Genomic DNA, 72,089 nt, shown 5'->3' with positions numbered 1-72,089 from the left:
ACAACCTTAAAATATGTAATTTCCACACAGACTTGACACGTCCCACAACTTTGGTGAGCTTTTTTTTTTTTCCAATTCTCAATCTTTATTAAATCCTTCAACAATAAAACATACAGTGAAACCAATGTTAACAATATCACTACTGTGAAGTAAACAACCTTAAGTAGTTATACAGAGAAGGATTTGAGTTTTTAACATTTTCCCCCCTGAAACCCTCCCGATCCTCCCGTACTCCCCCCACCCCAGCCAGCAGAAGGAGCTAAAGGAAAAGAAGAAAAAAAAAAAAAAAAAAAGTAAAGAAAAAGTACAAACACACTGTATCTTTTATTTTGGACCAATAGTGTTTGAGCCTTTCCTCTATGGTTTTAAGAACGGTTCCCACATACTCTGATACGTCTCAATCTGACCGTTTATTTTGTAGATGAGTCGTTCATAAGAAGCAGTTTCTAAAAGAGCTGCATACCATTCTGTATAAGTAGGGATACTTTGACCTTTCCAGTGTCTTAATATAACTCGTTTAGCCGTTGTGAGGGCTATTTTTAACCACTGTACTTTTTTTGTTCCTATTTCGACTTTATAATCCAAGAAGTTAAGAAGTGCCAGTGTAGGTGTCAACAATAGGTTGGAGTTGAGGGTGCTGTTAATTTTCCCCATGACCTCCTGCCAATAGGAAATTAGTTTCGGACACATGAGGAACATATGAAGCATGTCTCCTGAGTTTTGTTTGCATCGCCAGCAAGTATCAGAGTTACTTATTTTAGCTCTGAATAATTTAACTGGTGTCCAATATAATCGATTCATAATTTTGAACTGTATCAGTTTGGAGCGTGCATCTCTCATGGGCTTTAACATTTGTTTGACTATTGCAGCCCACTGTTCCTCTGTGAACTTTATGTTTAACTCTGATTCCCATATCTTCTTAAGTCCTGTATTAATATTGCAAGTGTTCTCAATCAGATAGTTATAAATATGACTTACTCGTCTTGGGGAGTCTTTTACTTTATTAAACATGGTGTATATTGGTGATTCCATGGGTATGCTTCCCTCAGGATTCTTTAATTTTGTAAGGCAGTCTCTAATTTGTAGGAACTTCCAAAAATCTTTGTGGTTTAGATTGTATAGTTCTTGAAATTGTTGAAATGACAGTAAAGTACCATTTTTGAAGAAGCAGTTTATACGGTCAATCCCTTTTATATGCCAGCTCCTCCAAAAGATCATTTTCCCCCCTATTTTTATTTTTGGGTTATTCCACACTGAGGCTGTTCCCTGAGCGAAAGGACAGCTGTTTGCTTTTTTATGTAACTGCTGCCAAACCTTTTTAGTGTGAGTGATAATTGGATTGGATTTAACTCCATCATTTGAATGTTGGGATAGATAATCAAAAGCTTTAAATGGAGCATTTATTTCACCTTCCAAGCTCACCCAGATCGGACTATTGTGGTTGTGTAACATAATTGATGTTATTTGTGCGCTTGTAAAAGCTTCCTGATAAAGTTGCATATTGGGAAGTCGTAATCCTCCGTATTCTACTTTAGTTTGGAGTTTTAGGACAGACATTTTAGGCTTTTTCCCCTCCCAAATAAAGTTGTTTATCATTTTGTCCAGGGTCTTAAATATAGGGTGTGGAATTTTGAGAGGTAATAAACTGAATAGGTAATTTAATTTTGGTGTAATAATCATTTTAATGGCTTGGACTCTACCCCATAGTGATATTTGTAGCTTGTCCCATCCCTTTAAAAGTAAACTTATCTTATTTATCACAGGTTCAAAGTTGTCCAGAATAATGTCTTCCAGGCCCGGGTTCAGCAGTATTCCTAAGTATTTAAGGTTTTTTGGTACCCACTGAAATTTCCATTTTTGTATATGGCTTTTGTAACAAAGTTTTGACAAGGGCATTACTTCGCATTTAGACCAGTTGATCTTGTATCCAGACAAATCAGAAAAATTGTTAATTAAATCCAGTAAAGGAGGTAATGATTCCTCAGGATTCGACAGTAGAAGCAGTACATCATCTGCAAATATCAACATTTTGTTGTCTATTTCACCCATTGTTATACCTTTTATTATTTTGTTTTGTCTGATGGCTTGGGCTAAGGGTTCGAGTGCAATAATAAAGAGTAGGGGTGACAATGGGTCTCCCTGTTTAGTCCCGCGTTCAATTAAGAATTGATCTGATCTTGATCCATTTGTCGTTACAGTTGCTTTTGAGTCTGTGTATATCATTTTTATTATTTCTAGAAAAGAGTGTTGAAACCCAAATTTTCCAAGTGTATAGTAAAGATAGTTCCAGCTGACCCTGTCAAATGCTTTTTCCGCGTCAAGTGACAGGGCCGCTACAGGAAAATTTTAATGTTGGGCCTTCCAAATCAGATGTAGTAAACGTCTTAGACTATCAGAGGAGGTTCTGCCCTTGACGAAGCCTGTTTGGTCCGGATGTATAATTGATGTTATGACTTTATTAATCCGCAATGATAATATTTTTGTGAATAATTTTGCATCACAGCACAATAAGCTTATTGGCCTGTAGCTTGAACATTCCAGAGGGTCTTTTCCTTTCTTCGGAATGACAGTAATTAATGATTCCTTCATGGATGTGGGGAGCCGATGCGAATTGATAGCTGAATTAAAGGTTTTTAATATTTCTGTGCCCAGTTCAGATGTAAATGTTTTATAAAACTCATTAGGAAAACCGTCCAGGCCCGGGGTTTTCCCATTGGGTGAGGTTTTAATGCATTTAACGAGTTCTTCCATAGTAATAGGCCTTTCTAGTTGTGTGGCACTCTCTTTGGACAATTTCTGAAGACTTAACCTTCCAAAAAACTCTTCTGCTGTATTTGAATCAAATTGTCCTTCTTGAGAATAAAGGTGCTTATAGAAATCTTTGAATACTTTGTTGATTTCTTTCTGACTAGTAACTACACTCTCAGCCCCGTTCTTTATCGCACTAATTTGACGCGCTGCTTGTTTGGTTTGGTGAGCTTTTGAATATGATAAAGCCCCCAAAAAGCTAATTCATTTGACAGAAGGATAATGAAAAGAAGAAGAAACAGTATGATTACAATAGGCCTTCGCAGCACTTAGCTGCTCATGTCTAATTAGCCAGTTAGCATGCATGGCCTGGTTATTATACAATGTGTATCCAGCTTTATAAATGTTGGGGTTTCAAACATTACAATGCGTCTCTCTTATTAATATAAGAATAAATATCTGCCAAAATTATTACCTAGTTGTACTCCTGCTGTTACTTTATCAATATCAGAACAAAATGGCTATAATATCATATACAATCTGAATATATCGTTAAAAACTATCATTAAATCAAACTTATTCTTATTGTTTTACTTAAAATTTGTTTGAAAATAACACACATGTTGAACGGATTGTGTCTCCCTTTAAATAAAAAAATGAAAAAAACAATGTTCAGCAATTTAATTTCAAATTTTTTGCATCAGTATAATTATATTGTAAAACTATGGCATATACTTAATGGTTATTACAGTGTAAAAATCTCGTGCTGTGGTATGCCTTCTCAGTACCTCCCAGAAAGGCTCAGGAATTGTTTGTGGACATTGAAGACCAATTAGTGAGCCACACTGGCAGCCAGCAGGGTTTCCTCGTTGTCAGCACCGGAGGTTAGCCTTGATGTCGTCTCTCACACACAAACCGGGGCCACTTCTTCCATATTGTCAAACCTCTGCAATTATTTTTAACTCCAATTGTTTATTTATTTATTAAAAAAATAAAACAACAACAACCAACACAAATTTGGCATTACAAATTCCGCATTTTTTGTTAGTTTCCTTTAAGGACACACATTATTATCAAATGTGGTCCAGTAAGCTAAACAGTTAGTTAGCTGGTTTGAATCCCAGCTAGCGATTCTCTTTATCCATGCGTGGGTTTTTTTCCACAGCTTCCTTCTGCTTTCCCGAAATATCATTGTTTGGTTAATTGCCCCTATGAGTCAGAGTGTGTGTGGTTGATGCATCCTGTCTCTTAACTCGTTCTAAAACTCGTTACCGACAGCTAAACAAGAAAGAAATACCAGTTTTTCTGTCGCATAGAAATCCCACCTGAACCAGTGTTTTTATGTTTTTTGCTCACTATGAAGGTCAGCAACAGATTCCATCAGCTGGTAATTGAGAAAAAAGCAACTAACATTGACAGCACTGTTAGGATCAAAAAGTAATGCATGTAATTTTATTGTTTTAAGTTAATTATATCAAATCAAATCAAAATCAAACTTTATTTGTATAACACATTTCAGCAGGCATTTCAAAATGCTTTACATCAAATCAAACACAAAAGCACAATGCAACATAGAATCAGCAATAAAAACACGACATCAAGTCAGATTCCATCAATAAATTTGCAATTGATTACATTGCAAATTTATATGTCTTCATATAAATTATAATTTTCTTTTTTCTTGCCTTTAGACAATATTTGTTGCCAACTGGCACTATAAAAAAAATGAATTAAAATAAACTGTGTAAATACTTTCTAGTTTCATACTATGTGCCTCTCATTTCATTGCTCTAAGAAGGTAGGTAAGCTTAAGCGAGATAACTCTCCAGCTTTGTCTTCCTGCATCTTTAATTATATGGCAGTCGATAATTTCCAATCAGTTCACTAAATGAAATATGTTATATAGATTAATTTCACAAGGACTGGTGTTTTCAAACCTTTATTTCTGTTTATTGCGCTGATTTTCTGCTTAACGCGACTAAAACCGTTATTTAAGATTAGAATATTACACCAGACCAATAAATAAAAACATTTTAAATAGAATTGTCCAAATGTTTAATACCTGATTAAAGGTTGCTTGAAAAAGTTACTTTCATTCTGACAGAAGTTGTATCAAAATGCATATTCGAATTTATTGACTCTATACAGTACAAATGTGTCATTGCTACAGAATCAACACTGGTGCTGCTGAAGCGTCATGGTAATAAACTAATATTAAAGTTATATAATCTCTTGTTGTGCTTTGCGGATGCTATGCCTGTTCCAGTAAAGTTTAACTCAGCTCCAAATTCCAAAAGCTTGAAGTGTCCCCATCTGACTGACTCCAGCTGCCTGCTGTGCTCTCTTCAATTCATGCAAAGTGCTGTCTGCTTTCACATTTTCAATGGGCGAATGCAGGATGATGAAGAGTTTCCACACCGGTGCCTCCCACAGCTCCAGCTCATCTGTAAATCTGTTTGCAGCGGCCGCCACACACAGCACTTGAAATATTAAGGAAAGCAAGCACATCATACATCACGAGGAAGCCCTTGTCATTGTCACCAACTTGCTGGGAATGATTCATTTCATGAACTCCGTGTCACGCACCAAGCCTTTAAATCCTTGAGGACAAAGATAAATAAGGACAGAGTCCTGAGGGACTGAGACAAGCCTGGGTAAAGATGGTGGCAAGTATTTTGACAGTCAAATTAAGCGTGGCTTCTTCATGCCAACTACTCTGCCATTTTGGAATGCACGGATAGAAATTTTAGGACAAACTTGGCGATCTCGGAGTGCCGATTAGCGATCATCACAGGAGACATTTATGGTTAATGATTATAAGGACGGCGTATAATTTAGAAGCTGAAAAGTTAGCTTGATCTGTCTAACTTTTTTTCAGCAGCAGTATAATGATGATGGTATAAGGATGTTATAAACATGTTCATTTGAATTTACAGTGGGGGCTACCACAACTAACTACCCATCCTATGGCTAAAGGATGTAGCAACTCAATTCATCTGTAACTTATACCGTAAGTGGAGATGCTTAAAAGACGGTTGCTAGCTCATGCGTTGCAACATCAGAGAACCCAAATAAAACGATCACAGTCGATACCATAGCTGCATTTCTTTTTGTTTTGTTTACAAGCTACTGTTATCGCAAAAAAATTAGCTAAGTGCATCAGGACCTTAGTAGATGTAGCAGCTTTCATATCTGTTCAACTGCTTTTTCAAAAGTATTTGATTGGTCAGATGTTACCAAGATTACAAGGGCAGTTGCCCAGGGAGGCATTTCAAAGGGAGAGCACATAACTTTTGTGTTCATCGCACCTGGAACAGGTTTTCTATTGCTTTTATGAATGTGCTTTCATATAGGTTTGCACACTGGCTTGCTTGCTGTTAAGAGAAACATTATGTATTTGTATGTTAATTAGATGATTGTATGCATTTTGATTGTTTGGGTGTAGGGTCGCTGCTGAATGGTAGCTACCGCAACAAAAGGTTAAGTTTAGGTTTTTAGTTTGTTGAGCACCATATAAATGCACACAGGGGGGTGGGAGGGACAGTTCAAATAGGTAACAGCGCTACTTGTTGGCACCACCGGTGAAAACACATAAAAAACCTTAAAAAATCTATCTTTTGTTAGATATCTCACATTGTAAATTTTAGAAAACTCCAAACCCCTAAGTACATTTATTCAGAAGGCATCAAGCCCAACTAAAGAACTTATTGTTTTTAACACTGTAATTGGATCCCTGAAGTATTCCTTTAAGAGACGTACCAGAATTTGTCATTTATACTTAATTTTCTTTCTGTTTTAAGTTGTTCAGAAACTTGCCCTCACTTATAATTAGAGAGAAACTAAGGTACATAGAGAAACATATATTGTTAGAGATGCTGTTAAAGGACTTACTGACATGACTGATGTTCTGATAAATTTATACTGAGAAGGCCACATCATTGCACAAATATTGCTGTTTAAATTTTTTATGTAGTCATACAGGAAGGTAATTTGAGCTTTACGTGTTTATTTGTCCCTTCCGGTTGTCGTGTTTTGTAGGTTATTGTTCATAAAATCCTAGGCGAGAGGATTTGCCTCCATAATTCAAAGGCACATATCTTCTGTTGCTCGCCTGTCACAAACTCAATGGTTATTATTTTTCATTTTGTGATCATAATAGACTTCACAGAACATAATTTGGCTTGCAAAGAACAGGAGAAATTCACAACATTAATGATGACCCCATTAAGTTCCATTAACCGTCCCATTCAGCCATGGCGGTGAATCAACATGCAGAATCCAGGGTGGAATCAATACTACATGTGTGTCTTTTCCACTCCGTCGGATGCACAAAAGCCCCACTGTTGCTGTATCTTAGTACAAAAACTCATCCAGTTATTTAATCTTCTCCTCAATGCATGCATGGACTGTATGTACGTTTAAAAAACAGAAGATGCACAGAAATTTAGAGTGCAATGTTTTCAGATAGACCATCCATCCATCCATCCATTTTCTGAACACCCTTCGTCCCTGATGGGGTCGGGAGGGTTGCTGGTGTCTATCTCCAGCTGTGTCCCGGGCGAGAGGCGGGGTCACCCTGGACAGGTCGCCAGTCTGTCGCAGTCAGATAGACTAGACAGATGCAAAAGATTGATGCTTTCTTCATATCTGTGGAAAACAAGAGAAACACTGGTATAGTTTTACTGCTTCCTTTCATTAAGGTCAGAGCTGAGAGACAGCAGTCCTCTGACTGCTGAGTTAACTGAAAATGTAAAAGCTGCAATATATCCTCCATAAAGCCAATGAAGCTATGTCATTTAAGTCGTTTTGTCTCTTTAAATGCTATTTTTGGATTCAGTTTGGTTGTCCTATGACAGATGAATTGTGAAGTCTAATGTAGTAACTTGCTGCAATATTCATAATTCTTAAACATTGTCCACATCTAGGAGCATTACAAAAACAAATCTCAAAGCAGTTTACTGGTATTTTACCGGACAGGCCCCCAAACAAACTAGTGCATAACTGTGAAGTGGAAGGAAACCATTGCTGGGCTTTTCCAATGTTTTTTTTCTTCTTTTTTTAACAAATAAAAGTCTATAAAGTCTGTCTGGTGACACGGGAGGAAAAAACAAACTCATGGCCATGACTTGTTATAATTAAGTTGTTCCCATAAAATAAATGAGTCGTTCCCACAAGAAATTAATTCGAGGGCACGGGTTTTTTTTCTCTCACATCACCAGATGGGCTCCATAGAAGTCTGAGAAATGTGTTTGTGTTCAACCACCCTGAAACAATATGTTATAGAGTCAAACTTTACTCTGATTACAGCCGTATTTTGGGTTGTATTTTTCACGAGCTTAGCAACGAGAGATTTTTGCAACATCTTTATAGAAAAGTTTAGTCATCCTGAGTGGTGAGCATCTGTCAATTTTCCAGGTTATCCTCAGATTTCCTTTTATATTTAGTTCTTGACATGAATAATAAATAAACTGATAGATGAGAAAGGTTTGACATAAATATACTGCAGTTCTGTTCGCTATGTTTAAGGTTGTTGTAATAATGGTGAACGTAGCTCAAGTCTTTAGTGGCCTATATCAAGTTTTCTCACATCCATCTTTCTGTTACAGTTTCCTCATCCCTGCAAAAGAAAAGCAACCCCACACCATGTTGCTGCCACCACCATGTTGCTAAGACGGGGTGGTTTTCTTCCACAGGTAGCATTTTGGATGTAGGCCAAAACCTTTTTTTTTTTTGAGGACAACTGTCTTGTTTTCTCATTAAAAAGTCTTAACAGCTCATCAAATCGGGATGTTCCTAAAATTTAAAGTTAAAAAAACGAATGTGTGAATGTTTAGGAGTGCATTTTGTATTTAACATGAACAGTGGATGTCCAATATTTTTTCCCCAAAAAGGAACAAAATTAGAGTCGTTTCCAGAAACACATATAAGTTGTTTAACAACCATTACACATGTTTTTAACACTAAAAACCCTCCTTTTCAAATATCAAGGGGTAATAGGTTGCCAAATGAAGATATAAAGCAGGCTGGGAAAAGCACAAACAGGAGGAGGAGGATTATTAAGGTAGTGCATTAACCTTTTGAAGGGGATAATGACGAACCTCTTTTCAGGGACTCCACAATGTGCTGCACCATACAACATCCTGTTGCACTCCTTTCACAGGGATGCACTTCAGTTACTGTGGCAACCTGAAATAAAGTGAAGTATAGCTTTACAACTTTCAAAAGACTCACTCTGGTTGTGGGAACGATAAACAGCCGCAGCTCTAACTTACCATGAGAGCACGTAAGGAAAAGAATTTTAAATTTTAAACGAGAAAATAAGAAAACATTGACAGAAATCCAATTGTACGGATACGTTTGCCTTTTCTGAGAGTTTGTCTTTAGCCACGATTCCCTCGAATGTTGAAAAATATCAAGTCAAACAAGATCTCGTCAGTTAGATTTCTTTTGTCAAAAGAGCCCATTGTAATCAGACAAATTTTCCATCAAATATAGATAGCTGCTTACTGGATTTGTCAATTTTAGTTCTTCTTGTATCCTTGGTTAGTAGGATTTTCACATTAGATTAGCCTGATCTGTCTTCTTACGGTGTATGAGTTAAATTTTTTGTGTTTAATTTGTCACATTTTGGATTTTGGCAAGAGGGGACGTAAAGTCTCCCTCACTAAGTCCTGGGTTTTCTTCTCTCAGCTCAGTACCTGGAAGACCTCCAAAGGGAGGCTACCAGGGGGCAGGCATCCTGATCGGCCGCCCGTAGGACCTCGACTGACTTCTTTCAGCAGCAGCTCCATTTCCAGGACCTTGTTTTTTCAGGCACAATCCATGTCTTCTGACAGAGGGTGATGGGCCAACCAGTAAATCAAGACCTTTACTTAATGGCACCACAACAGACCGGGATGCCCTTGTTTGTCTGTCCATCTTCCGTTCCATCCAACCATCACGCTTGAACGAGACATTTAAGATACTTAAAAGCCCCTGCTTGCCACAAGAGTTGACCCCTGACCTGGAGGTTGCAGTCCACCATTTTCTGGTCAAGAACAATGGCCTCAGACTTAGAGGAGCTGACTCTCGTCCTGGCCACTTCACAGTCAGCAGCGAACCGCTCTAGTAAGGCCTGCGCTTAACGTAAGCGCCAATCTTCAGCCTCATCTTTGCTCTGTCAGTTTACTGCAACCAGTTCTGGTCTTTATCAGTAGAGCTATTACAGAAGCAGTCTTGTTTCAGGAAACGTAGGACGCACAAGCTGCGTTCAACACATTTAGCACCACCACAAAGTTTAGTTCTTATATGGTTTTCTTCACTACTACAAACTTTGTTCGCATAAACCCTGTTGTGCCTCAGAGATCAGCCGAAGCAGACCTGTCTTTACAACCTCACCTCCGGCTGTACTTGTGCCAGTGGGCCTTACCGAGAACCGGTCTCCTTTGAGAGTGACCTACACCTCTGACTGTGCTGAACCAGCCAACACAGCTCTGCTTTAATTCCCCTGTCTGTCATCCCCAGTCATTATAAGCAACTTCCCACAACAGCTGGAAAGAGAAAATAGTTTTCTATCGTCTGCTCTTTGGATCCGCGTATTAAAAACCTACAACGCAAGACAACGTTGAGGGTAATAAAGCACCCCCATTTCTAAAACTTACTGGAAGGCAGACATGGAAAAATAAATAAAAATCTGGTGTAATGTGGTAATAACTCAGGTAAAAAGCTTAGGAAGGAGAGCTCTGTAAATCCCCAAAGCTTGAGGAAACTCCTCGAAGAAGCAAACTGAAGAGGGTGTCGCAACAGGCAGCAAAGACTTCAAGTCGGCGATGGGATCTGTGTCTTTAAATTGGGTCAGTTGCACACGTCGGATGTGAACCTTTTCAGCTTAAGACTCGGCAACCCGGTTGCTCAGGTTTGAGCAAGTGAGTCCAATTCCGAGTCATTCATGTAGAAATATGACCTATAGCACGGAAAAAGGGGAGGAATTACATAAGCTTGAGTGCATTTCCTCATATTTATAGCTGCTCCTTTCCCCCAAAAGGCTGCTCTCTAGTATTGATCCTATTATTTTTCATGAAGCCTGCTTTCAAGGAAACCATATGCCATGGATTAGAATCATAAACATGTCAGAAATTGCCTTGTAGCTTTAATTTAGAGAAAATATCGCTGGGAACTATTTTGCTTCTGTTCAATTAGGTGCATCAACCGATGTGTTTAAATGCGTACGCAACAATCGGTGATTGCTTCAATGGCAACAGCAGCCCCTGGGTAAACATGATGAGCGATAGGAAAAAATTAAATTTTAAAAAATCAGTACAGAAACGACATTTATGTTTGTGAGGAAGAATTTTTATATTTTCTGGCTCCCAGAAGGCGATCAACATGTTTTCCTCTGCTTTCCTGCCATCTGGCAGAATGGCGCACATGCACACACACACATATTATACAGACCCATTGTATGAACTGGAATATTATTCAAAAGTCCCTTTTTTTCAGGAAATTACTAAGTGAAATACTTTATATAGGTTAATTACACAGAGATACATGTTTGAAATCATATAACTGTGTTATTTATGTTAATTATGATAATTTTCTGCTTACAATTAATGAAAACACATAATTTAAAACTAGAATATTACACCATTCCAATAAAAAACCAATAATACAGAAATGTAGCTGTTACGAAAAGTGTGATCAATACCTGCCGAAAGGTTGCGCATTTTCAAAAGGTCGTTTTAATCTGACCAGTGAGCCCAATTGGTATTCATATTTTACTTTATTGAATAAGACAAATATATGTAAAAAAACGAGAATGGAGTTCCAACTTTAAAAAATAAATAAATAAAATTAGTAGATTTGTTACATGTAATCGAATTAAGTTTGTCCAAGTTGGTTTATGACAACTTGATAAACCTGATATGTTTACTTGGATAAACGTAAATTGACTACTTGTATAAAAACATATTCAACTTTTTTTTAAAGTGAGATCACGCGTTTTCTTTATCCACTTTATAAAACTCAATATAGAGATCAATTTCTATGACAGTGGATTTCAAGTAGTAAGGAGGTAACGTCTGAAGGCATCAGCTGAATTATCTTAAGAGGTACCGGAGTAGAGTACATAAAAACACACCAGAGTTGCTACAGAACATTTTCTAAATTGGAAAACCCTGAATCCACGTTCCTCCTATTATTAAACATGCACTTTATGGTGTTAGCATCTCAAATAAAATCCCACTGAAATTTGTAGTTTTTGGTCACAACATGACAAAATGTGTAAATGTTCCACACAGTGGCGCAAAAGGGAACGATTTTCCCAAAGTTGAGTTTTCAGTCTGAACTCTTTGAAAACTCCCACAATGGCCTGGTATGTAACATTGTTTAGAAAGATTGGAGATGTTCTGTACTACAGTCGTATCTTCTTCTGAAACTCTGTTTGCTCTGAGTTTCTCCATCCAGTGTCGTTTGCTTCCTATTGAAAAGGTAAACATCGTAGTTCATGCTGTCGTCTTTAGAATCACTAATATCAAATTCGACACCAGGAAATAGTGTCTTGACAACTTTCCGCACTCTAGTCGTTATCAGATATCCAGCCCCAAAAGTCAGGGGGAAAAACATGGTGGCTGCTAAGATTTATTGTGACCTTCTAGTTAATGAAGTCAGAGAGGCTCAGAGCACACAGGAACTCTCCGGTCCACCAACACGTACAAACAGGAGCGGGAGGAGTCGGACTGAGATCACTCCTCTGTCAGATTCTTTTCTACTGTCCTCACTTCACCAACAGAAGCGTCCGTAAAATTAAATGATCTTGGGGAGAAAATGCAGCTTTTACCTCACTGGATATTAATTTGATTTAGTCTCAGGAGAAAAAAAAAACAAAAACAATCTTTGTAGCCATAGTCTCAACAGGGATATTTTTAGACACACCTAAGTTAGGTTTTGACTCACGTTTGTTAAAAATATTAGCGAAGACGGCTTTTTCTTGGTTTGACAATTACGTTAGCCAGTAATTCATCATTCTGATGTATACAGACATTGCTGTGTCAGTAATAGATGACTTTTTCCAGAAGTAGGTGGTGTAATCCCAGTAATAAATTGGTCTTTGATAGCATAAAACCCATTGGATTTTATTTGGCTGCCTGAGTTAGTCTCCTTAAATGACGGCTGGCTTAATGTGACAATTTGTGTTGGAGTCGTTTCCATCTGTATTTTAGACGCGCAGCAGCGACTGAAGGCTGTGATTATCCAGGGATTCTGTAGAAACTGTGCCAAGTGTAACATTTTCTTTCCTTCCAGGAATAAAAGCTGCAGAGTTCCATAGAACTCTCAATAGCTGCGTTTCTATAAAACTTAAAATGAAGTCAATTTGCTTGATGAAAATACAGCATTTAAAAAAAAAAAAGTTTTTCGAGAAAGCTCTGGAGCTGGGATGAGGTGATTTTCTAGCCATAATGAAATTTGTGTATTTTTGGGAAAAAACCGAATGTTACCACTGATGGAAATGACGAAGAAGACGACAGGAAGCGGTAGGAGGATGATGGAGCAGGAAGGGAAGACCAGGAACAGGTAGCGCGACGGCCATAAAAGTGAGGGATGTAGGGAAGAACGACGAGAACTGAAGAGCCTAGAGGCAGAGATGGACCTGACAAGGACCAATCAGAGACAATTGGAAACAGCTGAAGGAGAGTGAAGCCAGAGAGGAACTGGGAGACAGATGACGGCTCTGACTGGGAACCAACAGGCGGACCGAGGGGAGGTGAAATAATAAACACTGAGGCTAAACAAGAGCTCAAAGTAGAAATAAATCAATGGGGGGGAAGCATAACAATCATCAAGGAGAGCAAAATCTAACAGCACAAAGAACAGAACCTAAGAGTAAATAAAGAAGCAACATAAAAAGGCCTGAACAGATACGGAAAAAGCTTCGAGACAGTAGCAATTAACTGTATATGGCGGAAACAATGAAGGAACACAAACATAAAACCCAAGAACAACAGCAATCAGTGAACGGACGGGAAAGTTACCTGGAAGTAGCTTTTAGTTGGTTGGGGACGTGTGAGGCGACACTCTTCTATAAAAGACAGGAGCTGTTCCAAGTGAAATACATTTGAAACGTTAATTACTAGTTAGCAATCTGACTCAGTGAAGGAGAATAGAGCCGTTTCTTACCATGAGCACAACTCATGCTGAACATGGTGTCATATTAAGGTGTTAATGATCATTTGGGTCAGAATAATTACCAAGTGAATGCAGCTGGTTCCCTCCCCTTTATGTCCAGCTTCCTCCTGAGTTTCTCACAAACTATGGTGGGTGTGAAGCATTTTATGCTATAATTAGCAAATAAAGAGTCTAAGCTGACCCCGAGGGCGGACGGGGATGCTCCGAAAACAGACAGTTTAATTTGGAGACTGTTTTAGAGTTTAACAGTAGATGTGTGTTGGAGAAGTAGTCATACCTCTTGAACTTTATGCTTTTGTTACAATCACAGACTTCATTGAATTCTGTTGGGATTTAATGACACTAATACAAAGTAATGTATATGTATATAAGTAATGTAAAGTAATGTGTATTTGTGAACTGAAAGGTAAAAATGAAACCTCTTCTGTCGTTTATTAAAATAAACCTAGAAAGGTTTGCATACTTTTCTAGGTTTTGTAGTATGGCGCACGTTTAGGGGTTGTAATTGTCGCCTCTTATTCTTGGCACAAAAAACCTCAAATTCATCGCGATTAACAGTTAAACTTTCAAATCTTGCCACAGATTCACTCAACAGATTTAGCACTGGACATTTTATTTGGCCATTGTGAAACATTCATTTGCACAATGTATTGCAAATTTTTTCTTTATCAAAAATATAAACATGAACTATATAAATATTGGTAACAGCATATCACTCTGTTTAAAATACACTGTTGGAGAAACAAAACTTTATTATCAGAGGAAGTGAGCTCTGCAGGCAGTCGGACAGAACACAGATGTGCTAAAGTGAAGGGAGCTTCAGATAAACCCTCTGTCGGCCTGCAACTCAACAGTTCAGCAGAACGTTAATTCTGAAGGGTATAAATTATGTTTCTGACTCATTTTCAGCGTGTTCTTGATGCTGACGAGAAAAATATCAGCAGCTTTACAACAAACCGAATCAGCTCCTGCTAAACAAACACTGGATTGTGGCCATGTTGAGCCTCTCCTGCGCGCCCAGCCGCCCCAGGCTGCTCCAGCCCAGATAAGTGTGCTAACGGGTGGAGGCTATGGGCTGCTCAGGAGGCGAGAGCAGATAAGGAGTGTCTGAAGGAGAAAATTCTTTGCTGGACTCTTTCTTTTTGTTTTGCGCTGAGGCTTCCCTTCTCCTCTCTGAGCTCATAGAGAGTTCCTGCTAAACAAAGTTGAGGAGCTGAGGGGTACAAAGGACTCCCAGCTGCTTGGTAAACCCGCTCACCTTTCCTCCTCTGTGGTAATTTACTAGGTCTCCACACATTTAGACAGTCGGGTTTGCTCTGTCATGCGGGCCTGCGCTCAATCAAGAGGCTGTTGGCTGGGCAGAGCAGGTAAGGTATCCATCACTCTGTCTCAAGACCGATTCAGGAGGAGGCATTTCCCACTTGAACAAGACAGGAAGCTCATACTAAATTCCACGCTGACAGACGAAGAGTTATTCTTAGCCAGAATTTTCAAAAAAGGCAAGCCGTGTGGGCCTTGTTTTGCTTTTCACAAAATGGTCCTGCAGCCGTCGGACCAGTTGCAGCCGAGACGTGACCCTCATGGGGTTTGGTAATGCGTAGCTGGGATGGCAGCAATCAGACGTACAGCTGAGGTCGATGAAAGCTATTAATTAAACGGAGCACAGGACCAGAACTGTATGGACGGTTTCTGCACATGTTCCCTAACGAAGAAAAAAAAAAAAAAAACTTCAAGACCTTTTTTTCCCCTTAAGTCTGAGAGTTTTTGAGAACTCGTTCCGAATGAATAAACTTCTGACTCGTTATGACAAAGATGTGCCGGCCTCTTCTGAGACCGGCACTCGGAGGGAAACCTTTTCATTCGGCATGCACGATGGTCCTCGGATTCAATCTGGTACCGTTTTCTTCTTCTCATTCTGAATTCTTTTTAGGATTCTGTTTTATTCGCGTTTAGAACCAAAAGACGGATTGCTTCACCCTTAGCAGATTTTATGTCTTCCCGTCTCTCTCTACACTTCTTTCTTTTCAATAGTTTGCTGACTCATTTCAACTATTTATATTACCTTGTCATTCGTGCTGCGTTCCCATATGTTCACAGACCTTACTTGTCTTCTACATGATCCATTGTGCTCTCAGATCTAACGGAAAGTAGAAATTTTCGGGCAAACAATTTCAACAGTGGAGGTTAAGCCAGTTCACCTGCAGGATCAGAGAAAGCGTCTCCTTTGTGGAATCTATCATTACTTTTGAAATCTTTTTAATAATTTTAAATACCACAAAGTCACTGACTACCCAAACGGTAGACTGAATATTTACTTTTGATCCAGGGTTCCTTCAAAATCTCCCTTAGGCCGGCATAGAGGAAAACCTCTTGAGAGTTTTTCCCCTGTGGTAAAGATGTCACGTTCTCCCCAAGTGAAACTCTTCTTCTTCTAGGCCATGAGGTGAGTTAATGCAGTGCATTCTGGGATTAATAGTTTTGTACGTCAGTCTCTTTATTCCCTGTATGCAGTTCAGTCCTTCATGTCTGAAGTGACAACAAGGACATTTTGAGACAATATCCAAGTTTCTTCAGAGCACACGTAGACACGGGGGGATTGACGGTCTTGAAGAAGTAATCAGTTTGAGCAAACAACATGGCAGCTTGATTACCATAACAGGCTGCACAGCGTTGAAGTCGGTGGCAATGCTGCTGCGCAGCAGGAAGTTCCTTGGTCTGAATCGGGTTTTTCTGCATGGACTTTGCATGTTCCCTTGTGCATGGGTGGTTTCTCTCCAGGTTCTCCGGTCCAAAAACATGACTGTGAATTCAATACTCCAAGTCGCCTCTACACGTGGGTGTGTGTGTCTCTGTATCGCCTGCTGATGGACTGACGGCCTCTTGAGAAAGAAATCAACTCCAACCTGGCAAATCTTTGGATTCATAAGAATGTTTGTGCTTATGTTTCTGATTCTAAAAATGAATCTCAGACCTGGAGATGAAGTGTCCGTACGTTTTCAACCACCACAATGAATAACTGCAGTGCAGCAAACGGTGGGCAGTGACCTGGCAGGCGGAGATTGGCTGGGAGCACAAAAGGCTCGAAATGACAAGTTTCATCGGGGACTCATGGGACAGAAGGTTAACTTGGAGTGAAAGAACTTTAGTCAGACTGTCACATCGTTCAACAAGTCTTCAAGGTTTGGCATGTTGTACATTTATCAAATATTTGGCCTGAATTAGTTTAAATTTGAGCTCTTCTTCTTCTCTCTCATCTCAAACCAGTCTAACCATTGTTCTCGTACCTGATGACATTGTCTGACGACATTCTCTGAACACTCTGTAAACCCACGGGCTAGCTGCGACTGAAAAGACCTGCACAACCACTTCAGCAGGCTGTCTTCTCCTCGTCTAATTTACATAATTTGATCTTGTACTTAAAAACAACAGACAACACATGAAGTCCATAGCTCAGTTTCAACAGACACTACAAATCTTTCCAAGAAGATGTCAACAAAAGCTCCCAACAGACATGAAACTCTTCATTGTCTACAGTGTCAAGGGATGAACATCCCAGGTTACAGGAGGAGTGACATGACATATGAGAGGTAAGTGTATATGAAGGCAAAATGGATAATCTTGATCACATGTGACTTGATCTAAACAGGCCCATGATGTGCTAGCTGCATGAAAGTCTTAGGTATTTGGGACATGACCACAAACTGAGTAGTTCATTTATCTTGGTGATTTGCTCTCTGCGTGAGACTCGTTTCTAAATCTCACCATCTGATGTTGGATGTAAATGCTTTGCAGTTGCACCTTTTAACCTTCCACGGGTTTTACAGAGCCACAGCAGTGTGTGTCCGACTGTAAACAGCAAAGTCTTCACTATTTCCTCAACAGCGGGACGTAGATGTTTCTGTCGGGGACAATCAAAGGATGGACACTTTTTTACCAACCGAGACACCTGATTCACCGATACTCCCACCACACCCCTCCATGATATGAGCTGTGTCGTTTAAAAAAAAAATAAATGAAATCACACACGCCAGTCTGCATGTCAATTTGGCTGGCAAACTAATTTTACAGCTTCATTTGCAGAAACTCCAGCCGTTTCTTAGAGTTTTTCCTCCTTTTCTCCTGGGATCAGCATCTATGGATCCGCAGAGGCTTCGCAATGAGGATGGTGCTGTTCTACAGACGAAAACAACTCAGTTAACTGGAAGGAAACACATTTTGCACCATAGGTCACCACATCAGAATGATCAGGATCAGCAGCTTGCCAGCACACGGCGTTTCTGTTCACCTTGACGAGCAAAATCGCTCAACAGCCTGCAGTGTTTTACACCTGGACGTCAATAGTTGTGTGAATTAATTCAAGACGATAACTTATGAATTAGAAAAAAATTGTTGCAAGCAGTTGCAATTAAAATGTAGATCTGTAGAGTTGGAGGACCACACGCTCACTTCAAACACAAAATCTTACCGAGTATTTTTTTGTGTGTGTGCTCAGTTTCAAGTGAAAATATTTTAATACACTTGAAATGAGACAAAAATAGCTCACAAGTAACCTTTTAGAAAGATAAAGTTGCTTGTTTTAAGTAAATAATTCCTTGATGTTAATAAAAAAAGAAGCAGTAATTCCATTGGCAGATTACTACACATGTAATACATATATATACAGATAGCTGACGACGCCACAGATCTGGTGAAGGGCAGAACCCTGAGAGCATTAGAGGCTGTTATTCTTTCTCTGGCATTCAGGTTGAGCATGTTTGCCTGCGGGTCTTAAGAGCCAGGCCTCTACTCTGAGAGGTGCTTGTGAAGAAGATCGGGTACCTGCGCCTTCGGAAACAAAGCAAATAATCCATTATCTGTGGCGCTTCAAACAAACAAACAGCGTCACACAGTGTGTTTGCTCTGCGCGCGCTAAACACAAATTACTAATTACAAGCTACAGGCCAGGATTAGTCATCCCTCAGACTGTCAGCGGCAGAGGTTTATTACAAACCGGCAGACAAATTGCTATTCTTTGTTTTCCCACATTAAAACTGAAAGCCGTGTTAAACTATCTGTCAGCGGAGTGGTCGCTATCAGGCGGCAGCCAAATGCGAGGCGACATGTGGAGATAAACGTTTTGTTTTGTTGTTGTTTTTTTAAAGAGTTAAAACATGTCAGTTTGCAGCAGACACCGACCGGAACACACAGCTAACGAGCTCATGTGAATTAGTGACAGTGAAGGAGTAAATTAATACCCTAATGGTTACCAAAGGAAAGTTCAAACCTGCTTTTTATTTAAGCTTGAGCAACACTGCCTCTTTGTGGTTTCGCGTGGTACTGCAGCGACTGCTTAGAACTGGCGGGCGGAAGCCAAGATTATTTACGCATCGCGTTTCAAAGTGCTTTTCAGTCTTTTTCTTTGGGAAACATCAAGATTATGAATGTCCTCATCAAGCCGGTTGTGACAAAGCTACTTATTAAAAGATTTCCGGACTGTTTTGTACTTATTAAGATCAAATTCTATTTATTTTAACATCTTTTTACACTGATGTATTTTGGTACAAAAAGTGTTTTGATTTAACTTATTAAATAATACTTAAGCACACAACTTAAGATAAGCACTCAACTTCAACTTCTGAAAGGCCACTTTTGACCCTCATCCCTAGACTTTGGTCAAAAATTCAAAATTTCTTTAAAGTTAAAACAAATTTAACTTTTCCACATGTTTTGCCTTGGATCAGATGTGCAGAGTTCCTAATGTGAGCATGGGAATAAAAGTTATAAGAATTGTATTGTATCTACACTCACTTTCTTAATTAGCTATTTGTGCACCTCTGGGTTTTTTTTAAACACAACTTTAAATAATCCCAAAATAACTGCGTTGTTAGATTTAGATTTATTCTCATTGCCTTGAGAATCAATTAGGAGTTTCTTCATTCTAAACAAGTTCATTTTAATACACCAACGGGTATTAAGCAACACTTTCCACTGTCTGTTACTTAAAAGTTAAAAGTTTTCATGAGAAATTCTTTTCCTTTCACTGACCCTCACATATATTTTCTTTGTATAATTTGTAGTTAAGCTAATGGCAGAAAGTTGCATTTTGCTGAATAAGGGTTGTTATGGTAATGTTTTAGGAGCAGCCATCTGATAGGTTGTCATGTTATATGTGATCCTGTAGATGGCGCTGTTTTACAATACAAAAGATTAAAGACGAGAAGAGGCGCAGTGATAGATGACTATCATCCACGCCTTTTACAAAGCAGAATCAAAATAATAATACATTATTTCATGACATTTTTACATAAACGGCCTTAAATCATCCCAGATCATCTCAACATAATCTAAATCTGAACTTTTATGGAGCCGACCAGGTCCTGCTACAGCAAAGCCTCCCCAGACTGCCACACTCACCAAATTTATTCACAGATTATATGAGGTTCTTTTTCTTAAAGGCTGTTTTTGGTTTACACCAAACATATCCTCAGTTCTGGAGTCCAAACAATTCAAAAACCATTGCTCCAGGAATCAATTTGTTGTTAAATCCAACTGTACTCTTATATCTATCTAGTTTTAGAGTCTATATTTGATAATCGGCATGAACTACTTTTTGCCTCAAAAATAAAGGCTTTCTTAAGCTGCAAACTTTATGCAGAAAGACGGCAAGTGTGGATTTCTACCAGCTGCGCCACTGTGCAGCCAGTTTGGAAAACATGAGCATGATCACGTGACAGCAGCCCTTTGTCAAACTCCTAAACTGTACACTTTAACATCACCACAACATGTAAGATGTAGCCTACATTTAGAGGAGATTTCATTTGATCCGCATTACAATAATATCACAGACGTCCACCTGGGGGACACTGCTTGCCAGTGGGGAAACTGACCCACTTTCAAACCAAAAAAAAAAAAAAAAGAAATCCCCTCGTCATCAGTAGCAGAGAGGGAACAAGCTTCGGCTGCCGACTGGGATGTAAAGGATGCTGCAGAACAAGTGAACGGTAATTACATCTGGGTATCAGCGTGACGTGTTGAGAATTTTGGTGACTCATTTAGTGTCGATATAAGTGAGAATCAGTTATGCAACTACATTAACATATGGTAGGGTGGAAGTGGAGTCGTTTTATTTTTAGCTCCGTTTAGAAATTACCACTGAACAAGTGTGCAAAATGGATCATTGGTGGCTTTTACAGATGGGATTTAGCCTCATATGTGCAGAAGCAGTATTTTATGGTCAAAGAATTTTAAATAGTGGCTCTAAAGCACTCAGTGCTGTCAGCTCCATCACCCAAGGGATGTCTGAGGCAGAAGCTTTTATCCAAGATGCCTTGGAAGCTTTCGGGAGGCTAGCGACATTACCCTACCATTCAGTGTTTCTATTTATTCATGAACAGAACTCAGTCGGCTGAAGAAACTTCAAAACTTCTAGATTTTCCGACAAGCCTCTTACATAAGCCATACGCGACAGCTTACGGGTCCAGACAGGAATTCTGGTCACCGTGAGATTAAAACATCTGGAGTCTGAACATGCTCAGAATTATCATGCTTTATTAATAAAGGTACGATGACATTTGATGCAGACAGACAATGTTGCACATTGCTCAGGCACAGAACAAGCCTTGTATGAACAATACACAAGCTGTACAGAGTAAAGCTCCACGCCAAAGGAAAGCGTCAAGTGAGGAGACTTCACAAAAAAAAAAGAAAACAAAACAGTGAACTCACATTAAAGCTTTGGCTGAAGGTTTAAGGTTTCTTTATGAACGGCAACACAAAAGATTACAAATTAGCATCGACTTCCATTTCCCGGAGGTCTTAAATAAATAAAAAAAACAAACAAACAAACAAACAAAGACAAACTAAAAGATATCACAGGACATAATCATCTACTCAGATGATATGCTTATTAAATGTAAATAAATATATAAATAAAGAATAAATACTGCTTGGTCACCACCAAGCTTCCATTTAGGATAACTGTACAATAAAAAAAAATACTAGTGCTGAAACCAAAGCAGCTGCAATAATCTCATCAAGTGTTGAACAACAAAAAAAACGTTTCCATGATACTCCTTGCAAAGTGCTTCTAGTTCAAAGTTAGGCGTGAGCATGCACGTTTAAAGCGATTACGCGTCTGGTCTACGGGCGACGCGGCGAAGCGAGTGCAATCCCATGATGCAACAGCCCCTTATCAGGGCCCCAATGTTGTAGACCGGAGCATTTCCGTCCACACCGTGCCTCGAGTACAGCCAGGCCACAGTGGGCAGCACGGGGGCTGCCACTGCCACCAGGTCAACCAGGAAGTTGTTGCTCCAGTAACGCTTGTCCACCAGTTCTTGTCTCGTTGATTCGAAAGGTTTCTCTTCCTGGGCGGTGAAGTCCAGCTCCTCCATGAACTGGCTGCTCTTCATATTGTCTGAACAACCAGAATCAGCAGACGTGCTGGATTGATCCACCGTGGATGTGGGTAGCTTTGGGAGTTCCATGAGGCCGCTGGGAGGAACTGCGTCCCCTAGTGATGATCCGTGGAGCTTCAGCAGCTGAAGTAGTAGAGCCTGCAGGTCTGCAGATATGGACGGAAAGTCAGTCTGAACTTCTTTGTCATCGGTGTTTTGGTGGCAAGGTGCATTTGAAGAGACGGTGACTGTGGACGAAAGTGCATTTGGCAGAGATACTGGAGAAGATTCGTTTGCTAACCGGCTGTCTTCTGACAGCGCAGGCTGCCCGCCATCTGTCTCCACCGGGAGCCCTTGGCTGCAACTGGAGTCCTGGCTGAAATCCACTGCAGTAGACATGAAGACCTGCTCAAAGATGTCCTCTCTGTTGGCCATCTCATCATTCACCAGCAGCCCACTGTCTGCCATCGCCTCCGCTCCCGGATTCCCCATCTCCAGCCCTCCGTCCTCCTCACCCATCAGCTTCTTATCGCCCCCTTCAGGGCCGTCGCACATGAAGTCCAAGGCATCTTCATCTTGGAGGGCGGAGCCACTTTGGGCGAGCTCCATGCTGTGCAGCAGGGACTCCAGCTTCCTGTTTTGGATGTTGATATCTATGAAGTACTTCTGTATTCCCTTGTCTTTCTCCATCAGGCTGTTCTTCATGGTTTCCACCACCTGACGCAGCTGCCTGATCTCTTTGCGGGCCTCTTTGAGGGACAGCTGAGCCTCCACTCTGTGACATTCTTCTTCAATCCAGTCTTCCCTCATTCTGCAAAGCTGGGACTTGAGCTCTTGGATCTCGTTCTCTCTGGTGAATTAGAAAGCACACTGTCAGAAATAATCCATTTTGTACACCACATCGTATACAGGGCAGGACTTCCACCAGACATCCAGAATGTTTTCCTTATGCAATAGCTCATTCCTAATTTATTTCTACAGAGTAGATGCTTAGATTGAGCTCCTGGAGGTATTATGTCACCACACTTACTTCTAAAGTGGTTATCTAACCATTCTGGAACAAATGGCAAGAGATATTTCCTTTTCACCAACATTACGAGTACAAAAGCACAAGGATCAATAATTAATTGAAATTTGTTGCCGGATGCCAACAGCAGAAAAAAATGTTGGCGCGTTAGAAGACACCAGCTTTGTTTTCATTACTCATATAAGTTGCGCAAATTGGAACTACGAAAATAAATTTGCTTAATTGAAACATCCCAATTAAATACAAAAACAAAAAACTCACATGTGATTTAAATCAGTGTGTTTGCAAAACTGCAACAAAACGCGTGTTTTGCACGATCATAGTTGATCACACAAGTCATGTGATCACCAACCAAGTGTTGCGATTACACAGTCAACAGGAAGTAGTTTGAGTTTGACAGCATGGTTTGATTTTTCCATGACAAACTTATTCATGTGTGATTTTAATTGTGTTCCTATGTAATGGGAAAAAGCATTACATAGGAATGTAATGCTTTCCTATGTAATGGAAAGCATTACAGCAGTGGGTGCCGTACAACCTGTCATGGACTTTGTTCTCCGACTCCATCAGCTTGGTCTTCAGGTGTCTGATGGCCACTTCCTTCTGCTGCAGCGGGGTCAGGTACTGCTCGGGGTTCGGGGGCCTCACGCCGTGATTGTCTCCGCAGGAGCGGTAGCGGCCCAAGCTCACTCTTCTGTCGAGCACAGAGATGATGACGGTGGTGAAACGGAACATTTACCAACAATTTACCAACAAACACCCATCTGTCTTCATGAAGACATTTTAAAGCAGCAGCAGAAAAAAACAAAACCCCTGATGCTTAAGATGCAAAGTGATTCTGTGGTAAAGGTAATTAGTCTGACTCACAGAGTGCTGTCAGAGCAGATGCTCCCTGAAGCCTGGCATTACCGTTTGACACGGGATTACTGAGAGTCGTGTCTTATGACCACAAACACCTTCATTTGTCTTAATTTAAAAAAATAATCTAATGTCCTCCGAGTGCACATTTATTTAAGGCAAAAAGATTCATGGATTTATGTTTCTGTTCATCTTTTTTTGTGGATTTGGACAAAGCAGCATGAAAGCCTCGCTCTCTGGCAATATCCTAGCAACCTGGAATACTTGAGGCTTTGATGCAAATGCTCTGCTTCCAGAAATAGAGCAGCCAAGGAGAAGGCAACACTGCTGGGGAGAAACGGATGTCGCATGACACGTAGCCATACAGGCAAACAAAAAAAAAAAAAAAAAAAAGAGCTGAAAAGGGAAAGGTTTTAAAGTGGCAGCAGTTTAGGATTTAGCTGCGAGTACGAGATAAGGAAGAATCCATTTGAACAAAACCCCGAAAAGGCTTTGAGATGAACAGTTTCGAAGATATTTTTAGGTCAAAATATTTAAAGATATTAGGTCCTTTTTTGTCCATGTAGTGAGCAGCCTAAAGCACCAAGTAAATAAAAACATTTTTTTTAAATCAACGATGTAAAAAAATTCCAGATTTTCCCACTTCCTCCATTCAGCAGAGTGCCTGCTTTTACATTTGCACTAGAAAGTGCTCACTAATCCCAGTCAGACTATAACCAATATAATCCCAGACAGCTGCATGACAGGAAAAGACAGTCTGGTTCTAATCCCACCACCCACTCATTCACTGACTGACTGACTGACTGACTGACTAACCTTCGGCCATTTTGCCTGTTTAGTTAAAACCTCAAATCCCCAAATCCATCTTTTTCTCGCCCTCAGAGAAAGACTTCTGATAAATGTAAGATGGAAATTTCACCAGGTCATCGTCTTGACAGCATAAATTGCAACCAGAACCTTTTACTTCGCATTGGCACCCAAAAATTTAAGATAACTGGCGTTAAATGAAAGACTTGTACCTAGAAGAGGGACTGGAGTTGCAGCTGCTGCTGAGAGTCGAAGATGCAGCTCTGAGGGGAGTCCTGCAGGGGGCGTAAAGTTCGGAGTCATGCTTCAAAGACGGAACCCCAGCTGGTTTGAAAACCGGGAGCGTTTTGATGTGAGGGCCACGGCTTCAGTGGCGTTTGGGGAAGGAGGAGAAAAAAAACAAAACGTATGAGTGAGTTTAAAACTGGTAACTTCCTCTGGTCATCAGAATGATACAAGAGGATTCAGTCAACATACCAGTGCGAAGAAACTTTCTTCCCAACCGAATTCGATGTGAGGATCTCTTTGGTCTTCAAGCTGCCTGTGCTGCTGGAGGAACTGAAATCTGCTTCACTGCCTGCAGGGGGAGCAGGTGAGGTGTTAGCTTGCTAGCAGATTTGAAAGATTTTGAAATGAGTGAAGATTCTTTGTGCTACTTTCTGTGATAGAAAATAGAGGGATTTCTTAGCAAAAGTTAGAAGACTGATCTAAGTTCATTTATTTCCTCTTGTAGACATTTCTAAGACTGTGGCACAATTTCCAACTTGGATCTTTGACTTCAAATTCAAACCGCAAGATTTTAACTTCTGTATAAAAAAAGAAAAATGGATTTCCAATTAAGCTAGACTGTTTTAAAATAATAGTAATAATTGAGATTGAAATTCTCACTTGATACATCACCTGTTTGGAATAAAAAAAAAAACAATAGCTATGATTCAAAACCATGTTTAGTTAGCAAGCTGTTAGCTAACCAGGGATTTCTACACTTCTATTTGAAATAGGTTTCACAAATCCATCTGTACGGCTCATTTATAGACAATTCACAATAAATCATAAGAAATGACGCAGCGTTCCACTTTACTGGATACGTCCAATTTGAGTCCAGTTTTGTAGAATCCAGTTCAGTTCAAATTGAATTTAAAATCATTCCAAGATCCAGTAAAATCCAATCCGATACTTGGATCAGCATCACATTACACAGAGCTCAATTATAAAACAATAGAGTCACTTTCGGCTGATTGCAGCTGCAAAAGGTTTTCAAACCAGGGAAACTCAGCTAACTGAATCAAGTTAGCTCAAGTCAATATGCATTGGTTTCAGTCGTTGCACGTTGCATTTTGCAGTGGGACACCTACCAGGAAAAATCATAGTTAAAAAATAAATCCCTTTATTAACCTTCAAGCTGTAATTTTGAGTATTCCTGCAAATACAGGACATATACCCTGAATCAAACTAGTGCACCAGTTAATTTAATTTAAAAACGCAAAAAAAATTCACCTGCTGTTAAATTTTAGTTTTCTTCTGTGGCTTGAAATTTCAAGAAATATTTGGACCAGTTTTGACTCAGAATGTTTCCCATTGTTTTACAGTGATTTGAAAAATGTAATTACTCAAGATCCTTGATTTTTTTTAAAAAAAGCTTAATTTTCATCATCAATAATATATTTGAACGACCTTCTGATAGTGGAGGCGTTTGAAAACTTCTCACCTAAAAAACTTTTATTTTGACAAGTTTGCCTGCATGCCAGGGTAAAGTCCAAGTCTGTTAATCAATTTATTTGTTTTGGCTTCAATGATTAATGACAGATACCATTTTCACATGTGTCCATTACTGATGCCTGCTGGAGGTTGTGCTCCTTTCAAATTATTTAATTTCAGAAATGACATTTCAAATTTGTTTTGACTTTTATCCTTTCGGGGTTTCTGGATGCACTGCGTCTTCAGCAGGCGTTGCCTTGGGCAATTAACATAGCACTGACAAAACGGATTTGCATTTTATAATTTGTATTACAACTTCACCGTTTCATGCATTTCTTGAGTTAAAAAAAATGCTCAGAAAACAGATCAGTAAATCACATCAAATTTGAATGACACATTTACTGCAAAAACAAAAGCTTACCAAGTTATTTAATCTAGTTTCTCGTTCAAATACCTTCGCACACTTGAAGACAAAGTTAACCGACAAGTAACTTTTCACCAATATATAGGAGTTTGTTCTAACTCAATAATTCCTTAATATTGATTAAAAACAGGACTTGTTCCATTGTCTTCCTTATAACAAGATGTTTTCCCCATAGTGGAATAAATTACTTTTCACAAATATTAAGGAATTATTGACTTAAAACATTTCTATATCTGGCTAAAAAGAAACTTGTAAGTTACTTAAAGTCTACAAAGACTTTTGCAATACAAAAACATTTGGGAAGAGTTTGTGTTTTTGCAGCATTCTGCCAAACTAAATCCTAATTCCAAAGATCAGACTAAATGTTAGGATTCATCATCACTAAAATAATGATCTGAGATAATGGAACAATCAAAGTCCTACCTGAGAAACATCTCTTCCCATCAAACAACACCATAGTAACGTGTCTAGTGACGGCTGTGAAAACAAAACTTAACTCAAACTTGATGATTGTGACCCTTCACCACTTCGTGAGTCAACTGAGGCTCTTTGCATGTTCTCAAGTAACCTCCTGCTAATCAGTCTAATTGGCTGAGTCCCTACACTTTTCCCACGACCAATCGGCTTTCTTCCTGCCTCAGAGTCACAAACAGGCACTTTTTTTCCCCCTCCCCCTTTATCTATTTTATTAAAAGGGCAGGAAATTTTATTTGGGGGTGAAAAGGGAGAACTGTTTCTGCTCGGTCTTAAAAAATAAGCTCCGGTCTCTTTTTAGGAAACAGACTTTGAAACCTGCCAGTGTTTGTTATGTGGTTGGAATTGTGACATGTGACTAACGCTGCTACTGTCCTTTGGTCTGTGCTGTTAGACAGAAGCCTGTGGAGAAAATAAACAACAAATCTAACGAAACAAATCTGTCTACAGAAAACAAAGAGAGGAGATTTATAAAAATTTTTTTTACACTTTTAGCAAAATAATAAAACATAATAACATTACAAAAAAAACAATAACATCCTACTAAGGCATAATGATGTGTATCGACTCAGCAGTGCTGCATCAATAGATAATATATCACTTTTGAAAGGCTTTTACAAGAGATTTCTCTTGTAAACACTCGTTTTCATTCTGAAACTTTTGCCAATGTAAGCATGTGACATGTTCATTTTAAACGATAAATGACTGACATACAGAAATAAATAAGTGATTATGATAAATCTGGGGGGGAATTACATTTAAAAATTTTAGGGTTGTTTTTTTTTTGGTGGGGGGGGGGGACTACATTTTGTGACCTCTTCTTCTTCTTTACCTCGGGTTCTCGGGGCGGACCTCATCTCCCTCTTGTGCCTGGGCGCGCTGCGGGCCTCCCCGCCGCTCTCGGCCACCACCCTCACCCTCTTCGCTTTGGCTTTGCGCTCCGGCAGCGTCGGCGACGCGTGGGCGCTCCGCTCAGAGCCTGACGGGGTTTTGGAGGGGGACACAGACTGACTAGTGGGGCAGCCGGTGTCATCTATTGTGAACAGGCACACAGAACATGCCAGGAACATGCGGGGCAGAGCACACGCAGCCAACACAAGCAGTCAGTAGCTACGTTTCCATCACTGACGTGCGCTGACGGTAGTCGATATTACGCTTATGTCGAGAAAGACAAAGAAGAAAAATACGATTTTTGCAACTGCGGAGTTTACATTAAATAAGAAACTAAATTAAAATTACAGTTAGCAAGCTTGCTCACGCGATCAGTCATTCAAAATTGTGGCAGCGATGGATGTAAACAGTTACGTGTGAAATATTCGTAACTCAGCCACTTCCTGAGACGCGAACGTCTCCAAGAAAATTAACAAAAACAAACCATCGTCCTCCTACTTCTTCCTGTCATACTCTTCGTTGTTTTTCTGCCAGCAGTAACATCCAGCTGTTGGTCCCGTGATGTGCAACAAGCCTTTCCGTCTATTTCACTAAAAGAGCTCCTCATCATAGCGCAAAAACATTTTTGTGAGGTTATTTTTTCGAAATTTCCGTTTTTCCATTAGGCTAATTTATTTTATTTATTTATTTAATTATTTTGTAATTTTAATTTACACTCTATTAATGGAAACGCAGCTAGTCAGAGAGGTTCATCACCTCTGCTCACACACAGACACTCAGGTGCATCGTGTTTTGCTCTTTATCTCCGCAGGATTACATTTGAGACAACATTAAAAAAAGATTACATTGCCCAGGTCTGTTTTTTTTTTAAAAGGTTGCATAATCCACTTTGCAAACATAGCAGAAGCAATGTAACGCAATTTGACACATGACATGACTGATTGAAGCATCTGAGGTTTCTGTGTTTAATTCAGTATGTAAAGCCCTCGTCATACGCGTTATGCAACGACATTTTACTGTGAAAACTGCTAATCTCTGGCTGATCCGGAGGTTCGTCTTACCGGAGCAAAAGCTGTTGGTGCTGATGGTCCTCTTGGAGTGATCGGAGCTGATGTCGCACTCCTTCCCCTCCTCCTCGGATAGCAGGGAATCAGACAGAGGCGAGCCTTTGTCCTTCGGCCGGAAAGGATGGATGACCAAACGTGGGATGCGGCTGCGGGGGCTTCCTTTCTCGGGGGATTTCTTGTCCTGTCGTAAGCATTTGTCAGCATAAAATGTCAAACTAAAAGAACTTTGATTAACTTACATAAAACTTTCTCTTGAAAATAACTAGGCGTGGGTGATATCGTGATAAATTTAAAGTTTTATCACGATGTTTTGTGGTACTATTGTGATAACGATAAAAGTGACAATAACTATTTACTCCTTCTTTTTCAATTAACTGTATGGCTGTGACCACACAGCCCAACAAACAACAACATTTGAGAAACATTTATTACATGCTTCTTCAGGACACAAGTAACATAAAAAGTGTGGTCTGTATCACTATACTGCACACAGCGACCACATTTAATGATACTTTCAAATGTGTTGGCGTTTTTGAAGCTCTCATCGAGCAAACAGTGGAGATAATACTGAGACTACCAACCCCAAAAACAAGGTCAGTTTAGGGTTTTTTTTTAAACATCATTAATTGAGATGTATTGTGACAATGATAAATCAACATTCTTATCATGAGAGGAAATTTATCGCAATAAATCCTAAACGATACAATAAAGACCCACCCCTATTCCAAACTGTTCATAACCCTGAAACGTTTTGCCATTTCTTTTTATTTTTCTACTCTTTCCACAGATTCTCAAATGTATTTAGGTCCAGACTTTGACTTGATTTAAATCGTTCCATTCATGCGCTGGATCTGGAAGAACGCTTAGGGCTGTTTTTCTGTCAGATTAACTTTATCAAACTAACATTATTCATGTTTGTTTAACATGACAATTTAATAAATTCCCTTGGACAAACTTCATTTGACTGCCTGTGACCAGTTAGCACAACAAATTTACGTTAAATCAACTGTTTTTGTTTTTCAGTGTATTGGTTTAGAGCTTTCTTGTGAAGAACTATTTTTAACTTGAGGTGATGATTGTGCAATTAAACGCTGGAATATTATTTTTTACTTTATCCCTAACATGTCCACACAGTAACTTCTAAAGGAAAATGATTGTGCCGGATTTAATTTAGGTCTATCAGAGTTGGAGGACTAAATAATCATGGAAAGCCCATGTTCAGAAAAAAAAGGTTTTGTAAATATATTTATTCATTTGACAAAATGTGAAATGGCTCAAGGGGGTTTTATAGTTTATGTTACTACTATAGTTATACTTATCATTTATACTTCCTCAAACAGCAATTTATACACGATTACTGTCGAAGCTCTCATCAAAACACTCAAAAGCGAGAAGAGAAGACTCACCTCATATTCTTGGAATGGTCCCATTGTGTTTGTTCCCTAGTGAGAGGAAGAGGGAAAAAAGAAAAAAAAGATTTATTTTTGGTACGAAACATGTCAGTGGCAGCATTTTGACGTGGCACTGAAACTGCTCAAAAACAAGAGTCCTCTGTCTGAACTCTGTTACGCCACTAAACCCCACCCTCAACACACACACACACACATTTAGAAACACACACAAACACAGAGCTTGCCTGGTACAGACGGCACATGAATACTTGACCTGCACAGATATATAAAAAGCCAATCTAATATTTGTATCTTTTTACTTTTTAGTTTCTGACACCATAAGGTGTAAGGTGAAAAACAAAAAATTTAGCAATGCAATATTTTATTTCGTCCAGGTTATTGAATAATTCTTAAGTTATTAGACTGAGTTTTACTCTGAGGTAAGGAAAAATGAATTTACAGAAAAGAATCACGACCACAAACTTCAATGTTTTTTCTGAAGGATTTATGCGGCAAGTTAACACAAAGCTGTGCATAATTGTTAAGTCAAAGGAAAAGAACACATTTTCAAAATTTTCTTCCAAAACCTGAAGAGTGTGGCATGCATTTTTATTTCTCTCTCTCTTGGAAACCCAGAGGAATCAATCCGTAAATGACATTTATGTTCTACAATGGCCTAATCAAAGTTTGGACCTAAATCCACTGGACATTTTCTGCTTAGATTTGTCTCACTGAGCTATTTTGATAAATATATTGGGCCAAAAATAAAAATGTTGTATAAAAATGCAAAGCTGCTATAAACAGAGTAACAGCATCTGTATCTATAGATAAAAAAAATAAAAATAAAAATTATAATTTCACTTCCATGTCACAATTATTAATCACTTTGTGCTCGTCTGTCACATTAAATCCCAACAAAATACGCTAAAGTTTGTGGTTATAATGTAAAAATAAAAAAATAACACTTTGGTAAGGAATCTATTTGATTTTAACTCTCAATAAACTTAAAAACTCCAAACACACACACTGTGAGAGACTTTGATAGAGTTTGCAGAGCAGGAAAGGACTTGTGTAACTGTAAATCTTGGCTTTTGTTCCTGCACGTTATACACAATATTGAAGCATTTTTTATTGATGCCACAGAAATAAATAATGCAGACCTTTATTCATGCTTGGAGAAACATTTTAAAGTCGCCTCACTTCCTCTCTCTTGTTGGTTGCGTAAGTGGGATGAGTTGCATAAGTGCATAAATAATTTTTCTACTTTTTTCTGTAAGGAACGGCGTCATTTACCTCCAAAGAGGAGGATTTTACATTTTGTAAACACATCACTCATTTAAATATATATATATATTTAAATCCACCATTGATGTTAGACGTGACAATGTTCTAAAATGACCATCTTTGTATTCCATTCCAGGTAACCCAGAATGATTCAAAATTATCCTTTTTTCCCCCAAACGGAGGACCAAAGATAATTGCTAAAACGAGTCAGGGTGTCTGGGGAGTCCGAGCTCAGCTCATTTTTAGAAACCCATTTAGGTGGCTTAAATCACTTGTGAGGCCCCACGACTCCTATTCTGGAGTAGCATCCTGCAGCGTGGCAACACGGCAGAACAAGATTATAAGTACCGACGCTGAACAACAACCGCCTTGCCCTAGCAACACACATAGCAACAAAGATGAATGAAAGAATGAAGCAAGAGTGGAGCAGCTGAATCTACATATCTGCACAGTGTTCTCATCCTGAGAGGCTGTTCTTCCTTAAGAATATATAAAAATGAATAGTTTTAGGGAAGTATGATAGAGGGGTGCTTCTTACATACTTAATAATGGTAGTATTTTTTAACAATTATGTAATGATAGTAGATGCAGGGGATCACAGAAATATTAACTCTTAAAATGGCAGTATTATGTATTTCCCATGCACATGGTGTAATTTTATAGCACAATAAAATAACTACGCTACCTTCAGTTGTTATACAAATGCCATATCAAATATGACTTAAGAGAAATTTGTCTTTGTAACTGAAAGTCTTGAAATTGGGTCTCTGTCTCTTTAAAAACTTGTGCCTTTTGTGAAACAGGAAGTCATCACAACATGGCTCCTCTCTTAACCCTTTAGCAACGTTTTTACCAGCGTTTCACTGAGGAGTAGCTCCTATAATGAGCTCAGCAGATGGGCAATTTCACCAGGTGTTCGCTAATTGCTGCTGGCTAGTCTGAAGGAGCTGAAATTGAAACTGCACCGCCGATGAGCAGCTGAGTCTGAAAGGCGTTGCAAGGTCCAACCAGGCGTTTTTGCACAGCTGAATGGTTGTCATGGGAGATTAAAAGATTTTCCAAACGTGCATGAAAGAATCAAGACAACACAAAATAACATTATAACATGAATGTAAAGCTAAAAAGTCATCTTTTAGTTTTACAAAAAAAATGAAAAGATAACATCATTGTATTTTAATTGGATTCCGTAGGACAGACCGGCACAAAGCTGCACAAGGGCATTAATAGTAAGAAAAAGTCCATCCAAAGATCCATTCTATGTATCAGTGTTTTTTTTCTGCTGGAAGATGAACCTTCTCCACTCCTGATTAAACTGGTTGCAAATAAACCCCACTTTGCTCAGTCTTTTTTTTTTTCTTTTCAACCATCTAGATGTCTTCAAAACCTCTCCGAGAGTTTAGCATCTTGATCACCAAAGATGTACTTTATGTGTGTAGGTGAAATCCATTTTCAACATTAAAAAACTGCGTACTTTGATGTTGCGATGACAAATTTAATTCCAATCGGAACATTTTGAATGGGAGGTGGGAGCAGAATGAATAATCCCAAATCGCAGATTTTCCCTAAACAGACAAACCAGAAAAGTCGGACTTCTCTAAAAGCTGCTGGTGTGGCTGTAACTCTTTAAGCCTCCCCTGGAACGCTTCCTCTCACCCAGATGGTGTCCTTTCCAAACGGAATGGAGTGGGCGTCCGTATTAATTCCCTTAATCCATCCCTAGGCATGTTTTATAACCTCCCGCTGACTGACGTGGAGCTGGTTACCCCATTCCAACAGTAACCTCGTGACCCACTGAGCACTTTGCAGAAATGTTGCAGCGCATCATTTCAGACGGAACAATCGATCTGAATATATAATATAATAATCTGATCTTTCCATCATTACCCTCAGCTCATCAACTCCTAAATAGACTGCGTCACCACTGCGTGATCTCACTACAACGTCACTTCAACTCTTCTGAAACCAAAGAGGGCTTTTGTTTACACTGTCACCATTGCGAGTGATCCCCCAAATTTCTTTGGTACAGTTTGTCCCCCAAACCTCTCGCGGTCAGAGGCGGCCAACAGTGCAACACGCTTCCATCCTAAAAGTATGTCATCGTTTGCAGGATGAGGTGAGTCATCATCACACAGAAGAAGCACTGTGTGGTCTCAAATGTGTTTACACGACGCCCTTTGTTTACCACTCCACACTTAACCCTTTCACAGAGCGTCATGTCGTCTTCTCATAAGCCTGATTACTTTTACAATAAAGATCTCGATTTAAAAAAAAAAAAAAGTGATTGAATTTTTTGGGGGTCTAAAACAAGATATTTTTTTTTCTTCTGTTTCGCCAGGCACTCCCACAGAGATTGTTTTTTTTCTTGGGCTCAGAGACGCATAGAGAAGAAATAAATAAATAAAAACATTGCGACGGCCTAGAACAACTTCAGCCCCGACGGAGACACTGAAAAACAGAAAATCTTCAAAGAATTTGGCCGTTATTACTCTTAAACCTCCGTCGCATCCAGCAACCGGGGGGTTTTCATCTCGTTTCTCCGAGTCACGAGTAGTTTCACTTTCACATGATGACGCATGTTAGTTTGATTTTCTTGTTCATAGAGCGAAAATGACCTGAAACGCCTACCGGAATGTTTGAAGCGGATGTTTTGTGGTTGTTTTTTCGCCCTCGTCAGCTGATGATGCACGAAGGGGCTTGTTGCTCTTCTGCTGCTGATGCTGCTGATGCTGATGCTGAGGATGCTGCTGCTGCTGTCGGTTGCCAGCCTCGGCTCTGCCGAACGGATGCAGACTGGAGGGGGAGCTGAGCGCTTGCAAAACTGTCGACACAAACCGACTGGGCGGGAATCGGGAGCTCTTATGAGGACGAGCGCCCAGTGCGCCTGACTGTGTTACATAACAGCGTTACTTAACCAGCGAAACGGGGAGTAAAAAAGGAGGGGAAACTCAGCGCGACGTGACAGGCCAAGTGGAAATGGCTCAGATGAGTCGTTTTCCATTTTTAACTATAGATTTCTCAACGGGTTTCCTCTCGAAAAAGTATCTTTGCTCGAAGCGGCGCGGGAGAGTGGGGAGGCGGGGTGTGTTGTTCAAAGAAATGATCTCAGTGACGCTGAACTGATTGTTCTAACCTCTGAATGGCATTTTGACAAACTAGCGTTGCAGCATCGCAACTGATGTCCACACAAAGCGTTTTAGGCTTTTGTCGTGTTGAGCACCGACAGGTCAGGTGAGAGCGCGTGTTCTCTCCATGGTGCTGAAGCTGATTGAGAGCCTCAAGTTCAGCCATCTTAACACGAACAACGTGTTTAGTTTTGTTTTTATTTTTTTGACTTTATTTTTGTAGGACCGACTGACTCAAAGACTCGTCTCACTGTTAGATATTAAAATGTTAATGTATGTATCTATGCAAAACCTCGCTTTTGCATAGAGGGGTGCAATTAGTCAAACACAGAAATAAGCAGCCATCTACACACACACACACACACACACACACACACTCTACCCCCCCCCCACACACACACACACACAGAGTCGAGTTTTCATGACTTGTGGGGACTTCACATCGACTTCCATTCATTTTCTACAGCCTGACTCTTACCATAACCCTAACCCCGACCTTATTCATCACAGACCTAACTCCAAACCCCAAAACAGCATTTCCCCTCATGGGAACCAAGAAAATGTCCCCACAACCCCACATTGTAGCCAGCAATAGGTCCCCATAAGATTATAAAAATCTGATACACACGGCACACACAAACAGGACAGTTGTGAACACACTTATTCTAGAGCTGTCCTGCAGAACTAACTTCTTAAGAGGTTAATTATGTGTTATGGAAACCTGAATGATAGTTTCTCACACAGCGTCTGCTTGGTCAGCGGATATTGAAATACCCAATATCCAACTCAAAACTAACTTCACTGCGCTTGGTAATGAGATAAAAACATCGGGATAAAGTTTGTTTTGGTCTGTGGCCTATAAAGATGGCGCCGAGCAACTGCGCGAGACGTAAACGCCCCACAACGTCTTACGCAGTGACGTTGGTTCCAAAGCTCTATTGGCCAATAGTAGGAGCTGGACATAGAAGGCAGCTCTCCTCATTAACATAAAGATGCACACGGTGAAGCAGAAAAAGGACAAGGAGAAAAGGTTCTGACAGTTTTGGTCTGTGTTGTCTCTCTTCTCTTTTAATCCATGTAAATGGGTCAATATGTTGTTTTGTGCTTTCTTCAACTTCTGCTCCACAGGCTCACCCTTCATTTGGTGCAAAAGAAGCAGGATCTGGTCGTCTCAAATGTGCATTGCTCAGCAAATTCCTAGTAAAGTCATAGATGCATAGATGTGTTTACCTGACCGCAGAATATCTGTGAATGTTGCTCTGCTTTTCATGTCTTATTGCAGGTGTAAAACCAGGCCTATTTTTTGACCCTTCACTGTTCTTGCCACAGGCTGTGCAAAGTTTTTATTTTCCAACATAACATACCGAACTGCAGAATAAACATTCCTGAGACATCTTAAAGTGTGACGTTTTTTTATTTCTGCTCAGTGGTGTGTTCAATTTGGCAGATCTTTGTTGTTATGCCCGCAGTAGCTCAGGGCTTCTTCCCAGGTCTTGTTTTGGTCAATGAGTAAAAATGGGGAATCTTAAAAAGAAGAATATGCATGTTTAATATGACAAAAAGTCAAGCAAATCCATATAGGATATAAAGCAAACAGCAAAGTCAGAAAAACAATAAGTTTATAGCAGGCATGCGAATATTCCAGTCGCCTGACTGTTGATGGCAGCAATCCACATTATTAGCCCAAAAAAAAAAAGACGCCAAAACCAAGTTTTGCTTAGGGCCCTACGGAGGATTGGACCAGCCCCGTCCCCCATCATCGAACTCAACTCACCACCAGGGAGTGGTCAGTGGACAGCTCTGCCCCTGTCCTCACCATAGAGTGCTAAGAGCACATATGGACACCGTTGTGCTTGAACACGGTGAGTATTTTTGCAGAAGTTAAACACACATCAGTCACATTTAAAAGCTGGCTCTGAGCACATCTGCTTGATCTATTTTGAACTAAGTGAGGAGGATCCTCTTAGACATCTTAAACATATCATGTCTTTCCTTAATTGCTTGCTCTGTTCATAAGGAAAACATTTAACAGCATCTAACAATTACTTTAGTACTTTTTTACATTTGAACTGATGCACTAAGCAGATCGTCAGCCAAAGTATTTTATGTCTAATCTCGCCTAATTTATTTTTTTCCTTTCCTCATTTTCTAACACCCCCCATCTCCGCCTCTTTACTGTGTGTTTATGAATCACCCCTTTCAGAGATCTCCTGTTTACTCTTACCACTGCAGCATAAAGTGACACCCGACCCAAAACATTTGCAATGGAGATTTTGCTCTTGAGTTTGCTTCTTTGATTGCATTGCAAGACCAGTTAATGTTCGTCTTCCAGGTTAGTTGCGTTTTGTCGCCCTCTCCTGGTCACGTTTCAGTAAATGAGTTTTTTTTTTCCTATTGTGTTATGAAGGATGTTGCAATAATAATAATAATAAAAAAAAACATAATAAAAGTAGCAGCATATAATAACTGAACAGTTTGCCAGTCCTTTGTGGGATTTGAGTTAAGGTTAGATTTAAATTAAGACCAGATCAGTTTTTGGTCTCTTGAACAGAAAAAAATGTTTTTTACTCTCTTACCATGACAATAGGATTTAAATTTCTTTCATGCCTGGACTCAATAAAAGAATGTCATGTCAATTTTAACTTTAAAAGTTATTTATTTTGAAAATTAGTGACGTGTTGAATTCTTGTTAATACTTTAGGCTTTATAGAAAATAGTAAATAAATTTGAATATTAGTGAAAAGTTTATTTATTTCAGGAACTTTATCACTGATTGGTCACATTATGTAGATTAATTACACAAATGGATGTTTGATATTCTTTATTTCTATTAAGTGTGATGTTTTTTCTCTGACAGATCATCAAAACATGACATTTAAAATTTGATTTATGCGTCAAACCAATATAAAATTATACTTTTAAATGTGAGCTTAATGAAAAGTTCGCATAATAGCTACTTAAAGGCTATGACAGAGAACCAGCTCACCTTTACATTAAAACCGTTCATATGACGTTATTGATTGCTATGCTAACTTAGCCTTAGCTTTCACAACAGTCTCTTCTAACATGGAGAAGCTGCATCATAAACAGAATATAAATATCTAGGTTTATGGTTGGACAGTTCTTACTCATGGAAAACACATATAGATAAATTAGAAACCAAGTGTAAAAAAGTTATTAATCTATTAAAGGCTGTGGCTGGAAATAATTGGGGGGCAGATAGACAGTCATTATTAAGCATATACAGGGCTCTCATGAGAGCAATAATAGATTATGGCAGTATTATATATGGAGCAGCAGCTAAAACGTCATTACAAAGAATAGAAAGATTACAGTGTAGAGCTTTACGTATATGTATAGGAGCAATAAAAACAACACCTATTAATGCTCTTTTAATTGAAACTGGGGAAACTCCTCTGGAAATGAGGAGAATTAAACTAGCTTTAGCATATTGGATGAAAATTAAAAGTAATATAGATGATAATGTGAATTCAATTATCTTACAAAATTGTTGGGAATATGTGAAGTTCCAAAGTAATGGATTTGGATGGATGGTTAGGAAATGGATTAAAATGTATGGATTGGAGGACAAGGAAATAGCTCAGTTTAATCCAACTAGCGTTATTCCTCCATGGTTAATACCAGAGGTTAATGTAGATTTGAAAATTAGCATAATGAAAAATGATTGGAATTTAAATGAAATAGGGATAAAGACTGATATTTATTTAAGAACTACATATAATAATTACCTTAAAATTTACACAGATGGTTCTAAGAATTTAAAAGGATATGTGGGAATAGGAATATATATTCCAGAGTTTAAAAAATGTATTTATAAAAGAATATCAGATCAATTGTCGGTTTTTACAGCAGAAATGGTGGCAGTTATATTAAGCTTACAGTGGGTGGAGGAGATTCGACCAGACAGGGTGGTGGTGTGCACAGATTCCAAAGCAGTAGTAGAAAGTATCAAGGGAGAAGGAAATAATAGAAAAGATCTGGTATTAGAAATTCATCATATTTTATTTAGATTATATAGGGGTGGCATTGATGTTTGGTTTTGTTGGGTGCCAGCACATGAAGGAGTAAAAGGCAATGAAAAGGCAGATAAATTAGCTAAAAGGGCTTTAGAGGGAGAAATAGCAATGTTAATTCCTTTTGGGAAAGGGGAAGGGAAATCACTTATTAAAAGTAAAGAAATGGAGGAATGGCAAAAAATGTGGAATGAAGATAAGAAAGGAAGAAGATTATATGAAGTACAAAAGTCAGTTCAAATTCGAAGCATTAATGAAAGAAACAGAAGAGAAGAAATAATAATTAGTAGATTAAGAATAGGTCATACCTACTTAAATGACATACTTTATTTAATAGGGAGGAAAAATAATGATAAATGTGAGAGATGTGGAGAGAAAGAAAATGTAGAACACATACTGATGAACTGTAAGTCATATGAACACAAAAGGAAAGAATTAAAGAGAATAGTTAGAAGTATAGGGCATGAATGGAATCTTAAAGGTATATTAGGAAATGAAGGAAACATAACAGATATTCACAAATTAAGGAAAGCATTGTTTATTTATCTTAAGAATACAAAATTAAAAAATAGAATTTAATAGATGTGAAGTAATGCAGCTACACACTCATGTACAGTAGGTGGCGGTATGCACCTTAAAGTTGCTTGTGATCCGCCATAATAGAAAAGAAGAAGAAGAAGAAGAAGCTGCATCATAGCAGAGAGACACTATGGGGGGAGTGGAGGTAAGCAGCACGCACATGGAGGTGATTGACAGCGCTTGGATACGTCGTATCTGATTTCAACAACAGTATTGTAGACTAAATGCTGACTGATAGCGATAAAAACGAATGGCTGTAACAGAACTGCTAAACTTTCAAATGCGTTATATATATTCCTTAAGCATCACAGTGTAATAAATATAATATACTGTCAGATTTTTCATAAGGTCGCTTTAGAAAAGCTCAAAATCGTGGAACTTTCCCAGATCACATGAACGCACCTTTTAGCTTCAATCGCGAGCTCCCCTCGGTCCATAGAGCCTTCTTGTAATAAATTATGTCAACCACTAGATGTCGCCAGAGTCCTTCCATGTGTGATTGATGCATTTAAACGCCCATCAAGTGCGTAGACATTTTTAAGTCGAAAAGTATTTTGTTTAAATGTTTAATTAAAGACATTTCTGTGAGTTTGTCAATGTGTTGAGGGAAAAATAAATTCTGGCTGATCTGGGATCATGTTTATATATACGTTTTTTATTTTAGATTTATTTGTTTATTATTGGTTTGATTTGCTGTTGCTTGTTTTCTTTTCTTTTTTTTTTTCTTTTTTAATGCATTCGACCATTTCTACCTGCGAGTAAACAAACTGAGATGTCGGGAACTTTTAGGCTTCAGAAGCGTCTCCTCTTAGTGGTGAACCTCAGTAAAAATAAAAAATAAATAAAATCTTATCAGATCAGATGAGGTTGGGATTGGGAGACTGCGATAAGTCTGGACTCTGTGCGGACTTGCACTTTGGTTCTGCAGGATTGCAGACATGCCTCTGCTGATAAGACATGTGCTTTCAGTTTAAAGCTCAGAGAGGACAAGTTCGGTTCTGGAATAAGAATTACTTTCTTCCTCACGTTATTTGAGTCCCCCCTCCTCCTCCTCTTCTTCTTCTGTTCTTTTTGCAAGAGATTAGATTGCATGTTGACGCGATGACGCCCGACTTGTTTACTCCTCTGAGTCCTATCTGTGTCACCTCTGGCTGCAGCCGCGGCTCCGTGGAGCTCTGTGACATGAAGACTGTTTAGGAAGCCCTGCATTTGAGCCACCATGTGGGCGTGTTTCTCTCAGGCCCAGCAGTCTCTCCGCTCTTGTGTGGAGTTCAGAGCGAGGAAAACGCATTTCTTCTGCTGCGACCGCAGAGCGCAAAAGGTGGGAGCTCTCCCACCTTTGACTCAGACTCCGACGCGCACGCCATCATCTCCCACCCCGGGCTTCAGGCGCTTCACCAAGAAGAGGGAGGTTTACAAAAAAAAAAAAAAAAAAAAAAAAAAAGAAAAAAGGAAAGAAAAAAAAGAAGAACTTATCACCATCATCATCATCATCTAGCCATGGACGCATCTCGGTTCGCTGCGGTACATCTGGGCCTGCTCCTCGTTTTGTTTGGGAATGTACCGTGTTTCCAGTCTGCTGCTATCATCTCCCCCTCCGCGCCGAGGAGGAACAGGGAAGCCAGGACCTCTCATCCGCACGGACAGAGGTCACCCAGGCTCTTCAGAGACATCATCGCCTCCTCGCACCCCGCGGCGGGACATCACAGAGACGGAGAGGTCCCAAAGGACGCCGTGGTCCCGCACGAGTACATGCTCTCCATCTACAGGACGTATTCGGCGGCGGAGAAACTCGGACTAAACGCGAGCTTCTTCCGCTCCTCAAAGTCTGCCAACACCATAACGAGTTTTGTGGACAAAGGAACAGGTTTGTGTTTTTTTTCTCTCTATGTCTCTCTTTTTTTTCCTCTGGTCTGCTCTGATATACTGTCTACTTGGAACCGGTTAGAGTAGGGTCAAGATCTTTTTACGCACACTGCAGATGAAACAAACAAAAAAAAAAAAGAGAGAGAGAGAGAGCATTTACGAACGCACTTTACGCGCTCAAAATCTCATCAAATGTTCTTGAATTTTTTAGACAATTCACAAGGGCTTCGGGTTTATGTCGGTTAATGTGAAAACAGGCGATTATTTGCCACTTCTCGTCTCCTTTCTTTCAGACGATTAACTGATTTAAATCCTCGTCCTCTGACTCTGTGAAAACCACAGCAGTTTTTGCAGAGAGATGAACCGAACCTGTTGGATTCAGAGCGTCTGCGCAAGCCCACCGATCTGATAGTATCATCACCGAACATGCTAGAAACCAGACAAGAAGAAGAAAAAAAAGTTCTGTAACGTATTAAATGACCGGCTTCAGCTCCATCCAGATTTTACGCACTGTGGAAAGCAAACAAGGCACATTTACGCGCTCAGATCGTGTAAAATCTTGATATAATGTTTTCATGAATTATGAAAAAATTTTCAACTTTTTTGAGAGAGAACAGAGTTTAATTGGTTGTAGATGAACACTGCAATGAACTAATAATGGACTCTCTCTGTCTCTATAAGTCACTGTCAGCCTCCAATCAAACATGTGGAAAGGTTTGTCTCCGTCGTCGCTTCCTTCGCTTTTCCTCCTGTAACAAACCTTCAAACAGAGTCCAGCCCCCTCACCCAACACCGCAGCCATCACTTATTAAAACGTCCAATCTGTTGCCATTATGGTGCCCAGTAAAAGGCCAGCTTGTGCCAACAAAGGGGGTCCCGAGGGGCCCCGGGTTGGGGTGGAAGAGGGTGTGCGGGGGGCGCAGACCGCAGAACGGGTCGGTGTGAGCAGCAGGTGTTTGAGTCAGTTATAAATGTGTAAGGAGCAGCTTGCGAGAGCAAACACAGTCCGATCAACACAAACACAAACACACACACACACACACACACACACACACACACACACACACACACACACACACACACACACACACACACACACACACACACATTACAAGGACAGGAGTTCATCTTTGAGGGAGAAATAAAAAATAAGTCTTTGGAGTCCCAACGCCGCAGGCCGCCAAACATCCCAACATCTTGATGCTACATGTGAGAGTCAATACTTTTATGTATATAAAAAAAATTATAATAATTTGGATTTCTTTAGACACTTTATTGACTCTTATGTTTTGTGCAATCCAGACAGTTTAGAGATTTCGACAGAGCTGCTCCAGCTGAACGTTTTTGAGCCTCGGCGTTGCACACCAAGCCTGGAAGGTTTAACTTTGATTTTAACTTGAGCTCTCTGTGTGGATATGTGAGGAGGTGGCCCACGAATGAAGGTTAAATAAATAAATGCATTTATTGGGGGCTGCCCCTATTATCTACGCAGCTGTTTTTAAGCTTGATTCGCGCGTTAAAGTTCTGATGGACGTTGTTGGTTTCTGGCAGTGGGACATGGTTTGATTTATTTTTTAAGAGGAGTTGGGGTGTGTGTGCTGGTTAAGGAGGGGATTTGGGGGAGGTAGCGGGGGGGTGGGGGGGGTGGACGTGTCAGGCTCTCTCTTGTGATTCTGATGTGATGTGTCAGTGGCTCTGACCCCGAGCTGGACCCTTCTGAGGGGCAGCTTGGCATCGGAACGTTTTTGAACTCGATGATCTAATTGAGTGTTCATGTCATAACATATCAAACACTGTCTATTCTCCCGTAATGACCACGGTGGGCAGATCCCCGAGAAGAGAGGAGAAAAGGGGAAGGAAGGAAAGAAAGAAAGAACGAAAGAAAGAACGAAAGAAAGAAAGAAAGAAAGAAAGAAAGAAAGAAAGAAGAAAGAAAGAAAGAAAGAAAGAAAGAAAGAAAGAAAGAAAGAAAGAAAGAAAGAAAGAAAGAAAGAAAGAAAAAGAGGGGAAAATTAGAGCGCTTCCTCCTCTGTGAAGTGGTTTGAATTTTTTTTCCTCCCTTCTTGTTTTACTGCGGAACCTCCCTTTGCGAGCACCACTTTAATTACGGAAACTTAAGTTCTTGCAACTCGAGCGCCTTTGGTTGCTTTTTGGTGTTGCTTTCAGCCAGCAACCCCCTCGCCCTCCATCTCTCTCTCCATCTCTCTCTCTCAACCCCCCACACCCCCCACTAATCGTCGCACTGCATTCTAACCTGCAGCATGAACCTGGGCTGAGCTGGGACTCGGTTTGAAATCGCAGTAGTGTCACAATTTGGAGGAAAACAACCTGTGCGTCTTTTGCGCGTCATTTTACGCACGCAGGAGCAGATTTTTTTTAATTATTTTATTATTATTTTTTTAAAAAGAAAACCTGAGAAATCCATGTCTCCGTTTGCTTTAGCGAAAAAAATTATAAGTTGTAAATCATATATTAAATAAATAAATCTGAGTAAGAAAGGAATCACTTTCTCACCATCGATCGTTTAAAAGTCTGAGTGAGAGAGGGGAAGAAAACGGCAGCTTTTGAGATTTAACCAACAAGATTAGGCTGAGGGATACAGCAGGATGCTTCAAATGAACAAGCAAATAAAGCGGAGAGGGGAAAAAAAGAAGAAAGTTTTAAAATCAGACAAGACTGACAAGTTAAATAACGCAATCACTCAGTCAGTCGATCACTGAGTCGTTCCGCGCTGGCGCACTCGTTTTCAGCGGAATGTTGTCGTTGGCAAGCCGGAATGAAATGGAAGAGGGGAAGTGTTTTAATGAGGAGGATGGGAGCTGAGAGCTGTTAATTATTTGGCAAACTTGTTTTCGATTTGTTTGAGTGCTTATAAAAGTACAAAAAAAAAGAAGAAAAAAGAAGAAGAAGTAACGCGAACCAGACGGAGGGAGAGAAGAAACAAGTTACTGAAAGGAGGCAGAAGGTTTCAATCTGCTTTTTTACTGTCTGACTCGGCGGGCTTCACGGGACGGAATCTGACAGCCAGATTTATTTGGAAAAAACTCCCCCTAAAGGTGCTCTCACAGACGACGTGACGTGATACTGCGACGTAGACACGTGTCAGTTTAAATTAAGACAACGTTCAAGTTAACAAATAGAGACAACCTGTTATCTAGAGGGGAGAAAAACAGACAAATTAATACGAAGTCGACTAAATAAATCACTCTTTATATATATATATATATATATATATATATATATATATATATATATATATATATATATATATATATATATATATATATATATATATATATATATATATATATATATTTGCTCTCTCAAATCAAGAGGGACATTTCTTCTGAAAGTGCAGATGAACGTTTCGGGAGAAAATTGGCGGAAATGTTAAAATAAAAGGAATGACTTCTCTAAAGCTGTTTTTATTCTGGGGAAAACCGAAAAAAAATGTTTTGTTCGAAGTGTCTCCGTTATGCTCAAACTGTGTCCTATTTGTGCTAAATGTTTTTTTTTTTCTCTCTCTCTCTCTCTCTCTCTCTGTCTCTCTCTCTCTCTCTCTGTCTCTTTCTGATTTACATCCTATTCTCATTGGTTCGCCTTGATGAAACATGTTCAGGCCGGACATGGGGAGGAGAATAATGTAATAATTGTGCATTATTGAGCTGAGTATTCAGTTGGTCGCCTTTGCTCCGTTGTGCCTAACAGGACCACACGAAATCCCTTTTCCTAAAATCTGTGTTTTAAAAAATAATAATTTACATATGTCTTTTTAATTTACAACATTTTAAAAATGATACTCCCCTTTTGGATATTCTAATTGCTGTTTATATGCCAAATTTTTCCAGGACAGGATTTATTTCTTTATTTATTTTATCGTTTTATTCCCTCTTCGACATTATTAATCGACCTCTCAGCGCGTAAAACCAAATCACTCTCTGATTAATGAATGTGTTAGAAATGAATAAACAGAGGGAACAAACTGAGAGGGGGAAAGTTTCTGGATTAGATTTCAATTAGTGTCTATGAGTGGAAATGCTGTAAACCTCACAACTAAAAGACAACTTAATACAAAAATAAAATCAGTTTTTATTATGTTTTAAAAACATGAGATCTTTTTTTTGTTACTCAGGCCTAAAATGAGATGAAGATTGATATAAACAATAATGAATCCTGTAAATCTGTTACATCACAACATAACTAAGATGGCTCGTTCACTGTCAGCAGCCGCCTCCGGCTCAAGAAGCGTGACTTTAGCATTAGCTTTGTTGCTAGTTGACAAGTTAAAGTTTTTGCCAACAACAAGTTGGCAAAGACTTCAGTAATAACTGTAACAGCTTCAGTCATGTTACAATGCATGCTGACGTCTCTGCTGAACTCCGCAGAGAATGAGAGCTGTGCACAAATCTGTGGCACAAAGTAAATGAAGAAAGAAATTCAAGAAATGAAATAAAGAAATGGTTGTTACCAACAGCAACGTTATAGCGCTGCTAAAATGTGGCCAATATTGATCACTTCATTCGCAAATGAATATGCTTGATTTCATTTCAATATTGTTCATTGCCTGTTTGATAATATCTAAAGGTTTTTTTTGTTGTTTTTTTTTACAGAGCAGTTTGGTAGCAAATCAGACTTTGAACACTAAACTGGTTCGTGACAACTCACTGACAAATTGCAATCTTTACGTTTCAATCTTGATAAAACCATTAAAAATCTTATCCGCCTCCCAGTCGCCTGACAGAATCCAGCAGCGGACGGAACCAATATGCTCAGTTCAGTTCCGGTAAAGTTTTTCTAATAGAATGGTAAATATTGATATATGTTAATCATTATTAAGCATCACATTTGCAAGCTAAACTATAAGATTTTTAAGAATTTCATTGACAAATATTTAAATTTTTGTGTGTGTGTGTGTGATTTAGTAACAAGTTGGGCGTCAATATTAGCAACGTTTTAACTACAATTCTTTTTCTTCTTGTTGTCAATAACAAATATGAATCTTTCTGTAGGTTTGTTCTTATCGTCATCTATAACGGGACGCTGTGAACGGTCTTCTAAAGCAACATCTTCCCCGTGAAATCAGGAGCAAAAAAATAAAAATTCTCTAAGGGGCTTTAACATTTGTGCCACCTGAAATGCTCCGTCAAAAATAGCGATTGTTTGTCATCGCTAGTATTTTTGCACTCTCCAAAAATTCTGATTTCCAGAGCAACTCTTCATGCAAACACGCTGTTTTTTGCTTAAAAGTGGCACGCCGTTAAAAATGAATAAAAAAAAAAAAAAAAAAAAAATCATCAGATGCATCGGCGTCTGAAGCTTTCCCTAAAAAAAAAAAAAAAAAATACAGTCAATAACAACCGGACAAATGCGCACTTTACTTTAGGCCAATGCCCAAGATTTATGCGATAAAGTCTTTCCTTTCTTTCTCTCTTTTTTGTTTCTTTTTCCACAAAGAAAAAAAAAGCCGTTAAGGCAGCGCTGCGAGGCGTTAACGGGCGTCTTAATTGCATCATTATCGGATGAATTTATTATGAGGGCGGATGTGGATTAGAAATTAGACGGAGACATAAATCATATTCTGTAGCGCGTTTCGCCTTTCTTCTCCGAACAGCTTGTGTGAGGCGGGCTCATGGTGGACGTTTGAAAAACAAGAAAGAGAGAGAGAAAGAGAGAAAGAAAGAGAGAGAGAGAGAGAAGGCCTCTGTGGGAGAATGTGACCCCCCCTTCCCGCCAACACAAACACATACACACACACCACCTCTCTCTCTGAACACTGTACAGTCTAAGTGAATCTGAGTGCAATTATTTTCTTCTTTTCTCCTTGCAGACAATCTTTTGCACTCTCCTCTGAGAAAACAGAAGTATCTGTTTGATGTCTCAACCCTGTCCGAGAAAGAGGAGCTGGTCGGAGCCGAATTAAGGATATTTAGAAAAGCTGTGGGGGCCCCTCAGGCGGCGGGGCCCTTCCACCTCCAGCTCTACCCGTGCCGCTCCGACAAACCGCTGGACTCCAGGTCTTTGGACGCCGCGGACTCCGCCGAGACCGGCGGCTGGGAGGTGCTGGACGTGTGGGACGCGTTTCAGACGCAGCGCCAGCACAGGAGCCAGCTCTGCTTCCAGCTCCGGGCCGCGCACGGCAAGTCTGGCGAGGAGATGGACCTGAGGCGGCTGGGCCTGGACAGGAGCGGCCGCGGGCAGCAGGAGAAGGCCATCCTGGTGGCCTACACGCGCTCCAGGAAGAGGGAGAACTTGTTCAACGAGATGAAGGAGAAGATCAAGTCGCGGCGGTCGGCCGAGGAGAAGCCGGCGAGGGCCGAGGGGCCGCGCGAGGGCCCCCCGCGGCGGCGCCGGAGGACGGCGCCGAACAACCGGCACGGGAAGCGGCACGGGAAGAAGTCCAAGTACAGGTGCAGCAAGAAGGCCCTGCACGTGAACTTCAAGGAGCTGGGCTGGGACGACTGGATCATCGCCCCGCTGGGCTACGAGGCCTACCACTGCGAGGGCGTGTGCGACTTCCCGCTGCGCTCGCACCTGGAGCCCACCAACCACGCCATCATCCAGACCCTCATGAACTCCATGGACCCCAACAGCACCCCGCCCAGCTGCTGCGTGCCCACCAAGCTCAGCCCCATCAGCATCCTGTTCACGGACTCGGGCAACAACGTGGTGTACAAGCAGTACGAGGAGATGGTGGTGGAGCAGTGCGGCTGCAGGTAGCGGCGTGTCGGTGTGATGCACACAGCGACGGAGGAAAAACGAAAAGACAGATTTTGTTCAAACCGAAGTCCTGACGGGCTCCGCGGACGTGAACAGATCAGCTCCTCACAGGGTCTGGAGCGTTTTAATCCAAATGACGGGATGCGCTCACAGGAAGACTCCCGTCCCTCCCCATCTCCACCTCCACCCCACTTTATTGTTATTTATTCAAACTGATTAACACTAAAAGCGTTCAGCACATTTATTCTCAAACGCAGGGACCTTCAAAAAAAAAAAGCCCGTATCAGCTGGAGTTGCCCAAGAGTTTTTGGCGCAAAGCAGCGAATAGACGCAGTGCGCGCTCTGCAGGGCTGCGGGTCAGAAAGGAGCCTGTTTATCTGGGAGCGCCGCGCCTGATCGGGACGTTTTGGGACAACACACACACACACTCACGCACACACACATACACACACGCACACACACACACACACACACACACACACACACACACACACTCCCTACCTGGAGACATTACAGGATCGGGATAGAGTCTGCTTTCACCAAATAAATTAATAAATAAAATAAAAGAGAAAGAAAGAAATCAGTAAACACATGAGGTGAATGTCTAATGTACCAAACACAGAAACGTGGATCTGTATGTGAGGAGATAAAGATGGTGGTGGTGATGATGCCTTCAAGAGATTTTTTTTTTCTTGCCTTGAAAGGACCCAGATAAGATCTGTGCCTCTCCTGGGACCTGACGATGTTTTTTTTTTTTTTTTTTTTTTGGAAAAGCACACATGACTGGGCGGATTTTTATTTTTATTTTTTTATATTTTTTTTTGTCGCTCAAAAGTCTGCATCTTTACGCAATGCACTTCCACGACTTCCTGCGCCATGCACGGACAAGTGGTTCAGCGAGAGAGAGAGAGAGAAGAAAAAAATAAAAGACTCGCCAGTCGAGACTATATTTAAATGCACATTAGCTTTGAATGCACTGCTGTTCATTGTTTTTTCCTGCCTTTATCTCTGAGCTGTAAATATTTTGTACAGTCGAAAGAAAAAAACAAACTTTACAAAGTGCTGCGAATGAAGAGACGCTCGAAAGGCGTTTCTTTGTAAATGTACAAAAAAAAAAAAAAAAAAAAAAAAAAACCTGCACTCAAATCGGTAAAAACAAAATGTCTATTCTATAATTATTTTATTATTTGTGATGTACAGAGTTCCACGATAATCATATATTTCTTACGTCGTATAAAAAGAGTAATTTAAGGTGTCTTCGATATTTTTTTGCAGAGGGTGGAAAGTACTATTATTAATATCTATCTACCTCATTATTGCATATAGGATCTGAGTTTGAGGTGCATTCAGTTAAAGTCTAAAGAGCTTTTACAATGATATATATATATATATATATATATATATATATATATATATATATATATATATATATATATATATATATATATATATATATATATATATATATATATATATATATATATGAGATCATTTATATAACATATATTACTGGATACTACTCCACACCATTACTGTACAAATAAAATTCCAAACAAAGTCTGGAATTTCTGGTGAGTTCTGCCTTATTGTGTTTATTTCCCTCGATTTATGTTCGGAAACTTGGATATGTAATGAATGTCTTAAAAACAACTTGTTCGCATTTTGTCACGATGCGGCCACACACCTCATTGGGTTTTATTTGGGGGCGTTTATGTGACAGGCCGACACAAAGCAAAACCGCAAATGAAATTAATACGTGTTTTCGCGCATATTTCACAAATGATCTAACTGAAAAGTGAATGAATCGGTACCCACGCAGAAAGACTTTTGCAGCCGAAAGTCGTTTGGGACATGATTCGCCCGGCTTCATAGCATCTGCATTACTTTTGGATGCAGATTCTTCATTGGATTTCGGTTTGCACCGATGTTGGGGGGATTAGAAACAGTGGCAGGGTTTCATGCGGGCAATCGTTAGAGAAATGGCGGGAGGTGGGGGCCACGAGCTCAGTCTAACAGCAAAATAATTTGTAAATTGTGCATTGAACACGTTTTCTATCGCTTTCCTGTGTGTGAAGTCAACAGCTGTGTTTTCATTAAGAGTAGAATTGCGCATTCTGAAATTACTCTGACATGTTGGCCAATTAAAAAAATAAAATAAAATAAAAAATCTCACTTCTTCCATAAAATGTTTTTGCGCTTGGATGAGGATTAGATCGAAATAAATGCATTTTGCAAAACTGTAAAGGAAACACTTGTTTCGTGTCACACCAGTCACACAATCAACAGCCGGATGTTACTACTAGAGGTGGACGATACTGGAAATTTTGGCATCGATCCAATACCAAGTAAACGCGGGGCCAGTATCGGCGATATCAATGTGGCGATGCGTGACAAGAAAATACTTAAGAGGGCTGACAAACCACGATACAACTAAATGAACAAAGCAACATCTTCAAACTTATTCTGTTTTTCAAGTCAAACAATACAAGAAAGTAATGCAAAGAATAAGGAATGTATTCCCTTCAATGCACTCTGGATTTAAACTAAATCAAATCAATAAGTGCTGCTCCATGCGGTGTGTCAGAGGCGTTGCTCAGACAGAGGAGACTTTGATGAATCAGACTGTGCAGGCTTGAGAGAGAAAGAGCTTGAGTATCGATCTTTTTACATGAGTATCGTTCGATATTAATACCAGCATTGGTATCAACATTATTGATATTAGGATGATCCCCCACTTCTAGTTACTACTGTCTAAAACCAGGAAGAAGACAAAAGGAAGTAGTAGGAGGATGATGTTGTTTTTGGACAATGTGCACCTGACTCCACCATACCTCTCACAGCATTTCACAGTTCATAAAAAAGTTGTGTGAAGTTCAAATGTGTTGGATCCATGACTCTTCTGTAAAATGGCGGACTAAAATTTCCCCAAAACGCCGCATGCGTAGCTGCTCCCAAGTATGAAGGCGCTTGTCTCCTCTGATGGCTGATAGATGATGAGTGAATTATGATTATTTGTGATGTAACTGTTACTTCCATTGCCATCAGGGTGCTATTCATGCAAGAGTCATGTGGATACTTTGATGTAAATCTTTCCACTGTAGCTCTGGTTGATATTTAGGGTCTTTCTCCCTCTGAAAGCTAAACCTCTTGCTCTGGTCTCAGGTTTCTCTGAACCAGCGAACAGGTTTTCTTCCAGGAATCCCCTGCATTTAGCTCCCTATCAAACTAGACCATCTTCCCTGTAGACCCTGGAGAAAAACTATCCCCACAGAATCATACGCCCATGACCATGTTTCACGTGTCATTTGGTAAATAATGACACTTTTAACAGAAAGTTGCTTTAAAAGTCAATTTGAAGTCCAGTCTTTACATTAAAGTGACATTATTAATCAAATAACGACACAGCTGTTGCACAGTTCCACCAAGTGTTTGCTAATTGCTGCTGGCTAGTCTGCAGGAGCTGAGCGCAGTGTTGTGGTGGAGGGGTGAGCTGTGAGATGGTGTTTTCATATGAGGTGGAGTACTCTTTTCACCTGTTTTAAATGTTATCAGCCCATAAAGGAAACAAATAAACAAACAAAAAAGCCTTCTGGTTCCAGGTGCTTGTTAAGCTGCATATCATCAGTGATAAGAATGGTAGATAAGAACCTATACTAGGATGTACGGGAGACTCAGTCAGAAACTAATGTACGGGACTGATAACTGCTAATTGTGGCCATTTAATGTGCTGATAACATTGAAAGCGGGTGCTGTTCTTGCTATGTTTGCATGTAGGACAAACATCTTCATCTTCAACTTCTTCTTCCACATGTTCTCCTTCATGCAGATAGTTGCTGTGTCAGCTTAGATGGTGCAAAGTGAACTGCTTTGAAACTTCTCCACAATTTTCTGTCTGCCGTGTTCCTTCATGATGCTACACTATTCCAGATTTGGATTTGGAAGAGGCTAAATTCTAATTCTAATGAAACGCATTAAAGTTTGTGTTCATGTAATGGGGCAAAAAAATGTGGAAAAGTTCAAAGGGTTCTGGATCCTTTTGCAAGGAACAAGACAAACTAGCAGATTGATTTCTAAAATGGAGACTCCATTCTCACTGCAACAACACTAAATCATTTCATTTTTATGTAGCTACTAGTGAAAATCTCTTAGTACACTTGTGATGGGGCAAAACTAAAGGTGACACTTCATTTGACGGGGTGTGCATAAGACTGACGTGACACTGTCATAAATATGGCTTTACACGTGTCATGAATGTGATAAAGTCTTTATGGATGTTTATGACGTGTCATTTGGTAAATAATGCCACTTTTAACAGAGAGTTGCTTTAAAAGATAATTTGAAGTCCAGTCTTTACATTAAAGTGACATTATTAATCAAATAATGACACAGCTGTTGCACAGTTCCACCAAGTGTTTGCTAATTCCTGCTGGCTAGTCTGCAGGAGCTGAGCGCAGTGTTGTGGTGGAGGGGTGAGCTGTGAGACGGAAGCTGCGTCTCGAAGGTGGTGCCTGGTTCAACTGCAAGTTTTTGCGTGGTTGCCAGGGAGATTCAAGGATTTCTCAAACAAGCATGAAAGAATCAAAGCAACACACCAAGTATGTTTTTTTATGAGGAAATAACATTATAACATGATAATATTGATAAAAACAATAATTGATTTTTTTCACTAATAATATGGGAAAAAATATTTTGCTATAAGGAAAACAGTCTGCCAGTGGATCAAGTACTTTATATCTATATTCAAGAAAAACTGACTTAAATTAAGCTCCTATATCTTGTGGAAGAGTTCCTTTTCAAGTTAGTTTTGTCTTATTTATTATTATTTGTTTTCGCCGCGCTCCTGAACAGATCCACATTGCGTCTGCCCTGGGATCAGACTCATCCCAAACGCGCTCTGATCATGGCCCGACACATGCAATTACCCAGCGCCTGGATGTTTCAGGGACCGCGGCCGCGGAAACCGCACCAACATTTGGTGTCCATCAGACCCGCGGAGGAAATCCACAGGACTGACTGTCACTGATACGGCACCAAGCACAGGAACCCTGACTCCTTCCCAATGAATCCAACCCGGCTGGGTCAAGTTTACTTAACAGTTTAATGCTTCCCAATCTGGAGATGAAAACAACATAAAACTGGGGGGTGGTGAGGGGAAGAGGTTATGTGGGGGGGAAATCTCCCCATAAAAGCAGCGACCTTGGCCTGGAAGCAATTAGGAAATTGCTTTGATATGTTATATGCTGTCCAGACTCTTGTACAGTATCATGTCACTGCTCACGTGTTTGTTAGAGGAAGGGAAGTGGAGGATGCTCAGTGCACTCTTTAGTACTCCGTTCATATAGCAACCCTCACCTACCAACAGGTTCCTGTCAGAGTCAGAGGAACGGAGGAATCCTCAGCCGACTCTTCATTACTCAACAACGCGGGCGATGTCACCGCAGCAGGTCTCCAAGCGAGCGGCAAACGAGTGGAGTAAACGTTTGCTTTAAGATTTATTTTTATTTGACAAGCTCGCCGCTCTGCTGGGCACTGGCCTGGAGGTGAGGCTGCGTGTTAAAGGGAACAGTTAAATGGTGAAGAAAGAGAAAGGAATGCTTTGTTTACCGGCTTCAATCCCTCACCCTTAAGCCGAATGTTCCTATAAAGTTCTTCATCCTGGCTCCCTTATTGTCCCTCCACACACACCGAGACGGAGTCAGAGAGAGAGAGAGAGAGAGGAGGCAACAAAAAGTATTGTGTTTATTTGAAGCGCGGCCCTAATATATATTAGTCCAGAGTTAACCAAAACTGGCAACGAGAGGGTTCCTTTTCATCAGGACCAGGGAGAAATGTGGGGAATGTATAACACAAATAGTCTTGACACCCCACATCTGTGTGTGGAGGCTGTTCTTCAGAGGAACTGTAGAAGCTGCTGCAAAGCGTGGATCTATGGAGTGATGGAAAAGTATTTGCCCCTTCCCAGATTTCTTTGTTTTTCCTTCTGTCACCCCAAAATGTTTTAGATGATCTAGCAAACACCTGGTGGAACTGCACATCAACTGAGCTCATTACATGAGCTACCTCTCAGTGAAATGCTGGTAAACAAAAAAAAAAAAACTTTGTTAAAAGGTTAAAAGAGCAGCAATGTTGTGACGACTTCCTGAAGGCGGAGTTTGAAAAGAGCAGGAGTTTTTAATGAGGAAAAGGCCCAGTTTCAAGAAATTAAATTACAGAGTAAAATTATTTAAATTCATATGTTATATATATATATATATATATATATATATATATATATATATATATATATATATATATATATATATAGCATTTTTATAACAGTTAAAGTTAACATATTTACTTTTTAGTGCTCTAAATTGTCACTAAAATACATAAGACTGTCCAGTAATTGTTGACCAGCCACACCCAAACGAAGAAACTACTTAAACAAAATCTGTCTGATAAATGATGCAAGATGTTCCAACACATTGTGTTGCGACATAAAGGAACTTCAGTGAACGATGAGAAACATCCAGACTGGTAAGAATTAAAACAAAAAACAAAGTCGTCTCAAAGGCTTTGAGACTCCAGTGAACCACACCGGGGACCCGTCATCCACAAATAGAGAAAATAGGGAACATTGGTCAAATTTCCCAGGAGTGACTTGCTCACCAAAAACACTTGGAAAAAAAAACAAAAAAAAACAAGCCATGACTCATCCGGTGGCTCATAAAGGAACCTAGAACATCTAAAGCACTCTCACTTAAGGTCAGTGTTCATGATTCAACAATTAGAAAGAGGACTGGGCAACGAGGCGGGGACGTTCCAATGGCAAAGCTGCTGTTGGCCAAGAAGAACTCAAAGGTACATTTTACGTTTGCCCAAAAAGTAAAAAAAAAAAAAAAAAAAAAAAAAAAGAAAAAAAAGCCCCTCTTGATGAATCTCAATATTATTTGGGAAAAATACTTTATTTACTAGTGAGACAAAGTGGGAACAATTAGGGGGACGTGAGTAAATCTGGGGTAGAACTTACAGCATTTCTGAGAAACAACGTCATGCTGACAGTCAAACACGGTGGAGGTAGTGTGATGGTCTGGGACTCCATTTCTGCTTCAGCATCCTCAAGGAACATGTCTTTGTGACGTCAAGTTGGTGATCTTCCAGAATTGTAGGAGGATCGTAATCCAAAGCGCTCCAGGACGAGCAATTATGAATGCTTAAAAAAAAAAAAACAGGACAAAATGGAGACTTTGAACTGGCCTAGTCAAAGTTTGAGTTTAAATCTCAAGGCGGCGATGTGGAATGACTGTACACTGGGAGTGAGTGTTTGGAAACATTTGAATTAGGCAGAATTTAAAAAACAAATGTTGCGGTTATCACAAAGGCGGTTGTTAGCGGATCCATTTATCAGCGTTAGAAGGTTTATATCCTACAGTCTGTTGCATAACTGAACATCGTCTTTTCTCCAGATTTAGTATTAAAGTGTGCTAGATGATCTGGTACATTTAAGTGGGGAAAAAAAACCCACTAAAAACTTTTGTAACAGAGCACACTCTGTCTTATTCGCAACGCTGTAGGTGCCGCTCAGTAGCAGAGTTGTTCTCACCAGTTAGGAAAGGCATAAGCATGGAGTTCTGTGCAATAAAAATCTGTCAGATGGACATGAAAGCCCCACTCCCAGGGGGCTTTGATGTAACCTTACTGACTCATTGTTTCTGTTTCATTTCCTTACCACTTAGGGCTTCTCTGTTTTCTTCCATTTTTCACCGTCGTGGTTTGCCAATCCGATGGTTTCCTTTATAATAAATTCTGACAGCTCTCTTTTGGCCAAAACTAGAATAAAAAAAAAATAAAAGAAAGAAAAAAAAAAACTCCAACAACATCCTTGTTGCGACCATTTGCATGCTACGTTCCTCGCTCAGAGAGAGGCGTCTCCTCTGCCTCGCTAATGTGTGTGTGTGTGTAGGCGTGTGTGTGTGTAGGCGTGTGTGTGTCTGCGTGCACAGATGGGCAGCTGATCGGTGCCGGAGTGCAGCAGATGCCTGAGGTGACCCCCACTGCTGCCTTTCATTCAACCACTGGCTTCAGCACAAAAGGCAGGGTTGGCCACCAAAAAAACACTTTAAATACACTTTCCTTGTGATTTATTTGTGTGTGCTTTCTTGGAATCATTCAAGAAATCAAAAAATGTTTTTGTCTTTTCCTTAGAGTGTTCAAGAATCACCTGCTGAGTGAGAAACTAAAACTAGTATGCCAGTAATAGGTGATAAACCTCGCGTGGCGTAGCAGTAAACCTAGATGTCCTCCTCTGTCAGGGCATCTGCCCTTCTTCTTTTTTTTTTTTCTTCTCTCCTCTGTGGTGCAACAGACAACAACACCTCCCGTCTGTCAGGGCAACCGGCAACAGGAAGAGCGCTCCTCCACTTCACCACAGATAACCTGCTAATTGCATTAAACTCATTCCCCACCGGGTCTTTGGAAACGTGAGGACGAAGGCAGCTTGCAGCGATTGTGGTCAAAGCCGCGCTTTGCTTTACGTCTTTTGCGGCGGCGAAGTAATTGGTGTTCTGTTGGGGGAGGCGGGAGGGGAAAGCCTACAGATGTGTCATTAAGCATATTTAGGCGCTCAGAAAAGGGGCAGCAGCTGAGGTTGATAGATCTGCTTTAAAATACCTGCACAGAGGAGCCCGTTTTTGTTCTGTTTATTTTCCAAAGGAATGTCTGTGGTTGCCCTTTCACCCCGCCTCATTCGTTTGCTACCCCTGGTCTGTGTTAAGAGACGGTGACCCGGGTCCTCAACATCTCAGATCAACAAGCGCACCGTCGAATTCTCCAGCAAGTCTCAGTCAAAAGGAACATTGACTTCTCATATGCTCAAAGTCCATTGTTTTTGTTCTCGCTCTCTCTCTCTTTTTTTCTGTGAGGTGCTGAGAGCGTTGGCTCTCACTGCTCTGGTGCAAGGGTCCAAATGGGCTCAAGTTAAAAGTAAATTTGCTCAGTTAACTCTGACAATGGTTAGGTTTGAGAGCTAGTTGAGGACATGACCTCACTGCCAATTTAGATCAGCGCGGGGACGGTTGCTGAGCAGCCGAGGCTACACAATGGCAGTCAGTGGTCTGCACGACTGGACCTAAAATATGGAGAGGCGAAGAAAAAAAAGCTTTCACATCCAATACCAGAGTGGAGGAGAGCAAATTAAACGGAAAAAGAAGGCCAGAAATACACAGCTAGGGGTTTAAAATAAGAGAAAACGATGGTGTCAGTAACCCGAATCACTACTTCCTACTACCACTTTTTGAAATTACCACACATTCTTAATTAGAAATAGGTACTTGGACTAGGCCATTGCAATACATAGACCTGCTTTTGCGTACACCATTCCATTCTTTGGATTATTCTCTGGTTTATAGTTGTCCTGATAGAAAGTGAACCTTGGTCGGAATGTTAAAAACAAACCTGGAGTGTTGCTTTGATTCTTTCAAGCATGTTTGAGAAAAATCTCCCATAACAACCATTCAAATGTGCAAAACACCTGGGTGGACATCCAGTAGCACCGCCTATGAAGGGCGAAGCTCCTCCACCAATCTACCATGTCCAAGGCTTTGGCCTCATGGAGTGCTCCTTCAGACTAGCCAGCGGCAGTCGGCGAACACGTGGTGGAACTGCTCATCAGCGGAGCTCATCGAACGAGGTGTGGGAAAAAATATTGCTGTTCTTCATCTTCATGATGAAGACCTTCCCAGAACATTGACACACAAGCAGACTATCTACTAACTGAGCCACTTCAAAGGGCAAGTTATTTATTTTGCGGGGCTGAGGGAATATTAGTAATGATTACTCAATACAAAGGTACTTCAAGTTTTTCAGATTTTTGCATATAAAAAAATGGAAAATGGTTTATTCTTTTTCTTGCGCTTACAAATTTACGCACTAATTTGTGTCGACCTATCTCATAAAATCAAAATAAAATACATAAAAGTCTTGTTTTGTAGAAAGAAGGAACGTGGATGAGTTCAAGGGCCATGACTGCTTTAGTAACACACTGTAAATCTCGGGTCTGTTCAAGGTTTTTTTTTTTCTTTTATCAACTCTCAGTTTGCATTGCCTTTTCCACTCGTTCATTCAAGATTTACAGTTACTTAAAAGAAAACCTGTATTGCTTTAAAAGAGTTTTAATCTGTGATTTGCTAAGTGAAACAAACAAACAGTTTGGGGGGATTGAAACAGGAAAAACAAGGACTCGACTTTGAACGGGAGATGATGGCGGGTTTAAGGAAGTCGGGTGGCAGGGTCCGAGAGGGCTTGATGGACAACTCCCCGACTCGACAGAGGCAGAGCTTTCACTTAAAAATGGTGCCTGGCCTATCTCAAAAGGTCAAAAGCCCAGAGAAGCAACACACTACATTAATCACGAGAGGCTGAGGCTTACCTGTCTAGTGTTTCAGCCGTGCCGTACAGTTAACCTCAATTACGCTTGATTACGAGGTGTGGAAGACGCGGGTTCTCGAGACGACAACATCAGGCGTCAATAATGCAACGTCAGATCAGATGTGCCCGTCAGTCGGTCGTTCAGAAATGATAAAAAAAGCTTTCTGGGGAAGAATGTATAAAAAGGATGAGCAAACAGGTCTAGGTAAAAAATAAATAAATAAAATGTTTTCAGGTCTACATTAAGTTTGAGGCCAAGAAGCTCGACATGTGGATGAACCGACATACTGTATGCATTTGAGGCACAATCGCTGAACCCTTCTGTGGTGAACCAAAAGAGAGCTGAAGGCTTCATGCTGTCCCACCACCACCCTCTAAACCCCCTTCCTGGTAATTGCCCCATTATGTGTTGGTGGTGGATGGAGCCGTTGCAGATGTTTTATGATGGGGCCATTTTCGTTTTGTCTTCCCAATGAGCGACAGATTTATGGCGCAAGACAGTCTTCCATTCAGTGTTTAAAAAAAGAAAAAAAAACTCTCCACTCTCAGACACACACACGTTCCCCCTAACAGACACGCACTGCCATAGACATGCATTCAAAACCCACTGCATCATCTCTTAAACAACTGTCATATCTGTAAGGTTTTCTTTGCATAACTTCACCACAGTGCTTCCCCGGCTTGTTGGCAGGAGTTTAGGAGACGCAGAAATGTTGGATGAACCCACAAAACAAGGCACACTTCCAGCGCCGTCGTCAGTTGTCTCTTAAGAGTTGGTATGTGTGTGTGCGTGTGTGTGTGTGACAAGGAGGCAGCCGTGAGAAGACCCCCTCGAAGAGTCCCGGGTCTGCGGGGAAGCAGAAGACCTCAAGTGAAACCGAGTCTGACACTTTCTCACCAAATGTTATCCTACTAGAAGAAACCATCACAGAAGTGCAAAATAAACACCACTTAGGTTTTCAGAATTAATCTCCTTTAGCTTGGGGTGAAGTGTTTGAAGTGTTGAAGACTATCTGACTGTGTGGTTTCTTTCCACTGGGTGTTTTTGGTGTGGTTCCCCAGAGTTTCCCTTTGGAAATCAAACCTTCAGCTCAGTACCTTTTATGCCAAGAAAAATATTGGTCGTAAATTGGTTCCTGTACAGGCGGTGTAATTACAGGCCTGCGGACTGAAAGTTTACCCCGCAACTGATGGCTGTGATTATTAGGGTTAACAATGGGAACACTTTAGCAAGAACAGTGAAAAGTTTAAGAGTTGTCAGCTTTTTTAACGACTCGTTTCTCCGGCCCGGGAAGACGGCTTGAAACTGAAGACGGTTCTCGTCTCTGTCAGGGACGCTTTATTCATCATGCGCCGACTGTGGGAAGTTGTCAGGTACAAGTCTTTTAACAAACAAGGTCAGCAGAGGAACACTCTCTATTAATCATTTACCGAATCTGCACAAAGGGAGAGTGAGAGACAAGATAGCCCCAAGGCCCCCAAGGGCCACAGCGGCTCGTCGTGTTACACACCGTCCACTGTGATATTTCGAACACCTCGCTCATATCGACCCCACCTGCCCGCCCATGATTGATCTCCTCGCTGTGAGAGTCACCTCGAACCAGACGTCCTCGTTGTCCACGTGATGGATTTACCGCCCTTCGACTAGAGAGGAAAATCCCTGTTGTAGCTCCAAACAACAAGCTTCAGACTGCAGCTGCGTGAACAGCTTCAGGAAATCTGACCTGGCTTTAAAACATGCAGCAAGGATGCTGGGGTTGAACGAATGATCTATGTCTGACCAAGTCCGAGGTTAGTTCCTGTCAATTCTCTCAAATGCGGCTCCTTATTCACTACAACATAAATTCTCCCGCTTTGGCATGAGGAATGGAGTGAGGTTTGTTTGACCAGATGTAACTTTATCAGGGTCTCTCTCTCTCCTTGCTTGTTCTCGAGTCCTTCACATCTCTGAGCACAGGCACAAAAAAAAGTGAGCTCTCACACAATATTTCTGTTTGCTGTAGTCTGACCTCTTTGTGAACTGCAGCAAAGTGAAAGGCACTTTCAGCCAGGGGGGAATCGGATGGCAGTAACCATATGCCTTTCAACTGATACAAAGGTGGGAAAGGGGGAGGCCACGGGTGAGCATGAGTGTGTGTTGGGTGCTGTCGGAGGGGCTGTTGCATGCTAGGGTGAAAAGGAAAGTGCCGTGCCGCATCTTTTTGTGTTTGTAAAGTGACAGTGGTTTAGGGTCGGGGGATCCCGGGGGAGGAGAGGGTGGGTGTTGGCTGGATGTGACGCTAAACCCAAGGCAATGTCCGGCTGATTGGCTGCCAAAGCGAAGGTGGGGGACGGGGGGCTCTGATGGATCAGTGCAATAGGTAAACAGCATTCCGTTCTCTCTCTCTGACCTTCTCTCTATCTCTGGCTTTCTCCTGCTAACATGTCGAACCGTCCAAAGAGGACTCGGTTCTGCCACATCTGATATCTTGTGCACTCAAAGGCAAACCAAACTCTTCAGGAAACAATCCGTCTGACCTCTGACACTTTGGTCCCCCAAAGGTGGATGATGTGATGATCTGATTGGAAGAGAACTAACAAGGATGTACACGGTTTAGAGTTCTCTTAGCAATTATTCAGAATAAGAATAAGAAATCCATAAGGCTGAGAGCTTTTCCAAACATATGCTTGACTTAGGCCATTCGGTTTTATAAAATTGTGCTCACCAGTTCACTTTTTGACTTTGGGGTGGATTTGTTGGGACCTTCACTAACAAGATAATTTGCAGTGGTCTTCTACTTGTGAATAATCTTTCCCACTATAGTATGATAACTAGCTCGTATAATGAGCTCAGTGGAGGTACAGTTCCACCAGGTATTTGCTAATTTATGCTGGCTAGTCTGAAGGAGCTGAGTGAGAAGGTCGCAGGGGAGGGTGGCTCTGTGATGTGCCACCTTGTTTGTAAACTGCTTCATTTTCTGAGGTATAGGTGAAAGAATCAAGGCAATACTCCAGTATTGCCTTGATTTTTGAAGAGGGGATAACATAATAAAATATAAAAAAGTAGATTTTACATAACACTGCCCCTTTAAAAACGTGGAATTTGTTTTGCGGGGAACTAAAAGCTTTAAAGCAACAAATTGAGTGAAGGTATTAGACCTATTGTACAAAATCTGTACTGTGAGTTTGAACCAGATCATTCAGAGCATTCTGTAAACATAGTTACGGCATCAGGCCGGATGAAGTAAGAACTCCATATCTGTGCCACATCTGGGTGAAACATTGTGTTTCCGGAGCACCTCTGGCCCAGATACAGTTTTGGGGCATTAGGGGTGGGGAGGAGGTCCAGCCCAAACCATAACCTATATTTTTGCTGGAGCAAATTACCCTTCATTATCAGGAATTAGTCGGTCAAACAAAAACCTTCAAAGAACAGCTGGATTTATATGGTTTCCTTAAAATTGACTTGGGTGTATCAGAGTAAAGGGGCTGAATAGCTATAGCTTTGCTTTACAGATTTTTATTTGTAAAAAGAAACTGTTCAACTCTGCATCAGTTTTCCTTCCATCAGGCAACACTTGAAGTTGCTCTATGAGCCAAAATCATAATAAAATTAGACAGATATTGTGCTAGTAAAACGTGAATAGGTTCAAAAGGTCACGACAATACCTTTGCAAAACTCAAGTATTGTCAACAAATGCCTGGATGCTGTGGTGCGGCTGAATGGTAGGCAGTCATAGAACCGTATCCATCAAGGTACATCTTAGAGCTCTTCCCCGGAACTGCTGAAAAGACGTCTCACTAGTGCGCTGGTATTTTAATGATTATGTTTGTTTTTTTCTATGAGCACATCCTCTTTTCCTCTCCCACTCTGTTTCACCCCGGCACCTTTCTTTGTTCATCCTCATCCTCTTTCTCTGCCGCCTCTCTGGAAGTCAGCTGGGACCTCTCCATTTTCTCCTCTAGAACTCCACGGCTCCCCAGCAGAGAGCCAACGGGATTTGCGGACACACAAAACACACAAGCGCCTGTTGGAAAAGACGGCAGGACGGGACTGATAAACAGGGACACACACACACACGCTGTTGTGTTTTCGTGACTTGTGGGGACGTTTCATTGACTTCCATTCATTTTCTACAACCTAATTCTAATTCCATAACCCTTACCCTATCTCTAACCATCACATGCCTAACCCCTAACCCAAAAACAGCATTTCCCCAAGAAAATGTCCCCATAAGGTGCAATGGTCCCCACAACCCCACATTGTAGACAGATATAGGTTCCTCTAAGGATATAAAAACCTGGTACAGACACACACACACACACACACACACACACACACAAAGTATTTAGTTTTGAAAGTGAACTCCAGATCTGACAGGAAGTGTTTGGCGTCCAGATAACCTTTCAGTGTTAAATATACCTGTTGTGCCAAGTTGCACTCCAGTGACACACGGAGGAATCACATCTTCCACGTTCAGTACCCAATAAAAATAAACAAATAAAAATAGCCCCCCTCTCTCGCAGCATCTGTTCTATATCTGCCCGTGGATGTACATGTTTTGAGAAATAAGAGCGAAAATGACAGAGATATATGGACCAACTTTTTCTCCTCATTCTAATCAGATTCAGTGCAAACTCAAGAACTCCACGGAGGAGAGAGACCCCGGAGATCTTCCTTCAGATGTTCATGTCAAAGCCTTCCGAAGCAGACAAAGAAGCAATTTGCAAAATAAAAAAAAAAGAAATAAAAGAAGCATCTGGATCTGGCGGCAACGCAGGCCAAGCGGAGTGTGTTCTCCTGTCTCTCTCTCCCCCAAGAAAGCCCCTCCACCCAGCCAACATCCTCCTTCCACTGCTGCCGTCCGTTCCCGTCTGTTTATCATAGGATCTCCAGCGCACAATCAAACATGAAAGGATGAGTGCTCGAGAGAGCCATTTCTAGAGCTCGGTGGAAATGTGACATCTCTGGAAACGTTTAGGCTGTCATGGCGGCTCCCGCTCTTCAAAGAGTGCGGAGAGGAGCGGATTAATGCTGCTTCTGTAACAAACCTCCTTCCTCCCTGACTGTTCCCCCTAAACATGTTGGCTCCTCAGATGTGCACACAGAGATTAATAGATATGACAGATATCTATTTTGTGATTTATGATTTATATCTGTGTTGTGCTGCTATATTATTTTATACCCCCCCTCTGCCCACCCCGATACAAGATGCTGTTTTTCATTTCGGAGTGTGTGTGTATGTAAATTTTTCCGTCTGCATAGGAAATATTGGGCCTTAAATAAGTATATAAACTCACTTCATTTTCCCACAGTGGAGCGTAAGCGTGAGGAGGAAAAGAAAATGATTCCTAATTTTTAAAAATCTTATAAGTATGGCGAGCCTTTTCATTTTATCCCCTATACTCCAAAACCCTAAAATGCAGTGCAAAAGAACGCCATGAAAATTCCCTAAATTGTGCGATTTTCAAAGATTTTGTCATGAAATATTAGCAAACAAATGCATTAGTTAAGACCCACAAACACACCCGACACATCAGGAATAAAGATCCGCAGAAGTTGGTTCTTAGTTTGGATCTCAGCATATGCGTGTTGGAATGGCCTGGTGGATGTCCAGATGATAGAAAATAGTATATTTCTATCATCAATGGATCTACAGACTGGATCAATTGATGTTAGACTTTATCTAACTTATATAGACTGAGTCTAACTTATATAACTTATATAACTGCTATAAGTTAGACTTAGTCTAACCTATCTCAAACCAAAAGCCTTGCAGTTTTAATTACAGCAAAAGGAGGCTCTACCACCAGTACTGACTCCAAGGGGCTAGGTACAAATGCACGCCACATTTTCAGATTTTTTATTTATAAAATCAGATTGAAAATCAGTCAACATTTCCTCTCTGCATCACAACTACACATTACTTTGCGTTGGTGCATCCCAAGTAAATTCCTTTTTTTTCTTTTTTTTTTCTCTCAACACTTTTGCAAGTTATTGAGTAGCTACAGAAAGCTTCAACAACCAGGAATGATTCCCAGAGGCATTGGGAGTAATGACCTAATATTGGTTACGTTGGTACAAAATTAAACAAAATGTTATAATGTAAAGTCTGGTAAAGGAGGTGTCTCATGCAGGGCTGCATTTCCATTCTGTTAAAAGCTATTATTTAACCTAACATGAAGCTAAACATGTTCTTTAAATCAAGTACCCTGAACAAAATGTTTAGGATATATTAGAGAGCTGCAGGTCTGCACACCGTGATCATGTAGACAGTTTTATATGTGTTTGTAACTGTTATCAGTTTTAAGATGTGTGACCCGGGGTGCAGGGTTCTGTTGAGCCGACAGACTGGACCACCCTCAGGTAGTGGAGAATCATATTTTGTTTTCATTTACTGTTAAAAATAAAAATGAATCTCGAAATGTCTCTTAAAGGGACAGTGGGCCAATTTCAAGGTGTTAAGTTACAAAATCAAATTTTGATACATACCTACAAACAACTTATAACAACTGAAGATAACAAAGTTTCTTGATTGTGCTATAAAATGTCACTATGTGTTTGAAAAGTACAAACATAAATCATAAGTACCATGCATAGAGTCCTTTAGCCAGATTAAAGCAGTCAGTCACAGCCAAGGAAACAACATCCTCACTCATCTGAGATGCATCATACAGCATCATGGGTTAATATTTTGTTCTGGAAGATTTTGTTGACACGACATATGATAAAAGGTCACCGCACAAATCTGACCTTTATGGATTTCCATCATGAAAGAAATCCGTAACAGGTGCTGTTTGTTGTTTATCACAAGCCTTAGAGGAGTCAGGTAGTCAGACTTAATCGAAATTGAACTTTGAACTTTCTATGGGATGTTTTTCTTGGGCAGGGATAACGAAGGCGCTCAGAGTTGATTGGAAGACGGATGGAGCTCAACACGGAGCGATCCTGGAAGGAGACGTGTTAAGAGGCAGCAACTGACATGAGGATGCACTGTAAAAAAACCCCCAAACAAACAGAATTTTAATTCTAGCAACCAGAGCTGCTAATACTTTTTGTAAATTATATTCATTTTTCTTTTACAGTGTCGGGGAGAGGTTCAACTTCTGGCTGAACAACGACCCTAAACATACCATGAAAGATACATTGGAATGATTTAGATCAACGCATATGACAGTTTTTAAAATGGCACAAAGTTCAGACCACAATGCAGAAAAGAGTCTGCAAAGACAGAGAAATAGTTCTAGAAAGTTTTCATTAGAGGGACTGAATGCAAATAGGAAGCCACACTTTTCAGTTTTTTTTTTTTCCGTTTTCATTTTTACATTGGGAACAGTGTACTGTTTTCCCTTCACTTCACAATTATGCACTGTTTCACGTTGGTCTGTCAGCTTATAGTCACAATACGACACACTGAAGTGTATTTTTCCAATGTGGCACAGTTTATAAAAGCTCAAGAGGGAAGAATATTTTTATTTGGCACCGAATAAATGAAATGTTTTGTGTTTTTCTCTAACCAAGCTAAAAAAGCTGTGCTTCTTGATGAATTTTTAATTTTCTATTACATTTAGTCTAGATTTAAAAAAAAAAAAAGTATCGTTATGCTAGAATGGAAATTAAACAGGTGCAACGCCTGTTTTCTTTATTCCCTCCCTTCTGGGAAGTCAGTGGCGGTCCTCTGGTTGATTTGGAGGAATGGTGTGGTTCTCGGTCAAGGCTCTCCTGGTGAGTTTGGTATGAGCCAGGCTGATTGGTATAAATTCTGTTCCACATCATCCGTCGTCACCAGGAAGGAAACGCCGGGCGTCCAGTGACTGGTGAATCCTGTGGAGGCTGAAAACGGAGAAAATGAGAGCGGAGTTCGTCTGATCGCAAGGCTGCGGCATTTTTTGATTTGGGGAAGATACAGAGCGAGTGTCAGAAACCAGATCCTGATATTCTTCACTTTTACAATCCAGTTGCAATAATAATTGCTTTAAATTTAATCCCTTCATATAGTACCTAGTTTCTCAATGTTTTTCTTTTGTTTGTTTGTTGTTTGAAATCATTTTTTTACCACTTATTTTCAACCTTTCATTTTGACTTCTCTGAAACCACAGGCGTAGAAAAGTTTATCCCATTAGTCACAATTGGCTTTGGACGACCGAATGGAGAAATGACCATAAATATAATTATTACATTAAATATAAAAAAGACACAATGTTTTACAGGCACTTTGGTACATGCCTAAAAAAAAAATTATTAAAGCAGACCCAAGGGTGGGTTAAAAACAGATGTGCAATTCATATTTTTGCACAGTTATGATCTAAAAGTCAAATAATAAAATATAAATAGATCAGAGATTTTGGAGCTCTTGAAACAGTTGTGGGAGTTTAGTTCTAAAATCCAACTAATGGAAAACTAAAGCTTGTAAGACTTCAAATATCTTGAAAAAACAGTGTGTAATTGGAAAAACATTAGTCAAAAGCTATTTTAAATATATATGTAAAAAAAAAAAAAAAAAAGGAAAACAAAAAGAGCTTCCTCTGCTTTGGCACCAAAACCTATAAGACGTTTCATGTCCAGAGCAGCGTGTGCTGATGACAAAACTTATGTCACGCAGTCTTGCGGTCAAGAGGACTAAGGAGGAGAACCAGGATTTAGGTCTTATGCTATCAACTCGTATCGCGAGCTGTAGTTAGCAAAATGAGACAACAACTAGCAAAAACCCCACCAGTTCTCTGCCTTCCAAAAGGAAAACCAATCAGGGTTGGGCGAGAGGACAGTCAGAGACCAGAGTTTGGACTTCTCAGGTAAACAAACTGCTAAATGAAAACAATTTGTTGGGTAGGGGTCGAACTCTTTTGTCCTTTCTCGATCTTAAGAAGACAGATTATCACCAAAAGTCAAGCTAACGTTGAAGGTTGAGGAACAGAACAGCTGCAAAGTTACTGCGAGTTCTCCATCCAGCTGAACTTTATGTTCTTGGATAGTAAAAAAAAAAGATAATAATTTGCCTGATGAAAAAAGCCATATAAAACAGATTTTAAAAAAAGGCTTCAGAATTGGGGGGTGGGGGGGTTAAACCGTACCCCTAAAAAACATGCTCTCCACTGCGTAATGTAATGGTTTGTCCTTGTCTGAAGAAGAAAGCCCCCTGACAGCTATAACATACAGGCAGCCATGACTCGCTGGCTGCAGTTCCTGGACTCAAACCTGACTGTACAGAGCATCTGTGCACAGTAAACTCTGCTGTTGTGTATTTAGTCTGGCTGTAATATTCAACTTTCTGCATATATAATTCTGATTTAAAAAAAAAAAAAGAAGAAGAAGAAGAAGAGGAAACAGAAACAGAAAAGCACTTCCCACACTGGAAAACTCATCCAGAACTCTCCAGATGGCTGAGTGAGTAAAACGACAAGAATTAAAAAAAAAATCTGAATGAGCTTGCAGAGAAACGCGTTGCATCTATTCATTCGTGTCAATAAATGCATGAATTTACAGACATGGCAATTTTACGGGCCTCGGAGCAGCGTGCCAACGCTATCCGCTAACACAGATTTGGCCAAATAAAACGGCTCGACTGTTTATGATTGATTACGCTCACATGAAGACCAGTTAAAGCTTGGCACTGTGAGTCTGCCTACCTAAGGCCATTTTTATAGCTTACGTGTGTTTGTGTGTGTGTGTGTGTGTGTGCGTTTATTAATATTTTGAACATCTGCTCAAAATAAAAGCCAAACAGGTTTTGTCCTTTACGTGTGCGCAATAAAGACTGTTCGGCTTTTTTTTTTTTTTTTTTTTTTTTAAATATAACAACTCCTCATTAAACCTCATGATGTGTTGTAAATAAAACTACATGAGCTATTTAAAATTGTTAACACCCTACATCCCGATTCCCTACAGCCCTCTTCAAAAGTGTGTGTGTGTGTGTGTATCACTTTAAAATAAAAAGGAAAAAAAGGAAAAAAAACATCCACAGAAGTTGCAACTTCTTTCTTTCTTTTCTTCCCCCACCCCAGTCATGTCATCTGAGGTGGGAGCCCTTTGAGGAGGGTGGGAGGCCGGGGTTTTAGTTCTTAGCCAGACACTAGGCTGAGTAAATAAACCCGGAAACATTAAAAGCCCCTTTCCCCTTCACCTTTGAACTTGTGCATTAGATTGTGTAAACATACATCCAGATATTCAGGCGCAGTTTGCGCTGACACCGGGCGACTCGCGCTGACGGCTGATCCATGTCTGCAGCTCCAGATCCGTGTGGGAGCTCAAGGAAATAATGACAACAGTGGATTTTGGGTTTTCCTCCCAATTTTGACCTTCAGTCAAAAAGTAACATACCGTGTAACTTCTGAATGTATTAAATCATTGAATATTTCATATTTTTATTTATTTGAAGAATAAGAATGTTAAAAGGATTCTTGACTTGTTATCTCACGATCATATGTTGAATTTAGGGCCATTGTAGATTTTTTTTGTTTTTTTTTAAAAAGGGACATTTCTGACAAAAAAGATCTTAGATATTTTGTGATCAAATGATCATAAGCAATGGCGCATTAGGGTCATTGTAGAAAGTTTAAAAAATAATAATAAAGAGGAGTAATTTTACTCCAAAAACCCAGAAGTTTTGAGACTAATTAGAGAAATTTTCCAAGAAAAAAAATAGGAAAATTTCTGAGTTTAAAAGGTTTAGAAATGTTTGACTTTTTTTGGGGGTGGGGGGAGATATTTCACTGATTAGTGTCAAAACTTCTGGGTTTTTGGTGAAAATGTATTCCTCTTTGTTTTTTCTGTCTACAAACAGCCCTAATGTGCCACCGTTCATAAGCAATGCCAGCAATCATGTGAAAAAAAAGCAGCATTGCTAAGTTAAATTGTACTTTCCTTTCTTTAGCAGCATCCTGATTCTCACAGTTTTCTATTTCTCCCCAAGCGGTCCAGTTTTTCCTGAAAGTCCAAAAGGTCGTCTTAGGGTCACAGGTTGTGTTGTGTGTCTCTGTGTTGTCCCTGTGATGGACTGGTGACATTGTCATAATATATCCATCACACCAATTAGCATCCAGACTATGGCATCCAAATAACCACAGTCAATGCTTTTTTTTTATATTAAGACCAGGGTAGTATTATGCTAAATCAACTTTTTTCAGCTTTACATAGTTTTTTCAGAACACCTATCCCCCACTACTGCCCTACTCGGCTCCTTCAGACTAGCCAGCAGTCCCAGTGGAACTGCTTGTTTAAACTTTACTGTGTCAAATACTGCTACATGTAAAGATGTGATTAATCAAGATTAATTCACTAATTAATGATTTGAAAAGACTAATTTCTTATTTTTAATCCTTCCCCACGAACAATGTAAGTAAAACGCCACAGAAATTCCTGAACTAGCCCTTTAATTAAAGGGAATGTGGGCTCTGGTGTCTCTATGCCCGCACAAAGTTTTGGCATTTTAAATATCTTTTTTTTGTTTTTATTGTCTTGGATAGTTACACTTGCTTTCAAGAACTGCACTAGCAATATCAAACAATATACATATATATATTTTTTAAAAGGGTCTAATGGTGGCAGCCTTGTCGCTGAAGTTGCCTTTTAGCCTTTGGTTAGCTTGGCGACGCAGCCTCAGCCATTTTTAAATGGACAGCAGAGAGAGGGATGAAGTCACAGCTGTGGACTTTTGAAAATCTACCTGGGTGGGCAGAAGAAGAGAGGAGAGAAGAGAAGGAGACAGCCACTTCAGCAGGAATGCAGAATGTGTACGTTCTGCTTATTTAGCTTCATCCTCACACAACGCACTTAGGCAAACTCCTGGTACTCCCGCTGATTCAAAGTGTCCCACTGAGAAAGTCTATCTGGTCTTTTTTTCCCCCCTCCACTCAACAACATCAATGAAAAAGGACAACAGATTTGATTGGACACTTTCACTGGCCTCGCTTGCCTCCTCGACAAATAACGTCCCTCTCATGCCTGCTTGACCGTGTTTCTAAGAATACGCGTCTGCAGGTATGTAAGGCCTGTTTGTGTGCATATGACCTGCATTATCCCGCTTTACTTTGGTTACAGAGTCCTCCAAGTTTTTTTTCTTTTTTTTTTCGCTCAGGAGCTGAAGCCCCGAGGCGGAGACAGCAGGGGTCCCATACTTAGTTTCCTGTAAAACATACCTCCGCACTCCACATCCTAATTAATGAGAATGGCATGCCCAAGATCCCTATAAAATCATACAAGACTATAGCAATTTCCTGGTAGCTTGCTCACTACATGTGCTTCTTGTTCCTCGGCGTAAGAGTTTCCTTCCCTGCAAACCCCATGAAGATTTATATACCACTACCACCGCCATGCTCGCTCCCCACCACCACCAACCCTTCATTCGTCTTTTTTTTTTCTTTTTTTACCCTCCCCTCAATGTGATTTGTACTTTATAACATGATACGGAGAGATTAGACTTTCTGTCCTTTTTACTCTGAAATAAAACATGAAGATCTCATGAAAAGAGGCTGTCAGGGCAACATGAGAAACACATGGCGTCTGCTGGTCGAATGAGGAACTGGTTTAAATCATTTAGCCTGGAAGAGGGCGCACATGGGGGTGGGGGGTGCGTGTGTGTGTTTCTTTTTTGTATGAGTCCCTTTGGGTATGTGTAACTTTGTTGGAGAGTTGGCGCTGAGTTATTGGGGTCCAAAAAAAAAAAAGAAAAAAAGAAAAAATGGTCTATTGAAAATGATGTAGCAACACCAACTGATTGCACGCACGGCTGCACCCCAACACTCAGGAGCGGTAACAAAGCTCTCTGTCTGAAATGGAACAGATTCCCCCCCAGAAACACACACACACACACACACACCTGCACACGCCTACAGACGTGAGCACATGAGTGAAGTGAGCGAGCTTCCTCTGTGGGAGTTTTTTTGGGGTTTTTTTTTTCTTAACTTCCACGTTTTCCTTTTCTGTTATCATCCGCCACCTGCGATTCAGCGCCACCGCGTCTCCATGGCAGCAAACAACAATAATTAACTGGATTTTAATTTTCTCAGTCAACTGTAAAGAAGATTTGGCTCGAGCACAGTGATTAAAAGTATCAAACTGTGGTTTTACAGCGAGGAGAAATAACTGTCGTCGTTTCAAACAACACAAATAAAGACCTTAAAGTTACCAGTGTAACTCTTTGTAAGGGTTTGACCTGATGTTACCAATATTAGCTGATATTAGCAAT

At 40.3% G+C, this 72,089-nt stretch overlaps 2 protein-coding genes and 1 long non-coding RNA gene across 5 annotated transcripts; 2 read left to right on the top strand and 1 right to left on the bottom strand.

Moving 5' to 3' along the window:
* The first annotated feature begins 16,940 nt into the window (after nt 1–16,940).
* Nucleotides 16,941–17,875, top strand: LOC122831762. Its single transcript, XR_006370760.1, has 3 exons — nt 16,941–17,087; nt 17,173–17,495; nt 17,791–17,875. It is a non-coding gene; the product is annotated as an uncharacterized LOC122831762 (long non-coding RNA).
* Nucleotides 17,876–21,413: 3,538 nt separating this feature from the next.
* On the bottom strand, nt 21,414–35,056 carry sybu (syntabulin (syntaxin-interacting)). 3 transcript variants are annotated; one of them, XM_044118185.1, is made up of 8 exons: nt 34,830–35,056; nt 30,936–30,971; nt 29,524–29,710; nt 28,404–28,604; nt 25,453–25,552; nt 25,188–25,340; nt 23,849–24,004; nt 21,414–23,133 (listed from the first exon to the last, which is right to left on the bottom strand). In XM_044118185.1, the coding sequence occupies exons 2-8, from the start codon at nt 30,957–30,959 to the stop codon at nt 22,014–22,016; spliced, it is 1,941 nt and encodes a 646-aa protein (XP_043974120.1). In that variant the 5' UTR covers nt 30,960–30,971; nt 34,830–35,056; the 3' UTR covers nt 21,414–22,013. The 3 variants fall into 3 exon arrangements, with proteins under 3 accessions (XP_043974120.1, XP_043974121.1, XP_043974122.1); XM_044118186.1 differs by having other exon boundaries at nt 28,404–28,550; nt 34,830–35,032; XM_044118187.1 differs by lacking the exons at nt 28,404–28,604; nt 29,524–29,710; nt 30,936–30,971; nt 34,830–35,056 and adding an exon at nt 27,521–27,748.
* Nucleotides 35,057–40,060: 5,004 nt separating this feature from the next.
* On the top strand, nt 40,061–49,663 carry gdf6a (growth differentiation factor 6a). The gene is made up of 2 exons (XM_044118184.1): nt 40,061–41,806; nt 47,633–49,663. The coding sequence occupies exons 1-2, from the start codon at nt 41,440–41,442 to the stop codon at nt 48,520–48,522; spliced, it is 1,257 nt and encodes a 418-aa protein (XP_043974119.1). The 5' UTR covers nt 40,061–41,439; the 3' UTR covers nt 48,523–49,663.
* Nucleotides 49,664–72,089: the final 22,426 nt, after the last annotated feature.

The sequence above is a fragment of the Gambusia affinis genome, linkage group LG05, assembly GCF_019740435.1.
Source record: "Gambusia affinis linkage group LG05, SWU_Gaff_1.0, whole genome shotgun sequence".
NCBI classification, from domain to species: Eukaryota; Metazoa; Chordata; class Actinopteri; order Cyprinodontiformes; family Poeciliidae; genus Gambusia; species Gambusia affinis.
The sequence above is the reverse complement of the archived record's forward strand: the minus strand, read 5'-3'. Positions and strand labels throughout refer to the sequence as shown.

Excerpts from the sequence above, each read along its gene's own strand:
- sybu (XM_044118185.1), bottom strand. The coding sequence starts at position 30,959 with ATGGGACCATTCCAAGAATATGAG. Across the intron at positions 25,553-28,403 it reads GTCCGCCCCGAGAACCCGAG|GCAGTGAAGCAGATTTCAGT; the intron begins GTAAAGAAGAAG and ends CTCCCCCTGCAG. Across the intron at positions 25,341-25,452 it reads AAGAAAGTTTCTTCGCACTG|CCGTGGCCCTCACATCAAAA; the intron begins GTATGTTGACTG and ends ACGCCACTGAAG.
- gdf6a (XM_044118184.1), top strand. The coding sequence starts at position 41,440 with ATGGACGCATCTCGGTTCGCTGCGGTACATCTGGGCCTGCTCCTCGTT. Across the intron at positions 41,807-47,632 it reads TTTTGTGGACAAAGGAACAG|ACAATCTTTTGCACTCTCCT; the intron begins GTTTGTGTTTTT and ends TTCTCCTTGCAG.